Source organism: Arachis ipaensis, chromosome B10 (genome assembly GCF_059453495.1).
Source record: "Arachis ipaensis isolate K30076 ecotype BB chromosome B10, ASM5945349v1, whole genome shotgun sequence".
NCBI lineage: Eukaryota > Viridiplantae > Streptophyta > Magnoliopsida > Fabales > Fabaceae > Arachis > Arachis ipaensis.
This window is the reverse complement of record NC_142435.1, coordinates 8,938,791-9,001,245: the sequence shown is the minus strand read 5'-3', so window position 1 is coordinate 9,001,245 and position 62,455 is coordinate 8,938,791. Positions and strand designations below refer to the sequence as shown.

General features: G+C 32.9%; 7 protein-coding genes across 7 annotated transcripts; 5 read left to right on the top strand and 2 right to left on the bottom strand.

Moving 5' to 3' along the window:
* Positions 1-2,198: 2,198 nt before the first annotated feature.
* On the bottom strand, positions 2,199-3,710 carry LOC107620067 (uncharacterized). The gene has a single exon (XM_016322289.2). The coding sequence runs from the start codon at positions 3,708-3,710 to the stop codon at positions 2,199-2,201; it is 1,512 nt and encodes a 503-aa protein (XP_016177775.2).
* Positions 3,711-3,805: 95 nt separating this feature from the next.
* Positions 3,806-4,826, bottom strand: LOC148579107 (uncharacterized). Its single transcript, XM_088488611.1, has 2 exons — positions 3,895-4,826; positions 3,806-3,827 (listed from the first exon to the last, which is right to left on the bottom strand). The coding sequence occupies exons 1-2, from the start codon at positions 4,824-4,826 to the stop codon at positions 3,806-3,808; spliced, it is 954 nt and encodes a 317-aa protein (XP_088344737.1).
* Positions 4,827-23,910: 19,084 nt separating this feature from the next.
* Positions 23,911-24,813, top strand: LOC110268339 (replication protein A 70 kDa DNA-binding subunit C-like). Its single transcript, XM_088488606.1, has 5 exons — positions 23,911-24,097; positions 24,184-24,280; positions 24,373-24,494; positions 24,584-24,668; positions 24,762-24,813. Exons 1-5 carry the CDS (start codon positions 23,911-23,913, stop codon positions 24,811-24,813), a joined length of 543 nt encoding a protein of 180 aa, XP_088344732.1.
* An 863-nt stretch (positions 24,814-25,676) lies between these two features.
* LOC148579106 (uncharacterized) lies at positions 25,677-26,435 on the top strand. Its single transcript, XM_088501363.1, has 4 exons — positions 25,677-25,725; positions 25,854-25,952; positions 26,071-26,159; positions 26,265-26,435. Exons 1-4 carry the CDS (start codon positions 25,677-25,679, stop codon positions 26,433-26,435), a joined length of 408 nt encoding a protein of 135 aa, XP_088357489.1.
* A 2,521-nt stretch (positions 26,436-28,956) lies between these two features.
* LOC107620066 (uncharacterized) lies at positions 28,957-32,890 on the top strand. The gene is made up of 11 exons (XM_016322287.1): positions 28,957-29,062; positions 29,364-29,421; positions 29,602-29,787; positions 29,862-29,954; positions 30,041-30,303; positions 30,373-30,621; positions 30,856-30,948; positions 31,070-31,809; positions 32,004-32,286; positions 32,400-32,667; positions 32,764-32,890. The coding sequence occupies exons 1-11, from the start codon at positions 28,957-28,959 to the stop codon at positions 32,888-32,890; spliced, it is 2,466 nt and encodes an 821-aa protein (XP_016177773.1).
* A 33-nt stretch (positions 32,891-32,923) lies between these two features.
* Positions 32,924-33,693, top strand: LOC107620065 (uncharacterized). Its single transcript, XM_016322286.1, has 3 exons — positions 32,924-33,048; positions 33,163-33,256; positions 33,358-33,693. Exons 1-3 carry the CDS (start codon positions 32,924-32,926, stop codon positions 33,691-33,693), a joined length of 555 nt encoding a protein of 184 aa, XP_016177772.1.
* Positions 33,694-36,308: 2,615 nt separating this feature from the next.
* Positions 36,309-42,282, top strand: LOC148579105 (uncharacterized). The gene is made up of 12 exons (XM_088488585.1): positions 36,309-36,546; positions 39,780-39,854; positions 39,966-40,050; positions 40,161-40,293; positions 40,425-40,579; positions 40,726-40,792; positions 40,895-40,990; positions 41,088-41,261; positions 41,412-41,566; positions 41,658-41,787; positions 41,916-42,104; positions 42,187-42,282. The coding sequence occupies exons 1-12, from the start codon at positions 36,309-36,311 to the stop codon at positions 42,280-42,282; spliced, it is 1,593 nt and encodes a 530-aa protein (XP_088344711.1).
* Positions 42,283-62,455: the final 20,173 nt, after the last annotated feature.

The window sequence follows — 62,455 nt, the reverse complement described above, 5'->3', positions numbered from 1 at the left end:
TCATGATGTTATTGGGCACGCAGCTCTTTGCCGACAAGTCCGGCAATCGTATACACATCAGATGGCTACCTTATGTTGCTCGGCTTGAGGAGATGGGTCGGTACAGTTGGGGGTCGGCGGCACTTGCATGGTTGTACAGGTGCATGTGCCGAGTCGCCAACAGACATGTGGTGAAGTTAGCTGGCCCTTTACAGTTACTACAGTCTTGGATATTCTGGAGGTTTCCCACTCTTAGACCATCTGGGTATGATGAGATTAGCTGGCCCCTTGCCTCGAGGTACCGTTATTGTTTTGTATTATATATTCTTCTCGTATTTATTTTCGATTATGAAACCAATTTTAATGTTTCTCGTACGCAGATGGTCTGGTTACAATCCTGGGATTAGCAACAAGGGACCTCGGGTACAGATGGCTCGCCTGAAGATCGACTTGTTACAGCCTCGGCAGGTAAGTACGCAGAACATGTGTATTTCAAGTCATTGTTTCAGTTTATATTGTGCAACCCTTTTAATTTTTATTTTTGCAGTTCATATGGATGCCCTATAGCGCACTAGACGTCATCCAGGTTGTACATCCGGAGGTCTTGGAGCCTCGGCATACGATGTTATGGCGGTGCAGGACGTCCCTGATTTACTTTGCGGTTGTGGAGTGGCATCAGGTTGATAGAGTTTTACCTCAGTTTGGCGGCGTTCAGCCCATACCGTCTCCCGCCTTGAACATCGACTTCTTGATGTCGAAGGATGGGAGAGGAGGTGACCGTTGGTTCCCGGCACAGTACGCTGACTGGCACGTTCACTGGCAGGAGCGTGCGGAGCACATTCTACAGTTTGACATCGTCCCCGACCCCGGTCCGTCACACGATTTCTTGACATGGTGGTATCAGCACGGAAAGAGGTTTCTGTCGCCGGAGATGTTATTGGGGGATCCGAGAGGTATTCCTATTCCAGATGAGGCTACGCAGAGGGGTGCAGGTCGACTTCCAGATATGGACCGGGTCGAGGACGTTCCCGACAGACGTCGTATTGAGCGGAGAGCTCGAGTTGGGACACGTCGTAGCCAGCGGGAGTGGATCGGGGCGGATCTTGCTATGGATGACGTCGAACCCCCAGTTAGGGGTGGCGGGAGAGTTCGTGGTCGTGGAGGCAGGAGGAGAGTGGGTGCTGCTAGAGAGGGTGGCCAGATGCCTATGGGAGGTGATGTTGCGGGGGTTGATAGGGCCCATCGGGGCGGGCATGAGGGTGGGTCGCGTGGATCTGGTATGGGAGATCCGACGACTCACACTGATGCTGGGCTTGGTGGTGGAGGTCTTGGAGATTACTTCGTAGGTGTTCCCGGTGATGATCATACCCTCCAGGAGAGTACTCCATGGGTGAGTCCGAGCTCGATGTTTGGAGACTTGCTTGCTAGAGATGGCATTGTGGCCGAGTTTGGTGGACCGCATTTCCTTGATGATATCCGGACCATCATGCAGGAGGATGAGGCTGCAGCCGGACGGGTTCAGATGACAGGGACACAGGCACCCCTGGATGTAGATCTGAACGAGCCTGCCACGGTAGCTCCCCCGCATCCTTTTGCCATGGGTGGGACCCCAGCATCGGCCCAGACTATTGGGTCACATTCAGTTGCCGGCCCGTCATCATCCAGACCCGTGCATGCTGCGCGTGTGACCCCGAGACAACCAGTTCCGGATGACAGCGACGAGTCTATTGAGGATGAGGAGCCACTTATACGGAGGAGTTTCCGGACACGGGTGCCACGCCGTTGCGGCACTGGATCGCACCTATTTAGATGATTTATGGATAGTGGTTTATGTCATGTTGTTATATTTATATTGTCTACCTTATTGGTTGGTTATCATTGTTATGGTATGTACGTTGTAGTTATGTTATTTGATGTTGTGGTATGTACTTTGTTGTTTTGTTATGTCATTTACTATGATGTATTCCACTTTTCTGTTATGATATATAGTTTCATGTTATGTTATTCATTATGATTCATCCCTCGCGGTAATGTTGTTTGTTTAAGAAACTAATTTCAATCATTGAAAACATATTCAGCATAAAAGTGCTAATAGATTTAGAAACTAATTTCGATCATTTAAAACATATTTCATTACTAATAGGAAACAACTTAGTACAAAGGAGCACAATGGTTGCTAACTTACGTAGAAGACAAGTGCTAATAGATTAAGAAATCTCCTATTGATTTCTAGCAGTCCCGCTGGGGCCTGCGCCTTGTGGACAACTACGCCTGGTGTGACCTGGCTGCCTGCAGAGGCCACATCTCTTTGGCCGGTTCGGATCTGCTTCATCCATGTTGGTGCGGATTCTTGTGGATCTAGGACGACCCTCCCGCGCACGCCTCATATTCGGATCCGGTATAACGGTTGGCCCTGCATAAGGTGGCCAGAAACCCTCTGGAATGGGAGGTGTAAATCCCATCTGATAGACACCGAAAACGGAACTCAGGCGATAGACCTCGTGGACGTAGGGCTGCCATGTAAGTCGTGAATAAGCACAACATGCCAGTGCGTGTGGACAGGGAAAATGAAGTGCTTGGAAGTATCCACAATCACAAGTCTTAGAACCTAATGAGACCCTGTACGTACCAAGGGAGAATGAACCTGTCGGAGTCGTCTCAGCAACGGTGTATTCCGAGTTATCCCTGTCGTAAACAATCACCGTGAAGCACCTGGCTGTCTTCAGGTTGGCCTCGATACACTTTACTAGGTACTGACTGAATTGTTGTCCAGTACCCATTTGAGCCTCGGCCTCCCTTCCCTTACGGACAAATAGCTCAGCTAGCCTTCCGTATGTGGCCTTCACCAGCGAGCAAACAGGGAGGTTTCTTACCCCCTTCAGGATTGAGTTGACACATTCAGAAATATTGGTCGTCATGTGCCCGAATCTCCGACCCGCATCACAGTACTGTGTCCACAACGAATACTCGATTCGGTTCGCCCAGTCACACATTGCCGGATTCTCAGAGCGCAGAATGTCAAACCAGTAGTCGAACTCCACTTCAGTCTTCGCATATGCGGCGTTAACAAGAAGCCTCCGGGCATCTTTTCCCTTGAATGTCAATGCAAAGTTCGATGCAACGTGTCGAATGCAGAACGCCCGGTACGCAGCTGGGGGTAGCCATCCCCCATCCGGAGCCTCGAGTGCTGCCTTGATGCCATTATGCCTATCTGAAATAACTAACAGACCCGGCTGAGGTGTCACGTGCTCACGGAGGTGGGAAAGAAAGAAAGACCATGACTCAGCATTCTCACCCTCGACTAGTGCAAATGCCACGGGGAGGATGTTCGAGTTTCCGTCCTGTGCAATGGCGACTAGCAGTGTTCCCCCATACTTCCCATATAGATGGGTCCCATCAATACTCACCAGAGGCTTGCAATGACGGAATGCCTGGATACATGGGGGGAAAGTCCAGAACAGCCTATGAAAATAAACCTGAGACTCGTCAACCTGTCCCCCAACTCGAACAGGGCAAGTCCTGAGGACGGCTACAGTGCCAGGCATCGTCAGCTGAACTCCTAAAACCCACCTAGGGAGCTCGTTGTACGACTCGTCCCAGTCCCCATATATGACGGCAACGGCCTTCTGCTTCGCCATCCATACCCTCCTGTACGTTGGCCTGAACCCAAATTGTGCGGCCGTGGCATTTTGAAGCACCTTGATGTTAACAGCTGCATCAGCCCTAACCATCGGCATAATGAAGGTGGATATCACATGGTAGTCCAGACTCCTATGGTCGCTGGAGATGGAGCTGGCGAGACATGTATGCGGACCGTTGTATCGCTTCACTTCCCAGATACCCTTCCGCTGTCGGAGACTCATCCGAATGAGCCATGTGCACCCATTCCCAAACTCAGAACACTTTCCCACATACCTCCGATAGTCAGACTCAACGACCTTGTACTGGACCCCTCGGCGGATACTGTACGTCTTCACATTGAACAGCGCCTCATCTTTATCCTGAAATTGTTGGCCAACCTGAAACTCGTTCACACCGGCAGACCCCTCGGTATCTCTAGCGCCAAATCCTGAGGGCAGCAGAGCATTTTCGTCCTGCCGCATGGCATCCAGGTCCAACGAGGAAAAATGGGGTGGATACTGCTGTGTGCCAGAACTAGATCCACCTGTAGCCCTTCTCGGAACAGTAGTTCCAACATCATCGCCGCTTTCATCAGCGATCAAATCCGGCTCCACGTCATCGTCATCTGGATCATCAAACAAACCATCACCAACACCAGCCGGTGTGGGACAATGTACCTCGGTGGGAATATGTTTCCCATGCCGAACCTCATCTCCAACATTCCCGCCCAGATCGACAGCAAACGAAGGGGACGCAACAGGCTGCATCGGTGGCTCATACACAGGAGCAGAGGACGAAGCAACAGCAGGTCTCGAGCTTGACCCGGCAACCACGGCTATAGTATTCGCATTCCGGTTTGAACCACCCGAGCTAGATACCACATCAACCAACTTAGCCAACAACTCTGGTGTCCTTACCTCGGGAAACTGCCTACGACAAAGAAACATAACCTGCAAGTCCTCGTTACTGTCGATTGTGGAACAATCAAACTTCACGGTGTCATGGAGCACCGCTGTTGGAATGCGGTAGAAAAACTTCTTGACCCTTTTAACTCCTTCGAGACCAAGCTTATCCAGCACACAGCTAACAAGAGCATCGTACGTGGTTGTTGGCGTCACGATAATACATAGTGGATCCTTATCAGTGAACTTCACGCCGGATCGAGTTTTTCTCTTAATCGACCCTCTATAATGTACCAACACTAGGAAACTCTCCTCACTAGCCATCTCCCCACTTTGTTCACAGCATCATGAGTTCACAGCATATATATATAGCCCTGGTTCGTGCTATATATATATAATTCGAAACAATTTGTTTCGAATTATCACAACCTGACCTAGTAATTCGAACTAACTAAACTCGAATTCCTTACTTATAATTCGAAACAAGTTGTTTCGAATTATGTTGAAACACAAACTAACCTAGTAATTCGAATTAATAAGACTCGAATTCTTCATATATATTTCGACACAAGTTGTTTCGAATTACCATATGTTGTTACCTTCATAGTAATTCGAATCATATTGATACGAATTACTTTAACTCGTTGCATGCACATAATTCGAATGAAATCAATTCGAATTACTTGAGATCATAATTCGAATCTTATTGATTCGAATTACATAATAATTGGTCCTGGTGGATACAGGTGAAGATTTTTGATTTGGCGGATTTAGGTAATTTCGAATGCTCCTTGGTTTATTTGGGTTTTTTGCCCAATTTTTTATCTAATATAGAGACTCAATATAATTAAAATTTTTAAATTATAAAGACCTAAATAAAAATTTAATGAAGCTATAAAGAGTAATAGAGTAGTCAAACTTTTTTTATAATTATATTTAGCTATCGTAAAGTATGATTAATTTTTAAATTATCTAAAAAATAAATTAAAATACTAAAATAATAAATTATAACATATACTTTAAAGTTTCATTATTCTAAGTTTTATATTTAAAAAACAAAATTGAATAATCTTTGTATTATCAATACAATCAAATATCTATCTTTATATATGTACCAAATAATTATTTAAAAATTTATCTTCGTTATGATTATGAAACTTACTTTTTATGATATTCATAATTGAAAAAGTTTATTCAACTAATATAGTTACTATGATAAAATTAAAGCTAACTTTAAAAAAAATACTTATAGATAAATAATATTATTTTAGGTCTTAACTAATTTCTAATAAAGGATACTAATCTCATTTAAGTTTAAAAATTGATCATAAAAATACATATCTAAAATAAAATTCTCAAATTGATTATGATGTGCCAAAAATTAAGTGAAAAAAAATTCTAGTGGGGTTAAATTAATTAATTTACTGGAAATAAATAATTGTTATTGTTACACACTACTCAAACAAATTTAAATTATACTGGAGACACACACTCTAACATATATATCCGTCCCTGCTTATGTCATAACAAAATCATAACAATTTCTTTTAAATTTTTGTGAATTTTGTATAAATATTTTTTCTTTTTTTATTTGTTTTGCTTTTTTTAGAATTAACAAAGATCAAAATTTAGACTTTTGTTCATAAAAATCTTAAATTATGACAAAAAATTATTTTTTTAAAAAAATTAAACGAATAGAAAAAGATATATATATGATTATAGGGACATATAGTTAGGATTGCGAGTAATTTCATTTTGTGTACAAGTGAAGATTAATTCTTCGGTTACGTTTTAGACTTTATTATACTTGTTATTGGGGAAATAACTCATATGATTAGTACATAATTCTTTGCGGGGTCTTAAGTGTGACACGTTTTCCATTGGTGAATTACCTAATTTTAGGTATGGCAGTCATAGAATAATCGGTGATAACCATGGCCAGTATAATATGCTTAAATTGAAATTTGGAGGTTTGGCACAACGGTGTTGAAGACATATATGATACAATCATACAACCACAAATTTAGGCACGTATAAGTAGTAGTGGGAATATAGAGAAATGGTTCATGCATTATAGGATGATGATGATAATAGGATATCACATGGTTGATGGATTGGAGAGTCAAGTTTTGTCTAAACTATATGATTCTAGATTTGGTAGTTTCTATTATCATCTTATCATCATAAGATGAAAGACGAGATTTTACTTTAATTAAAGAGAAATGATAATCTTTCGTCCTATAATAATAAAGTGATAAATACGCAATTGATTAAAAAATGCGACACAAATATTTGATGGTCCACTTAAATTACCTGTATGCCCTCGCCCTCTGCATACTCTTCTTTGGAATAAATTTGTTACCTGAAAGTGCATGTAGATGCACATGCACATGCACATGCAATAATGTCTTGAATTACTCTACAAGCTTCTTTTATGCCAATCTTGTTGACTTCTGAAATACATTAACGTTTGACTTTTTATACTCATATTCGTTGGCAACTTGAAATTAAAACCTCTTCTAAAGCAAAGGTGCTGAATGAATGCAAATTGCAATTTCCCTGACACTCTATATATAAAATAAGAATTCACCTTATCATCAGTTTATGTACAAATATTTGTTAGTAAAATTTTTCTCTCCAAGGAAATATGCAAAGATCTTCCAGTGTGTCAAGAGCTTCTGGTGAGTTCTTCATTGATTTGTCAACTACAGCTTCAGTTGGATTGCCAGTAATGCATAATAGTAATCTGTACTCCGCAATATTATCGGTTTCTGATGATGATGATAGCAAGAAGGAGAGCATCACCGATCTTATTAATGGTAAGTCTAATTATAAGTCCCAAGGAGAAAAGGCCATTCATCTTATACCCTTTGTGCTTTTCCTTTGTGCTTTCGTTCTTTGGATTTTCTCTCATCCCTCAACCTTATAATAATGTACCCAAAAGATCAATAATATATATGCTTAATTAGCTTCAAAATATATATATATATACTTAGTATATGATCGTTTTCTGACTTGAGTCATTTTCTATCTAAGATTCTCCTTACAAGATGGAAACTAGACATAGTGGTAATTTCCTTTTTTTTTTTTTCCTTGTTAAAAAGTAATATTACCACTTCGGTAATTATAACTTATTCGAACATAATATATCCGACTAAGTTCATTCATAAGATGTGATCATTTTGGGATTCCCACACACATTTTATTTACCACGAACTTGAAGGCCTCTTACACGTGAAGCTGTGTATAACCAAACTTAAACTAAAGCAGATTTTAACTAACATAAACTATATTTATTTATTAAGAAAGTATAGGAAGATAATGAGTTTAATAAACAATATGAATAATAGAATAAAAAAAAAATTAAAATAAGATGATAATTAATTTAATTAATTTTTAATAATTTCTTATTTTGAATAAAACAAATAAGAATTTTAAACAGAGACAGTTACGTATCTCCCTCTCACCGTATGTGAGTCAATGTTTCGGAGCCTTCCTCTCCCCATTCTCTTCCCATCTCGCCGGTCCGTTGCTAAGAGCACCAGCCGACACCGCTCTACCTATAGCGAACGTCCGAGCACCCCCTTCGCGCACGTTGCGTCATTTACACAGCCCTCCTATGCGCCGGCCGTGCACCCCCACCTTGCAGCCGGCGGGTTTCATCCTCCCAGCATCTTTATCCGCGACATACAGAAGACAGATGGTTGTTTTAGTGAGTAATGGATGATTATTTTTTGTTCATAAAAGTCGGATGTTCATCTCTACATGCAGCCGGATGGTTATTATTATTAGTTAGATGGTTGTTTTTTGTCATGAGTGCGACGGACTGGGAAGTTAGGGCGGCGTAGGATGCGACTCACAGGCTGCGTACCGGCACGGGAGAGAAGGGCGAGCCAGGCCCCAGGGACGCGCGACCGGAACGAGGAAGGCTTGTCTCTACGCAGGCTGCCAGTGGATGACACAGAGACCTGTGGCGGGAAGGAGACGTTCGTCCAACCTGTTGGCTGCCGGCGACAGAGACAAATGCACACGAGAGAGGCGGATGGATGGTCAGTGAAGAATGTCAGGGTGATGCCGTCTGGGAAGGAAGAAGGATTTGGAGTGAAAACGATTTGTAATTAGAATTTGGATGGTTATTTTTGTGAAATAAATTGAATGGAGAGTTTTTGAATTTAGGGTAATTTAGAGAGTGGTGTTCGCTTTTAATTTTTATTGGGACAAATAACCAGCCTATTATTTACATTGTCAAGATTCTTCATTTTCTTCTTAGCAGAGTTCTGCACTCTTTATTAATTAGTGTAAATTAATATCTTTTATAGCTTAGTTATATAATACTTAAATATTATCAAGCTTATAAATAATGTAATATGATTTTTTGTTATAATCATGTCACAGTCACAGAACACTTTTTTATTTTTTATAGAGTTTAACATAAATATAACAAATTAGTTAATAGATCTCGTGTATAATATATACAAATTTTAAAAAAATAATGTAATTTATCTTTAAATTTATGACTTTAGTTTTCTTTGTAGTTTATATATATAACATTGATATCGGTCTCATCTTGTTATTAGATATCGGTCTCATCACATTGATCAATTTGGCCAGGGAATATCATTTCTATTAATTGAATAGCATTAATTAATATATACAATATACAGCAACTTTTTAAAAGCCATTTTGTGATAGAAAAAAATATTACAAATAGAAGGCAAATGAACTAAGCGATGATTTTCGAGATTAATCATATACTTAACATTTTAAAAAGCTGGAATAAAATGAAAACAACAATGATGATAATAATAAGTACATTGATATAATGGTTGTGCAACCCATTTGCGAATGAACGTCGGATCTTATTTGCTTTTATATAGTCCTTGTCACAATATCTATCATATCATAACCATTTTTTTTTATAACCTTATGTTTGTTATGCATATTGTCGGCATATATAGAGATATGTTATTTTACATAGAATTATAAGTACAATATGTATTTATTTATTGGTGAATGCTACTATACCCTCTCTAAAATAAAGGATAAATTACCTTCTGATATATATAGTGTTTATAATTATAATTAAGTTAAATGTTAACTATAATATATAATTAGGTATATATTCTCAACTTTTCTTTCTCTCTTTTGTGATTATTTAAATTTAGTTTAGTATCACCAGTCTATGGTGGTGGTGGTGGCTGTCACCACCGAAGAAATCTCTTTGCGATGAACTCACAAACCCATCAACAAGGTGCAAATACGTATTCAGTTCATTACACGTGGCAACATTTGTGCTATCGAGGTACGGAGAATCTCTGCTACATAGGCGCCACTCCTTCCCAACCTCAGCATACACCCACTGCGCCTCCTCCACCCTCTTATGTATGGTGATAACATCTTCGGAGTTCACTATCCGCAAAACTTTTGTCCCATGAAAGTGATTATCTTGTGCATAATTGTCACCTCATCTTGCAAATCTTATTGTCTGCAATTGAATTCGACTTGATCTCCACCTCATCGACAACAATGTCTTTAATCTCATGGGATCCAAATCTACCATCCCTTGAAACTTGTATTTGACATCATCAACAACAATGTCTTTAACTGTGTTTACGACTTGAGGATTTGAAGAATCTTTTCAAATGTCTTTATGACTTCTATCATCACAGACCATAAGCTCTCCTCTACCTTCAAGTGCATCAATTGCATTCGTAAAGATATCTTCCACTTCATAAAACTCATTTGGTGAATCACTTTTAATATATATATCAAAAGGGGTAATTTACCCTTTATTTTAGAGATGGTATGATAGAATTCACCTTATTTATTTTGTTTTTTACAGAAAAACTTTCATTCGTAGAAAAACTAACAACACTTGAGTATAGATCGAAAAAAAATATAAGATCTATATATATATTTTAAAAAAAAAGATAAATATCTATCGTCAAATATTAGGAAACACAACATTCAATTAAAAAGAATATTAATAAACAAAAATACAAACAAATGTGAATCTCTTTTAATTTATTTATAAATCTACATAAACGCGCTACAATATAGTGAAATACATTTTTTTTTTTTGAATAAATTTGAATACTTTCTAAATTTGCAGATATTTTCATAAATAACAAACTCCTTTTAAAATATCTTTCTCTCAAATATGAAAAATTTATACGACCAAAATCAAAACACTAATAAAAAAAATCATTATATATATCGCAAAAGGAAAAAAAATAAACCATAAAAAGATTATTGAAGTTTAGATCTAAGACTAAAAACCAAAAAAACTAAAAGTAAGGAGAACAAAAAGATTGAAAACTAAAGTAACAAAAAAAATAGAAATAAAGGAAGAGAAAACAGAAGAAAATGAGAAGAAAAACAAGAATAAAAGAGAAAAATAGAGAAAATAGTTTGTATGGTCCAAAAGTAGAAATAACAATAAAAAATGGAAAGAAAAAAAAGGAAAAAAGGAAGGGGATGAGAGAATGGTGGAAAAGGAAAAGAAAGGGAAATGAACTAAGCAAAGAGCAAAGAAAAACAGAAAGCAATCACTGCCAAGATTGAGATCCTCTACTACTACTATCCACTTTTCTTTCCTTAAAAAAAAAAGAGCTTTTTGAGAGAAATTGAATATGATGAGATTCTGATAACTTCATGTTCTTATGCAGTTATTAATCATGTAAAAAAAATTATATATCTTAACTATCACGTGAGTCAGCCAATTAGTAATTTGGCACCAAAAATTAGTTACAAGATAGACACAGTTAGTTAGTTAGTTACAATAGAAGTTTGTTATGCAGTTAAGCTTAGTTAGAAGATATTTATTGTAAGAAGGGGGCTAGTAATATAAAAGAGAAAAGAAAAAAAATGTAAAAAGTGTGGTTTGTTCTTTTAAGTTTCATTTTTTTAAGTTCAGAAAATACAGAACTATCTCAGAATATCTTTTATATGGTGCAGTGAGCGTGGATGAAGGAATCAATATTTTAAGCAAGTTCTTGAGCCTTGAACAAATCCAGAACTATCTCAAAGTTTGAATCCATGGATGAAACTCCACCTCTATTTTCTTCCATTGATTATCAGATCAACCTGATGCATATCAACCAGATACAGATGAATCAAGTCAAAATTTCAGCAAATCTAGCGCTAGATCCAACAAGTCTTTATTATCTTATCTTGAAAAAAGTCCAGAAACTCCATTGATTGGAACCACTCTTGGAGCAAGCAATTATCATGATTGAGAGAAAGCAACATGGTGTACATTAAGATCGAGAAACAAGATCATGTTCATTGATGGATCAATCGAGAAACCAGAAAAAAATGAACCACTCTATATGTCATGGGAACGATGTAACACTTATGTGACTTCTTGGATCAACCTCTCATTGAGTCCAAAAATTGTAAGAAGTGTGTTATGGATACATTCAATAAAAGAATTGTGGAAAGAGCTACAACTTAGGTACTATCAAAGTGACATTTTTAGAATTGCAGAATTAGAAAAAGAATTATTTGCTATGAGACAAGAAGATCTTTCAATAAATGCATATTACACAAAATTGAAAGGAATTTAGGAGGAATTAGAGAATTTCCAACCAATTTCATCGTGTATTGTTTGTAAAAATTATAATTGTAGGTGCATATTAAATGTGATAAGAAGATATAAAGAAAGAACCTATGTCGTGAGATTTCTTAGAAGATTGAGTGAATAATTCTCGGCCGTGAGGTCCCAAGTAATGTGATGCGGGCAAAAATTGGCCAATTAAGAAATTAATATAAGAAATACGTTGTGAGTACAGTTCTTAACCAGCAAAAATCTACCTATCAATTTAGAAAGGTTGTCACAAAATTAGAATAAAAATACTGGGAGTGTGAATCCCAGGTCGTCTCCCAACGAGTTAACAAAAGGGTGCTATCTTATTAATCAAGAGTTTTCCGAGAAATTTTGAGAGTTGAATGACAGAAAATAAATAATTGTAAATTAACGCAATGGAAATTAGGAGAGATTTATATATTCAAAATAAAAAGCCTTGACTGGGAGAATGATTAATTGGAAGTTCTATCCTTGTTGGAATTCTCTCAAGTGTAGTATAAAGAGGTTGTTGTTTTCACTTAGTTAACCCTTACTAAATAAAGGAAAGTCAAGTGATTGAGCTAACTCTTATTCGCAAATCCTAATTCTCTCCCTTGGGAAGGACTAGCATTAGTAAATAGAGTATTAGCCAACAACTTCCAATTTAACTAATCACTTGAGCATTCCAACTCTAGGGTCTCCATTTAATCAACCCCCAAGTCAAGTTGGGAGTCTACTCCATTGACATGAAAACTACTTGCACAGAATTAAAAAGGGAATAAAAGGAAGACATGATAAACAATAACTGAGAATTAATTAAAAGTAAAAGTAAACCTTTGCATTAATAAATTCTAAAAACAATCCAATTGTAACTCTAAACAAAGATGAAGGATATGGAAGAGTAAAGGAATAAGAAAACAAACTAGAATAATAGCAACTTCAACGAAGGTAACGACTCTTCTCAATATCCAAAGCAAAAGCAATAAACTAATAATCAATGAATGTAAAAGAAAACCTAGAGGAAGAGTAATTTTTCTCTAAGATTCCCATCTAAAAATCTAAAACTATGCTAATGAGAATGTGTCTTGAGTCTCTGCATGTCTCCTGACTCTAGTCTGTGTTTCTGAGCTAGAAACTGGGTCCAAACTCGGCCCAAAATCGCCCCCAGTATTTTCTGTGATTTCTGCAGATCGCGCATGTCACGCGTACGCGTCAGTCACGCGTACGCGTCACTGGTCATCTTCGCGTTTCACGCGTGCGCGTCAGGCATGCGCACGCGTCGTCGTGCAAAACTCCAATCCACGCGCACGCGTCAGGTACGCGCCCGCGTCGCTGTGCAGATCTTCAAATCACGCGCACGCGTGATCCATGCGTACGCGTCGATGCTCGCTGGTTATCTCCTTTATTTCTTGTGCTCCTTCCATTTTTGCAAGCTTCCTCTCCATCTTCTAAGCCATTCCTGCCCTATAAGGCCTGAAAACACTGAACACACAGATCACGGCATTGAATGGTATAAAGAAGGATTAAAATACACAAATTAAAGGCTTAGGAAGCAAGTTTTCAACCATAAAACAAACTAGGAAGGAATTGTTAAATCATGCAATTCGTATGAATAAGTGTGCAAAGACTTTATGAAAACACTCAATTGAACACAAGATAAACCATAAAATAGTGGTTTATCATAATGTTAATGAAGCCACTTCGTTACTCTTGCAACAAGAAAAGCAAATGAACGCAGGAGAAATCGTAGAAGATAGAATTTTGAAGGCTAACTCAGGCTTTAGAGGAAAGGGCAGAGGCAGAATAGGTATAGAAAATTATGGAAGAGGAGGCAGAAGTTTAAAATACTGCACTTATTGTTGCAAGAATGGTCATTTGGTGGATGTGTGTTACAAAAACATAATTTTTCACCAAACATAAAAGATGAAAACAGGAATGGTATGATTAATAATATCACTGCTGATGAGAGTGTAATGAGTAAAGAAAATGAAGTAAGGACAAAAAGGGTAATTCAACCACAAAGAAAGCTAAATGCAGAGTTAGTTAGAGCTGAGGGACAGATGGCAGCAGTTCAAATAAAAAAGAAAATACGCAAAAGTTTGAGACAAATACTCAACTTAATGACTATGTGCTGCAGACAATGAGTGGTAACCCTTTTTCTGCCTGAATATTCTTCTCTTCCTTCTGCTATCCCTCTGGTCACTAAATCTTCTTATTATTGTTAGGTTTATTCCCTTTGGAAGAAGACTTGAAGGCTTGTACTACGTCTAATACTTGAAAAAATTCATTACTTTCATTGAATTTTTCTTATATGGTTGGCTACTGTTACATTAAAGAGTCATTATGAACTCTTGCTATTAATTCTATTTTGTTCTCCTTGAGTTACTTCTAGTTACGTTATATTGGTGCTTTCATAGAATCATAGCAGAGAACACCCGAATGAATGATTTGGATGCAGGTCTCAAGAATGTCTAAAAATACCTAAAAATGCTACAATCGTTGATGGAGCAAAAAAAAAAAATAAAGAGCAGCATGAGTTTGCGCTGAAATTGGCTACGGATCAGTGAGCGCTATCACTAAAAATGGCTGAGGATAATCAGTAACAATTTGAAGCACTGCGTGCTCTCATCGAGTCAGCTAGCATGAGACAAAAAGATTCTCTAGACCATGATCCGAACTCTGTGTCTGGTGCCGTTTTCTTCATTCGTTCCATGCCAAGCCTGAGAAAGCTCAATTTTGACTTTCCAAGATTTGATGGTACGAATGCCTTAGCTTGGATTTTTAATGCAGATCAATATTTCAATTATTACAATACACCGAAACAGGAGAAGTTGGCAATTGCTTCAATTCACATGGACAAGGGCACAACACCTTGGTATCAAATAATGCAACGTAACCAACTTTTCACGACTTGGTTTGAGTTAAAAAGGGCAATTGAAATTGAATTTGTCCCTTCCTTGTTTGATTGCTTAAGGGCTGCTCTTTTTAAACATACCCAAAAAGGATCTGTAGCAGATTATTATTCGAAATTCATTGTCTTGGCTAATAGATCAGAAATTAATCCCCCGTAAGCATTAGACCATTAGTGGATTGCTTTATTAGCGGCTTAAAAGCTGATATTAAAAGAGATGTGATAGCTCAATGCCCTGGTTCCCTTATTCGAGCAGTCTCTCTGGCCAAATTATTTGAGGAGAAGTACACCACTAATTTTCGTCACTCTTTTGGCTCAAATATCAACCGAAACACTTCCACTCCTAACAATAGCCTCACACTGAAACTATCACCCAAACCACCATTACCACCATTACTTCCAACCCCAAACACAAAACATCTGGCTTGCCCAATTAGAAATATGTCTCCGACTGAAATGCAATTGCGCAGATACAAGGGGCTATGTTATTGGTGTGATGAAAAATTTTCCTTTGATCATAAGTGCCCCAATAGAGGCCTCTTAAAGTTGCAAATGGAAGAGGCTGAAGAATGTTATGTAACTGCAGAGGAGTTGGATACACCGCGGCAACCGGAACAAGGTGACACTTAGCAAGCTCAATTAGCATTGGCTCATCACCTCTTGTTTAATGCGATGAAAGGGATTCCAACCTTGGGGGTGATTTGCTTCAAGGCATTTATCAATGGAATGGAGGTAGCTCAGACAACTTTCTTCAACCAAGAGTTGCAAGGTTTTTATAATTGGCAGTGGAACCATCACCAAGATTTCGAGTAGTTGTGGGAAATGGTCAAGTTATGGATGCTGAGGAGTTTGTTAGAGAATTCTCGGTGCAAACTCAAGGTCATACATTGAAGATGCCAGCTTACCTTCTCCCGTTCTCCGGAGCTGATCTGGGACTAGGTGGTACTTGGTTAAAAACTATTAAGGAGCACTTAGCTAATTATGATGCTTTAAGAATTCATTTCTTCCATCACGGGAAACTGATTACTCTACAGGGAGATTGCAACTATTTACCACAGGAGGCGCAATTCCATCATATTCGCAGGTTGTAAAACACATATGCTATAGCAGAAGCATTTACCTTACAATTCACACAAGTGAAACAAGCACAGTTGTCAGGAAAGTTGCTTGAATTACCTTCTGATATAGACCCAGAATTGGAATTACTACTGCATAATTATAAGGATGTATTTGACCAACCTAAAGGCTTACCACCTCAAAGAGCTCATGATCAATGCATCCTATTGCTGAGCAATGCGCCTCCAGTGAAAGTCAGACCTTATAGATACCCACATAGCCAGAAGGAACAAATTGAATTGATGATTGAAGAAATGCTAAGAGAAGGTATTATTCAACCAAGTAAGAGCCCGTTCTCATCCCGTGTCTTATTAGTAAAAAAGAAAGATGGAACATGGTGCTTTTGCACAGATTATCGTGCTTTAAATGCAATTACAATCAAAGATTCATTTCCTATTCCAACAGTGGATGAACTTCTTGATGAATTATTTGGTGCTAAATATTTTTCTAAATTGGACTTAAGATCTGGCTATCATTAAATATTGGTTACTCCTGAAGACAGGCATAAGACTGCTTTTAGGACTCACCAAGGATACAATGAGTGATTAGTAATGCCATTTGGTTTGACGAACGCACCAGCCACATTCCAAGCATTGATGAATGATATTTTTAGAGAGTTCTTGAGGAAGTTTATTCTTGTATTTTTTATGACATCTTAGTTTACAGTCCCACATGGCACTTACAAATTGTTTTGGAGATATTGAAACGAGAGTCTCTCTTTGCCAAAATTTCGAAGTGTTCCTTTTGGTGCAGAAGAAATAGATTATCTGGGGCATACTATCAATGGGCAGGGCCTGATTATGGAGAAAAATAAAATAATGACAATGGCAGAATGGCCAATTCTGATGAACTTGAAACAACTTAAGGGATTTTTGAAACTTACAGGCTATTACAAAAGATTTATCAACGGGTATGCATCCATGGCTAGCCCTTTATCTGACCTATTGAAAAAAGATTCTTTTATATGGAATTCAGAAGCTGCTTCAGCTTTTGAGAAATTAAAGAGTGCTATCACATCTGCACCAGTCCTCGCCTTGCTGAATTTCGCTCAACCCTTCATCATTGAGACTGATGCATCCGGATTTGGGATCAGAGCTGTCTTTAGCCAAAGTGGTCACCCTATTGCCTATTTTTCAAAGAAATTATCCCCAAGAATGCAAAAACAGTCAGCATATGTTCGAGAACTTTATGCGATCATAGAAGGCGTTGCCAAATTTAGACATTACTTGTTGGGAAGAAAATTCATTATAAAAACTAATCAGAAAAGCTTGAAGTCGCTCTTGGAGCAATATTTACACACACTGGAACAACAATAATGGTTATATAAATTCCTTGGTTATGACTTTGAGATATAATATAAGCTAGGAAAAGAGAACATCCCAGTTGATGCCTTGTCTAGAATCCTCTGCATGGTTTGAGCCATAGGTAACATGGTTACAACAACTACAACGTACTGTAAGTGATGATGCTAAGCTTAACTGAATTACACAAGCATGCATGGATCCTAACCAGATGGAATATCCAAATTACTCACTTAGAAATGGTGTTTTGATGTGGAAGGATTGCATAGTATTCCAGAAAAGTATCAACTGCTACAAGATGTCATGACTGAGTTTTATACCAGCAGGGTAGGGGGTCACTCAGGAATAACACGAACAATTGAGAGAATATGTGCTTAATTCTACTAGCCCAAGATGCAACGTCAAATCAAAGAATTTGTCCTCAATTGTGTGATATGCCAAAAGGCAAAGACTGAAAATCAGCTACCCTCGGACCCCCTGCAACCACTTCCGATTCCTTCACAATTATGGGAAGATATATGTATGAATTTTATCACAGCACTACCTCCCACTCAATCTTATACTATCATTATGGTGGTAATTAATAGACTCTCCAAGTTTTCCTACTTTATTCCCCTCCGATTAGATTTCAATAAAGTTACCGTTACTGAAGCCTTCATTAGTAATGTTGCAAAGTTATATGGATTTCCCAAGTCCATAGTTTCAGATCGGGACAAGGTCTTTATTAGTCATTTTTGGCAGCAGCTGTTCAAGATGCAAAGCACTATACTCACAATGAATTCTTCATACCATCCCCAAACCGATGGCCAAAGTGAAGTTCTTAGCAAGACTTTAAAGATGTACTTAGCTGCTTCTACTATGAGAATCTAAAAGGTTGGCTGAAACTTCTTCTATGGGCTCAATATTGGTATAACACTTCATTCCACAGTAGTATCAAGATGACCCTTTATAAGGCATTATTTGACAAGGAACCCCTAAGACTTATGCGATACCACAAGAACTCTAATGATGCACCTCACTTACAAGCTATGTTGTAAGAACGGGACCAGCTTCTTGAGAGGCTCAAAGTTAACTCCAAGGCTCAACAATTTATGAAAGATCATGCTGATGAAAAGAGACGACACTGGAAATTACAAGAAGGGAAAATGGTGCTGGTTAAATTACAGTCATATCATCAACAATCGGTTGTGCTACAAAAGAATCATAAACTAGGGATGAGATTCTTTGGCCCCTTTAAAATTCTTACCAAACTCAGCCCTATTGCATACAAGCTGCAATTGCCAAAAAGTGCTAAAATACACCCAGTATTTTACATTTCATTATTAAAGAAGTTTCGTGAGAATGATACTCAACATTATATTCCACTACCATTGACAACTAGTGAACAAGGTCCAATAATAATGCCACAAGTGATCTTAGCCAAAAGGGTGATTATGCAGGGCGTTAATGAGGTACCCCAGCTGTTGGTGCAATGGGAAGATGCTAAAGAGTTTCTGATGTTTTTTCCTCACTTCAACCTTGAGGACAAGGTTGTCTTTTAAAGGGGAGAGTATTGTAATGAGTAAAGAAAATGAAGTAAGGATAAAAGGATAATTCAACCACAAAAAAAGCTAAATGCAGAGTTAGTTAGAGTTGAGGGACAGATGGAAACAGATCAAATTAAAAAGAAAATACACAAAAGTTTGAGGCAAAGACAAACAAATACTCAACTTAAAGACTATGTGCTGCAGATAATGAGTGGTAATCCTTTTTCTGCTTGAATATTCTTCTCTTCCTTCTACTCTCCCTCTGGTCACTAAATCTTCTTATTATTGCTAGGTTTATTCCCTTTCGAAGAAGACTTAAAGGCTTGTACTACGTCTAATGCTTGAAGACTTTCATTACTTTCATTGAATTTTTCTTATATGGTTGGCTACTGTTACATTAAAGAATCATTATGAACTCTTGCTATTAATTCTATTTTATTCTCCTTGAGTTACTTCTAGTTACGTTACAGAGAGTAATAAAAAGATCAGCAACAACTTTCAAAGAGAAAGTGAGTCTAGATCTAGTCTATGCTCAAATTCAAGCCAAAGAAAGACAAAGATAGATTAATTGAACTAACAGAATGCACAACCGAAACATAGTATCAACCAAATCTTCACAACCACTCTCCTTTCAAACGAAGGTATATCACATATTATGGCATTATCAATTTTTTTTACAAACGCTTGGGTTATTGATTTTGGAGCTACTAACTATGTAACATTTGCAATCACCTCATTTCAAAACCTTCATCGAATAAAATTAGTATTGATCAATATGCCTGATGGAACTCATATTATTGCACAATTAGAAAGAACAGTTTATTTTTCAAATGAATTTCATCTAAAACATGTCTTTTATTTACCTGATTTTAAGTTCAATTTAATATCAGTTTTAAAATTGACAAAAGATTTAAGATGTAAACTGATATTTGATAAGTATAATTGTGAAATTCAGGACAAGTTCAATAAAAGAACGATTGATGTAGCTGAACAACGAACGGGACTCTATGCATTTGAGAGCCTAACTCCTATTTCAGCTGCACATCCTCATCATTAAACAATAGATACCCGTGGTTTCATCTCCGAGCTGGAGACCTCCCCGCATTTCAGGCCGGCTCCAGTCCCAGGTGGAGGCTCTCCTCCATGGTGGCATCTCCTCCAGCATGACTTATCATCTTCAGGGGTGCATGTGCTCCTCTGTCATTCCGCCGTCAGCTATCCCTTTCACCTTCTCGCTCACGCAACCTGCCTTCCCTTTCACCGAATCGCTCACGCAACCTGCCTTCTTGATGAATTTGTTTGAACAGGTAATGATTAGTTGGAACCCTAGGAGCTTTGCTTTCTTCTCCTTAGTTTCTCCTCCTCTACCCTACGAAACTCTGTGTACGAGCTCTATTTTCTTGGGAGTTTGGTTCGTCGCCGTTCATCCAGGTTAGGGATTTTCCAATGGAGTCTCAAATTCAAGATCTCCGATCAATCAATCAGGTGCATCCAAACCTATTTTCCTCTTCATCCTTTTTCTTTTCCTTCATTATGTACATTCTTTTGATCAATTTTGGTTTCTGTTCCACGGTTAACCCAGATTTTATTGTCTAGGGTTTGTGAAATTCCTAATTGTGCAAATTGTGATCGTTTTTCGTATCTATTCGACGGTTAAGCAAGATTTTATTGTCTAGGGTTTGTGAAATTCCTAATTTGCAAATTGTCTATGTGACTTGGTTTGTTTCTGGGTTCATGTTGTTGGTTACATTCTTTGGTAGTTGCTGTTAATTTTGAGCATGGTCTATGAATCTGTTTCATCTTCTTCATTTCGTTATTTAGAATTTGATGTGATTATCATTTCTCCTTTTGCTACCTGTTGAATTGTTTGTCGCATGTGGTTTGTGTATTTCATCAATTTCTGGGATTTTGTAATGATTATAAAGATTGTCTTCTTACTTACCTTTTCTTATATTTATGGATCATGGGTTTGGTTTTGTGAATCATTGTCTAGGTATGAGGTTTCTACCTAATCTACTTTCTCTATGGTGATGTGATTGACAGAGTTTTTTAAGCAAAGTCAGTTTATAGACCCATCTTTTCCTATTCAAGTTTTGCATTCCCAACTTTATTCTCTCCTATTCAACTTTAGCATTCCAATTTCCATTCTCATTCACTAATCCCTTTGAATTGTTTGGGCTGAATGTAGCAATTTATAATTTTTCCTGCATTCAGAATCAAAATTCTCTTATTTATGTTTGATGTCAAATTTTATGAAGCACTTAAATAATTATATTGATGAAATCTTTTGTTAGTCAACTCAATTGCATTTCAATTCTTTATTGGTTATGCAAAAAAGTGTTGTATATTTCACCCCTTGCATACAAGTAGAGCTGATTGTCATGAATTTGTGTGCTTTATTTAATTATATCCAAAGTAGACCGATTAAATCCTATATTGAAAACTGATGAATCTATTTTTAATTTTTTACTTTGTGTATATTCAACAAATTCATTGAGTTTTTATACTGTTTTTTGTATTCATAATCATGTTCTGTTATTTATGTTTGATGTCAAATTTTATGAAGCACTCAAATAATTATATTGAAAGTAGACCCATTGAATGCAATATTAAAATTTCATGAATCTATTTTTATTTTTTTTATTTTGTGTATATTCAACAAATCCATTAAGTTTAGATAAAGTGAATTGGTGGTTGCATGTGGGCTGTGTGAATCATTATGAGGGAATGGGTTTTGTACCTAATCTATTCTATCGGTAGTGATGTGATTGATGAAAATTGATGTCTAGCTTCCTGGTTGTTTATTTATATTTTGATTTCAGGTCAATTGCATTCCATTTTTTTTATTGTTTATTTAAAAGAACTTTTTGTCTAATTATGAATTCCCTCCTACAAAGAGAGATACATGGAGTAGGTTGTCTTCCTTTGAAGATGTCTTCTGCATAGATAATGATGTTCTGCCATACATTCTTCACTGAAAATATGGGTATCCCTATTAAGGTATGTGATTTCTATCTATTTGGTCAGTGGTGATGTGATTGATAGGAATTGATTCATAGCTTCTTGGTCATTAAATGAAAGATTTGGTTATTCAACTCAATTGCATTCTTATTTTTTTTATTATTTATGTAAAAATTATTTTATATTTCATCTCTTGAGAAGAGATGTGGGTCTTTGTCCTGAATTTAAGATGTCATTTAGAAAGGAAGTGGCTTTCTCACAATCTGATGGTTCACTCCACTGTTTGTGTTACTAGGAAATTCTCTTCTATGTAATCTATTTGATGAGTGGTGATGTGATTGATAGGAATTGATTGATAGCTTCTTGGTGATTTATTTGCATTTTGATGAAACCTTTTGTTAGTCAACTCAGTTGCATTTCAATTCTTTATTGGTTATGCAAAGAGTGCTGTATATTTCACCTGTTGCATAGAAGTAGAGCTGATTGTCATGAATTTTTGTGCTTCGTTGATAAAGGAATATGCTTGTGCCACTCCCATTCAAGTTTTGCATTCCCAATTCGATTCTCTCCTGTTCAAGTCTTGCATTCCCATTTCAGTTCTGATTCAATAATCCCATTGATGAATCTTTTATTTTTTTTAGGTATATTCAAAAAATCCATTAAGTTTACCTAAAGTGAATTGCTGGTTGCATGTGGATTGTGTGAATCATTATCAAGGAATGGGTTTTATAGCTAATCTATTCTATCAGTGGTGATGTGATTGACAAAAATTGATGTATAGCCTGCTGGTCATTTATTTATTTTTTAAGTTCAACTGAATTGCATTACATTTTTTCGTTGTTTGTGTAAAAATTATTTTATATTTCAGCTGTTGGATGGACATACAGCTCTTTGCCCTGAACTTAAGAGGTTCATTGAGAAAAGAATGGCCTTGTGCCAGTAAAATGGCTTCATGGTATTGTTTATCTAACTAGCACATCTCTTTATCTAAAGAAAAATCTATCTAGTAGCTGGTATTCCCATGAAAATGTCTTCTGCACACATAATAAGGTTGTGTTATATATTCTTCATTGGAAATTTGGGAATCATTATCAAGGTATGAGGTTTCAATCTCATCCATTTCATGAATGTTGATGTGATTGACAGATTTTTATTGATGTTTGTCTATAGTTTTTTTTTCCATTCATTTGCTGTTTCGAATGTATCCCTACCTAACACATTTACCAACTCTCATTGCCATGAGTAGAATCATTGTTTGGGGTAGTTGATGACTACCTTCCCTATGGTCTAATGACATGTAGGTGCACTGTAGTAGGTATGGTGTGATATCTCATTTTTTAGTCCTTATTTCTTGATTTCTTGAAAGTTTCACTTGTTTTTCCTGTTTTTGTGTTAGTTCAGGTTTTGCTCCTGTGATTAGTTGTCTGTATGCCATTGAATGGACATGCATATGGACTGAGATTTTGTTTTCCCTCCATTTTCATCTTCAATTTGAATTAAAAAATGTGAGCCTAAAGCCCTGGATTTTTTCTATAAAAGGATGGTTGGTAAACCACATTCAATGCACAAACATTTTGCTGTATTCTATTTCCTCCTAAGCTCTGTCTATTTCAGAATTTTTTTTGTTTACATTTGATCTATTTCATCAACTCTATTTACGTCCTTTGTTTTTTTTTTCTGCAATGCCTCTTCCATTTGATATGATTTCTAAGATGCATCCTCCTAGAGAGGCTTGGAGGCTGAAAGTTAGGGTTCTAAGGCTTTGGGTTGTACCCTCTTTGGTAACCATGAGGTTCCTAACTCAATGGAGATGATTCTCCTTGATGAGCATGTTAGCCCCTATTAGCTTCTCCTTTAAATATAGTGTTAGTTGTTATTTTTTTAGTTTTCAACTTTAAATTATGTGTTTCACTAATCTGATTTTGTTCTTTTATTGGATTTCCAGTGTGAAAAAATTAAAGCTACAGTTAAGAAACCACTCCTTAATATGTTTAGGGATCATATAGTTGAAGGTCAAATTTATAAAATGGCATACTTTACTGTTGTGTCAAATCATGGTAGTTATAGAGCAACTTCTCATGAATTCAAATTGGTTTTCCTTCACCGAACCACTGTTGTAGCTGTTGATGAAGATGTTATCCCTAAGACTTGTTTCAGCATGTTTCCTTTTTCTGAGCTGCTGAACATGACCCAAGATTATGATTTTTTAGTTGGTGTGTATATCTTCTTGCTCTGCTGTTATTCAAGTTTTTTTAACAAATCCTTTGAATATTTAATAGGTTGTGTTTATTTGGAATAGTTGTCATTGGTCTTTTAACTTCAGTGGGAGAAGAGAAAGAATATGCAAAAGAGGAAAAAAATGTGAAAATGATTGTGCTGGAATTAACTTCAAAAGAGTATGTTGATTGAGTCATTTCTCGTGGTTTCTCTTCATCTTTTAATCATCTTTTTTTCTTATTTTCTGTTTCATTCTTTGTCATATTTTGAGTCTTACAGTGCGATGTGCATTGTTTGGGGATTATGTGAATCAAGTAAATTATTTCCTTGCCTCTGGCTATGTGGAACAGCCTGTTGTAGTTATTCAACTTGCAAAAGTCAAGTTCTTTAGGGGTACATTATTTGTTTTTTGTACATCTCATTGCTACTCTAGGTGCTGTCTCCAATAAACTTTGCTAGACTCTTTCTGTGTTGCTGTGTAGGTCAAGTAGGTCTTCAAAATGTGATGTATACCACTCGAATGTTATTTAATCCTGATCTTCCTGAAGTTGTTGAATTCAGGCAGAGGTTAGCATGGTTTATTTTGTTGATTTTTATTATATTCTTTATTTACAACCAATCTGGAGTAACAAGTACAAGTATTTGCATTATTTTTTTTAGTATGATTGAGCAATGTGTCAATGGTACCCAGCCACTGTTTATTGCAAATTAGGGTAAAGTTGTCTCCTTGAAAGATGATTTCATGCGTTTAACAAGAAAATGCACTATTGAAGAGTTTCAAGATAACAATGAGGTTGTCTTCTTTTGAGTTAGTTGTGTTTATGTTTATTTTATACACAAATGAACTGAAAAAGAAAATCAACAAACAATTTCCAGATCTGTTTTTTCATTCATATTGTTAACAAATTTTGAAATGCCCATTGCATAAGAGGGTTCTTTTATCATTTTTGGTACAATCCAAGGTATTGTTGAGGATGGAGGTTGGTGGTATTCTACTTGTGTGTGTGGAAAGGGTATCTATCCTAAAAATGGTGCATATTACTGTGATTTTTGTTTGAAGCACATAACTAATGTGACTCCAAGGTTAGAAATTTTGTTCAAAGTGTCTTTTCATTTTGTCTTGTGGATTGTTTATAAAAATAATGTTTCTTGGTATTATTTATTCCGAATCATTGTGTTCCTTTTTTTTCTCTCTGCAGATTTAAAATTAAAATAATACTTGAAGATCATAGTGGGGAGGGTATTTTCCTTCTCTTTGATCGTGAGGCATCTTATTTGCTTAAGAAATCATGTGCTGACTTGTTTATTGAGGTTCAAAGAGATGCAAGTGTATGTGCTTAGTTTTCTTTTGTGTGTTGTTCACTTTATGGGATGTGATATGTGTTATTCAAACTGCATATTTCTTATCTATTACTTTCAAAATAGATTATATATGGGGATACTTATCCTCCCATATTCCAAGGGCTCATTGGAAAGAAGTTACTACTGAAGGTTGATACCAAAGGTGTCACACATGATGCATTTTATGGCACTTTCCAAGTTAGGAGAATATGTGATGATCACACCATTATTGCCATGTTTGAACTTTCCGATTATGATGCTAATGACGAGTCTACTCCAAAAAAAGGTTACATATACATATAATTATTTTTAGATTGTGTAAATTCATGTTTTGTTTCTTATTTTTTTATTGTGCTGTGGTGAATTTTTCTTATGGTCTTATGTATTTTTAAACTCTTATGCCATATGAATAGGAGTCTGATTTACACAAATCTGTTTCCTATGGAAAAGGAAATATTGGTATTAAGAAGGAGTCATCAAAGAGTTTTATCAAAAGTGACAAAGTTGCTGGTGAGTCTTCTGGGATTTTATCTAAATCCCCAGTTCTTATAGATTTTCTGGCTAAAAATAGCCTGCTGTTTCCGGAGGGACTGAGTTTGCTGCCTTAATTAATGGTGAAGATGGAAAGATGAGAAAACACCCAGCAATGATACTGTTAGTGATGATCTTTCTGCTGAACTCGATATATTGCTTAGCTCACCAGAAAAAGAAACTCAGGTGCTGTTATAAAATATTTTTTTCTCCTTCCCATGTGTGCTGTTTCTAAATGAATTTTTCATTCTTGACTGAGTTTCATAGCTTTTGTTAATTTGTTTATCATAGGAGGTGTTGTCCCACGTTCTCGATGCACCTTCCCAATATGGAGTGAAGCTTATTCATGAAAATCATGTTGTCACCTCCAAGGGCAAGAGAAATTTGAATCCCCAATTTGAAGAGGCAGCTACTGATGCAGATGGGCGTGGGTCCAAGATTGCCAAGGTTAATGGAGTTTGATTTAAGGTATGGAATTGAGTTGCTGTGTGTAGGTATAGATATTTTATGTAGTATATGTATAAGTATTTAGGAAGGTTTGTGATTCCAAATAGATCTAAATGTAATCATACTGGCTGGGTGCTATTTTGATTTGACTTTTTTGGATTGTGTCCAACAAATAGGATTGCCAGATATAGGGGGGTTTCCTTTTGTGTTGGGTCGGGTTATCTGTCAACTAGGTCTATTCTCAACTCCTTCTTTTGTAATAGTGACTTTGCTAGGGATTGGACACATTTTCAATGTTGTAGCCTGTTTAGGTTACACACTAGGATATGTAGTCAGATGTTGGAATCCTCTTTATGATAGGAGAGAAAGCCATATGTAATTGTGTATATCAGTATCAATATTTTAATGAAATGCAGCGGTTCTTATTTTTATTTGTTTATTGTTGTACAACATTATCTTTTCATGTCAATTAGTTATTGGTGTTGATTATAATACTTTGTTTTTTTTTCATTTTTTGCGTTATCAAAGGTGTGCATGGTTATATAAGTTCTTTATTAGTGTGTTTCACAAGTTCTGTTCCCAGCCACCCCTCCCCCTCCCCTTTTTTTATACCTATTGCTTATAGGAACTCAACAATGTGGATGTCTTTTTGGCAATGAATTAGGAGTAGTTCTTGCAATTTATGTTTTAACCTCTTGTTTTGTTTAGTACGTGTAACAAAGATGTCTCAGAATTCTGTTCGTGCTAGAGAATATAGGAGAAATTCTTTGAAAAGAAAGCGAATACAAAGTCACCATCGAAATGTAAGAGGTCAGTACTGAATTGACCTTCGTGATATTTTTAGTATTTTTTGCTCCAATTTTCAATGATTTGATATCTATGGTAGTCTTTGTAATTTTTTTTCGTTTTGTAATATTTTAGAGGTCCTCGATTCCTCGATACCTGCTCTCTCTTTGAATGATTATTTGGGTAATCTTTATTGCTCTACCTATATTTTTTGTAGTTAATCTTTGTGTTTCTAATAATTTATCTGTTTATGTTATATGTTTCCAATGTTTCTGTTTATTTTTATTTTTTAGAAAATTTAGTTGAAGTGTCCCAGAATATTAATCAAAGTTCAAATCTTATTTTGTCAGGTATAATAATATTTTTAAGTCTTTTATCTCTGTCCAATTTTGTTTTTGTTAAATTATATTTTAAGTTCTTTTGATTTATATCTAATAACAGATTCGTTTATTGATTTATTATTGTTTTTTTACACTGTTATACCTAAAAGGTTTACTTTAACTATTAGTAACGCAGATAATTCCTAATTAAACATATCACCATATTTCTGTACTTGGTCTCTTTTTAATTTGACAACTCAATTAATATTTGTAAAATAAAAAATGATGTAATAATTCTAAATATCATTTAAAATAATTATAATAATCCTAAATTGTGATAAGTTGTTATTAAATTAGCTAACATAATCGTGAAATTGTTTTGTTGTTGTTGTTTACATGGTTGAAAGTGATTAAAATAGTTAATAATTGATTCAAAGCGCACAGTTACTGAAGGTAATTAGATTAGCTAGCGTAAGCCTGACCAGTTGTCGCATGTGGTTGAAAGAATTAATGCCATTATAAATTTGTTTGTGGAATCATTTAGATCAGTAGATAGGTTTAATTTATATACTTGTTTCAAACATACACAAGTACTAGAGGTTATTAAACTGTTTAATTAGCATTTATTCTTGTCTTGGACAATATGAAAAGTTTTGTCGTTATGTGATTGGATTCACGTAATTAGTTAATTAATTAACTTTTCTAGCTAAATAATAGGCGAGGAGTATTTGTTGAAAATTTCTTAATTTGATGTCATAATCAATAGTTGTATATTAAAAAAAATTTAATTACTCTGCCAGTCCCTCTAATTTTTTGAAATCTTCTATTAGTTTCATATAAAATTTTTTTCTTTCAGTTCTGTCCATCAAATTTTTTTTTTTAAATTTTTTCAATTAGGCCTCTCTTGATAGTGATTTGCTCAATTGTATAAGGAGATGTTTACAACAAAAAATATGGTGCATGAATTCAATTAAAAGAAAAAGAAAGCCTTGGTAGCCAATTAAGAAAAAAAATTGTGCAACGACTCAATTAAAGTAAAAAAAAATATTGGCACTTGGTTAAAAATTTTACAAAAGTCTATGGACCAATTGAGTCATTAAAGTCTAAAAAATATAAAATAATTCTAATAGTAATTTAGATTATTTAATTTGAACCTTGACAATTAGTATGAGTGATTAAAATAATGAAACAAAGATTTTGCTAATGTTAACAAAAATCAAATTGTTCTTGAATGTGCATTTAGCTTTAGTCATATTTAGTTAGTTGATAAATCAATGTTTAATTTTGATTGGTTTTCATAGTTTATTACATTTTTAATGTTCAATTTGCATGCTAATTATTAGATAATTAATTGATTTCTTATTTCATCATTTTTTTATATTTGGTTGTCGAATATATATTTACATGAGCTTGTGTTATTTTAAATCAAAATGGATGATATAGACCAATCAGAAATATATGATCTTTCGATAAATTTATTCAGTCAAGTTGGTTCTGTTATTGATCATCCTTTATTCTTGCAAAGTGAGATACAAGGTACCCTCTCTTTCTTAAATTATCTATTATTCACTAATAGTAAAATAGAATTCTTATTTACTTAGTGCTAAGAGACTCCATTGTGCTTCTGTGATGAGATATTATTCAGTCAGTGTAAAATAGAAGTAGTGTTTTATGATATGTTTTTTTGACAAAATTTAAAGGAGTCAAGTATTTAGTCTATATTATATCTGTATGCTAATGGTTTATTCATTTTATGTTGAATCTATTTCGTGTCATATAATTGAGATGAAATTCTTTTATTGTTGTGCATATTTTTTTTCCCGTTTATCTTTACCAGGTTGCCTTGATGTTGGTAATCCTAACTATGAATGTTCAATCTGTGGCGCGTGTTTTTGGTTATTAGAACGTGTTGAAAGAGACTCTACAGTTAATCATCCTATTTTTATTGTTTGTTTCTCAAAAGGAAAAATTCAGTTACCTTATCTCCGAAAGCCCCCAGATTTGTTATATAATTTGATTAACGGACATGATAGCAAGAGTTTGTATTTCCAAAAAAATATTTGATTTTATAACAGTATGTTTGCCTTCACGTCTCTTGGTGGTAAGGTATTGGATTCAGTGAATGATGGGAGGGGTCCACCGCAGTTTATAATAACTGGTCAAAATTATCATCGGATTGGAAGTTTGCTCCCAGATGCTGGTCAGAAGCCTAAATTTGCGCAGTTATATATATACGACACTCAGCATGAGATAATGCATAGGTAGCGAATCTTTGGGTATGTGTGTTTGAAATTTTGTTGTTTAGTCTTTTTATTGTATTTTCCTGATGTTTTAGTGTTATTTCTATTGGAAAACAGGTTTATAGCTGTGATTTCATAGTTATATTGTGTTTTTCTTCCCGTTATAATGTGTTATTAATCATTTTTTGGTAATAATGATGTATCAAAATATATGATAATTGTATTCTGTGTGGTTTTTAAATATATTTTTGTGGTTAATGTATATTTTTTTTAGGCAAACATCTGAGATAGATAAAAAATTGATAACTGAGTTGATGCAAATGATCGATACTCATAATTTTATAGCACAGTCATTTCGAAGAGTCAAAGAATTCTATCAGTGTCATCCATCTGAGATCTTCTGTTTGAAGTTGTATTCGCAAAGGAAGGTTGATCGAAGAATTTACAGTGCTCCCTCTTGCGATGAAGTTGCTGCTTTGATTGTTGGAGATTTTGATTCGTCGGATCATAGTCGTGACATTATTGTTCGATTTACTGGTGGTTACCATATGGCGATTTTGATTGCAACGTATTTATGAAACTCATGCTCTGTATTGGCCCTTACAGTTCCTTTGTTGTTTCCATATGGCGAGGATCGTTACCAGCTGAACATTGCTTATCGAGGTGAACAGCCTGAATATGTTCCTGGAAGGAGAACAAGGGTTTCCCTCAGGGAATTCATATGTTTTCGTCTCCAGATTAGGGAGCACGAAGATGGAATTATTCACAAGTGTAGGCGATTATTTCAACAATTTGTTGTTGATTGTTTCACCATGATTGAGTCCCAAATGTTGTATGAGATTAGAATGAAGCAAAGTATAATTAGAGGAGAAGTCCTTTAAGGAATAGAGGAGGCTATGCGTCGTGGCGATGATGAAGCTTCTTCAATTGGGACACGAATCATTTTGCCTTCTTCCTTCACTGGTGGTAGACGTTATATGTTTAACCGTTGCCAGGATGCCATGGCAATTTGTAAACATTTTGGCTATCCAGATTTATTTCTCACTATTATGTGTAATCCAAATTGGCCTGAATTTCAATGATTCACAGAGCGAGAGCGAATTCCCATTGCTGATCGTCCTAAAATCTCTTGTCGTGTCTTTCATGCCAAGTTGAAGTGCCTCCTTAGCAATCTCAAGGAAGGTGTGTTTTTTGGTCCACTTAATGCATGTATGTTATTTTCTCGCTTAGCATTTCAATTTCTGTCTGTTGTCTTCGGACATGTAGTTGTCTGGCTTCTTTAGGATGTTTTTATATTTTTTAGGTATGTATACTATTGAGTTCCAAAAAAGAGGTCTACCGCATGGACACATGTTACTTTGGTTTAACGGGGAAAGCAACTTACAAAGTGTTGAAATTGTTGATGAATTCATCTATGCCGAGCTACCCAATCCCCAGAAATTTCCATCTCTTTATAATGTCGTCACCAAGTACATGATCCATGGTTCCTGCAGTCGACTTAGACCGAGTTCTCCTTGCATGAAAGATGGTAAGTGCTCAAAATTTTATCCGAAAAGATTCGTTGACCAAACGAGCTTTGATGAAGATGGGTATCCAATATATAGACGTCGTAATATGGCTGTGACAGTGAAGATCAATGATGTTGATATTGACAATAGATTTGTTGTGCCCTATAATCCACTACTGTTAATAAAATATCAAGCTCACATAAATCTTGAGTTCTGTAACAAGTCAAACGTCATTAAGTATCTTTTTAAGTATGTCAATAAGGGTCCGGATCGGGTGACTGCAACTATTGGAGAAACATATGATGTTGGTGAATCTTCTCAAGTGGTTGATGAGATCAAACAGTATTACGATTGTCGTTATTTATTACCGTCTGAATCGATGTGGAGAATTTTTGCTTATGATATTCATCATAGATGGCCATCGGTACAGAGGTTGACTTTTCACTTGCCGAACCAGCAACATGTTGTATTCGATGATGCTGATATCACTACTCATGTTTATTTGCGCAACAAAGATTTGATGACGATGTTACGGGTTGGATGATGGCCAACAGGCGGTTCGCGGAGGGGCGGTCTTTAACATATGTTGAATATCCAGGCAAATTTGTGTATTGTTCGAATAGCAGGGAGTAGAAGCCAAGACAGAGGGGATTCTCAATTGGAAGATTGAGTTTCGCTCATCCCTCATCTGGTGAACTTTTCTACATGCGGATGCTTTTGAATGTGCAGAGAGGTTGTACCAGTTTTCGAAGTATAAGAACCGTGAATGGTGTTACTTATGATACAGTTCAAGAGGCATGTTTCGCCATGGGATTCTTGATAGATGATAAGGAGTATGTTTCTGCTATTAAAGAAGTCGCCGAGTTAGCGTCAGCTGCACAGCTAAGGAGGATTTTTGTGATGTTATTGCTATCTGGTTCCATGGGAAGACCTCTAGCAGTTTGGGAACAAACTTGTGCTTATTTGTCTGCTGATATTCTTTATCGCAGAAGACATGAGCTGCAATATCCCGGTAAGAATTTTGTTCATGATGAATTTATTATATGGCAGGCAGGCACACACGCACACACACAGTACATAAATGATATTATGGTGCTAATATTTATTAATTATCGTTAAACGTAGATCTAACGATGAGTCAGGACGAGTTGCAAACATTTTGTTTGTTGGAGATTGAAAAACTATTGCAGAGTAACGAAAAATCATTGAGAAATTATGCTAGCATGCCGGTTCCTAATAACTATTTAGTCTCTCTATTTAGCAATTTGATGTTGTTGCGTGAGTTGCAGTATGATACTGTTTCGAATATCTTAAAGTTAAATAAAGAACAGAGGGTGGTCTACGATAAAATTATTGATTGTGTTTCGAATAAGGGGCATGAATTCTTTTTTGTGTACGTGTTCGGTGGCACTGGAAAAACTTTTTTATTTAGAGTTTTGTCAGCTAGATTGTGATCTGAGAAAAAGATTGTTATAAACGTTGTTTCTAGTGGTATTGCTTCTCTGTTGTTACCTAGTGGTAATACGGCGCATTCTATGTTCAATATTCCTGTTGAGCTGACTGAAGACACTGTTTATCGGATTAAGAAAGATAGTCCAAAAGCTGAGGTAGTCTGATTGGCCGATTTGATTATTTGGGATGAGGCACTGATGACTAACAAATTAGCATTTGAAGCGCTCGATAGGACATTGCGTGATATAATGATTTTGGTCTCTGATAGGAATAAAGATTTACCTTTTGGTGGGAAGGTGGTCGTTCTTGGTGGTGATTTCAGGTAGGTGTTGCCAGTTATTCCAAAAGGTTCTCGTGCTGAGATTGTGATGGCTTCCATAAATTCTTCTGTTCTCTGGAAATACTGTGAAGTTTTGCGATTGACAAAAAATATGAGGTTAGCAAGTGGATTGGAACAATCAACTGCTCAGGAGTTAAGGTCGTTTTCAGATTGGATACTTCAAATCGGTGAAGGTCGATGTGGAACTATGGTCAATGATAAAAAATTTTTTGATATTCCTTCTGATATAATCATTCCTGTTTTGGAAAATCCGAAGATATTGTAAATACAATCTATCCAAATTTGGTTCAGAATTTTCGTGATCCAAGCTTTTTCCAGGATAGGCCAATACTGGCTTCGACTGTCGAGAATGTTGAAGAGATAAACAATTATATAGTTGACTTGTTGTCCGGTGAGGAGAAAAATTATCTCAGTACTGATTCGATATGTGGTAGTGATGCCTATTCTGATGTTGATGTTGATTGGATAAATGTTGAATTCTTGAATCATATTAGGTGTTCTGGTCTACCTAATCATTCGTTGAAGTTGAAAATAGGTGTGTCTATTATTTTGTTGAGGAATATTGATCCAGGTGGGGGTTTGTGTAATGGGACTCAACTTGTTGTGCAAGATCTAGGGACAAAGTGATCGGTGCAGATATTGTTTCTGGTAGCAATGTTGGGGATAAAATTTTTATCACTAGAATGAATTTGATTCCTAGTGATACGGTTATACCATTTAAATTCCAACACCGTCAATTCCCAGTTTCTTTGTCGTTTGCGATGACAATCAATAAAAGCCAGGGTCAGACATTATCAACAGTCGATTTGTTCTTGCGTCGTCCTGTGTTTTGTCACGGTCAACTTTATGTAGCTCTTTCCCGAGTTAGGAATAGAAATGATCTTAAGATTTTACTTTGTGATGAAGGATTAATTGATCCTACCAGGACTGAAAACGTTGTATTTAAGTAAGTTTTTGATAAGATATAATGTAGTTTTTTGTTATATTTTCCAATCTTATCTATGTAATTTATAGTTTTGTTTTGGTCTATGTTTTCTTTAGAGAGGGACATCTTCTTTGGGGTATGTCTAAAATCGTCTTAAGCATTTTGTGTGCGCTAGATGCACCATCTTTTATGAACCATTAGATTTTATTAAATGAAAATCAAAGGACGTTATGAAAGAAGAGTATTCTTTTTCTTTTTTTTTTTACTAAAGATATGAGACTCAAACCCGCAACCTCTTAATTGAGTATGGGGAGACTATGCCATTTGAGCTATTACTCATCGGCTAAAATTTGGAAAGATAGGAGACTCGAACCCGCAACCTCTTAATTGAGTATAGGGAGTCTATGCCATTTGAGCTATTACTCATGATGAAAGAAGAGTATTCATACGCTTTATAAATATAGAATATATATTAGTATATATATACATAAATACATTTTAATACATAATATTTTAAAAATGGCAAGTATAATCTTTTACTTTAAAATGAATATAAAACATATCAATACATATAAAAATATTTTTCATTTATTAAAATTAATTATTATACTATACTATGTTTAATAACATAATATAAGAAATTAAAAATAAAATATAACGATTTTATTAATAAAAAAACAATTATTTATCTTTTTATAGAAAGAACAGTCAGATGATACCAATACAAATTTGATTTTAATTTGTCATAAAAAAATTTGATTTTAATCTAAATTAGACTCTATCCATATAGTTTTATTTTATTTTTGTTATTTCTAATATATATATTTAAGTATTATATATTATTAGTAGTAACTTTTTTATAATGTCATATATCAATTTTCCTTGGCACCTGTTTACATAATTTGTAAGAAATAAGAAAATACAAGTTAGAATATACCTTTCTAATTTAATTTTTAATAGTTGAACACGTAAAAATTTATTCATAAATAATTTAATAGTTACCCGTTAAGAAAAAATATCATCAATCATAATTATTTTAAAATGATCATCCAAGTTTTATATATCAATTTTTCTTGGTGCCTTTTGTCTTCTATTTTTTTATTATTATTTTGGTTTTAATATTTAGGCCAAATTTTAATTTGATGTTTAATATTTTAGTTCAAACTAATTTTGGACGAGTTTAATATTATTTCACTCTTAAATTTGATACAAATTCTTTGTATTAGAAAAGATTTTGTATTAGAGTATTGACATTTAAAGTACTTAATTATGCACTAAATTAAAATGTTATGTATTTATTAGAGTTTATCCATGTTCTTCTTTTATATTAACTTTTGATTTCTGTGTAATATAATCTAATGGTCTATATAAATATGGCATATTCTATAAGCACATAATTGTTGTACTCATTTAAAAGATACCCTCTTCTTTAGTGGATAAAATTGATGGTTCATATTTTCATATTTTATTTTGATTCTTTTTTTTTTTGTTTAAAAAGTCATTTTTTAAATACAGTTATTTTATCCAGTATCAAAAAGTTACTTGACTATGTGGTTTTGAAAATATTAAATTTTATTAAAAAACTTGATTATTTACTTTTTTAAATCTAATATTATTTTTTCTAAAAAAACAGAAAGAAACTATATTGTTAATATATCAATAAAAACAAAATATGACCATTTTATTAATAGAAAACAATTATTTATCTTTTTATAGAAAGAACAGTCAGATGATACCAATGCAAATTTGATTTTAATCTATCATAAAAAAATTTGATTTTAATCTGAATTAGACTCTATCCATACAATTTTATTTTATTTTTATTATTTCTAACATATATATTTAAGTAATAAATATATTATTAGTAGTAACTTTTTTATAATGTCATATATCAATTTTTCTTGGCACCTCTTTACATAATTTGGTTAATTTATCCAGATCTCAATTGATTTTGTTCTTTTTTCTTTTTACTTAAAACGTATTTCTTTTAACAGATGAACCAAATATTTCTTTTTTAAAAAAATTAATTTAAATTGTTTTTTTAATACACTGAATTTGTATACAATTAAAAAATTAAATATTTAAAAGTATTGATATTTTTTTTACTATTAGTCTAACAACACTTGGTTGCAAGATTTTGTTTTTATTAATATAATCATCTCAATCCAAGCATAAACGTAATTAAAGTGAGATAATATGAGTTATTCTAATTTTTTTTTGCAAAATTCATCAGTTTCACTTGATTATGGATCCTTAAACCACGTTACTAGCTCACCCCATCTCCTCCATCCCTAACCCAATTTTCATCGGACACACCATGTCGCCACCCCCATCCTCAATTGAGGCTTCGGCTTCTCTCCTCGGCTTTGGCCACATGCACAGAAGCTATGGGTATCTCTGCGATTCCATTCGATCCTACTATGAGGGTCCTGTTCTATTCGTCGCGTCTGTTCCTTCTCCCCAATGTGCCTCTGTCTCTCTGTCTCCATCATACGTCATTCTCCATCTCGATTTTACCGTTTTGGATAGCAGACGTTGCCACCACCGTTCAAGAGGTATATGTGGGCTATCGTTCCATTTTCCTCCTTTTCAATCTCTTTCTCGATTCCTTCTCCAGTTTCATTTTTTGTGTGTGTTAATTGTTACTTTTTTTCTGGATTCATCCTTTAATTTTGAATTGTTTGGTTTCTGATTTAATCATCGTCATTGTTACTTATTTTTGTAAATCAATGGTTCTCTCCTATGTTTGTGCTTGATGATTGGATTTTTGATGGTATAGAATTTCACAAATGAATTCTCGTTGCAAGTATAGTTTCTAAACCAATCACTAATCCTTTCATACAAAAAGTTGTTTGTCACTAGTACAAACCCCTAAAATTTATAAACCGAAGTATTGGACCTCGGGTCGTTCTCCCTAGGAATTACAATAAAGTGTCTTGTTATTGGTTATGAGTTATTTTGGGGTTTTGGATAAGAAGCATGAAAAGTAAATGGCAATGAAAATAAACTAACAACTAAAAAGCACTTGGCAAGGTTGTGAGAATTAGAAGTCCTATCCTAGTTATCCTCCTCGATTGTGACCACAATTGTCCATTGCTACCACTTAGTTAACCTCTAATAATGGAGGAAAGTCAAGTGGATGAATCAACTTGATTCCACAAGTCCTAGCCAACTCCCAAGGGATAGACTAGCTTTAGTGGTATCTAAATCAATTAGCAACTTCTAATTATCAATCAACAAAGACATTAGATAACTCAAGCGTCACTAATTACTCTACCATAGCCAAGAGGAACAAAATCTATACTAAAATCCAACCAAGCATTTCATCAAACACTTGGAAGGCATAAAAGAAAAGCAAAGTAAATTGATAACAAAAATAGAATCTAACAACAATTATGGCAATGAATTAACAACAACAATCAAAAGGAACACAATTATTATGAATTACCTCTAATTGAATTGAAAGAAAATAGAAGGAGCAAAAGTAGATCTACAACAAAACATAAGAACAACATAAAGGAAATTATAACAAAAGAATAGAAGAAGAATGAATGTAACAACAAGGAATTGAAAGGTAGAAGGAGATGAAAGCATGAATTAAAATATAGATCTAAGGTTATTGAACTAAACCTAATCCTAATTCTAGAGAGAAGTGAGAGCTTCTCTCTCTAGAAACTAACTCTCACTACTAAACTAAGCTAAAACTAAACTAATGGTAACTAACTTCTAAAGTATGAAAAGTATCTCATTCCCCCTTCAATCCTTGACTTAAATAGCATCAGAAATGAGTTGGATTGGGCCCACAAGGCTTCAGAATTCGTTGGCCACGTTTTGCTTTAAGTGAACCAGGTGGCAGCAACGGCGCGTGCGCGTACTATGCACGTACGCGTCATCATGAGCGGTTCAACCATAGCAAATCTTATATCGTTTCGAAGCCCCGGATGTTAGCTTTCCAACCCAACTGAAACCGCATCATTTGGACCTCTGTAGCTCAAGTTATGGCCGATTAAGTGCGAAGAGGTCGGCTTGACAGCTTTCCGGTTCTTCCATTTCTTCATGAGTTCTCCAACTTTTCATGCTTTCTTTCTTCATTCCCTTGATCCAATCTTTGCCTCCTAAACCTTAAATCACTTAACAAACATATCAAGGCATCTAATAGAATCAAGGTGAATTAAATTTAGCTATTTTGAGTCCTAAAAAGCATGTTTTCACATTCAAGCACAATTAAAGGAGAATATACAAAACCATGCTATTTCTTGAATAAATATGGGTAAAAGGTGATAAAATCTCCAAAAATCAATACAAAACAAACCGTCAAATTGGGGTTTGTCAACGCTCTTGGTGTTTGTGTGAAATAATTTTCTTGTTGGGGGGTTTGCTCATTATAAATTATATAATTTTCTTTGTGCTATTGGACTAAAGTTAACTGTAGTGGTAGGTATAGTTGACTGATAAAATTTTGTTTTTACTTTATTGTGAATTGTCAAATCAACTATATATGTTAGGTATTTAGTAATTTGGAAGAGGCCTCTTCCCATATTATTTTTGCTCTTTTCCCATGAGTATTTGGTTACTTGTGATATCTTCCTAAATGATGTGTGTAGCCATATCAATCCATATATGCCTATTAGTCTATCTCTGTCCCATATGTGAAGCTTACATTGTAAGCTTTAGCGTTTGTTAACTTCAGGAGTTTATAACTCCAATTCATCTGTTTATCTTCTCATCTTAGTTCTGAATTTTTCTCTCTATATTTTCTCTTTTTGGTGTTCTTATCCTATATATATTGGGAATGAATAATCATGTTGATCTGGTGGAGAAAATCACTCCGTGAAGAGAATCATGGAAAGTGCATGTTAAAGTTGTGAAGTTGTGATACCACAAGAATCTTGCTTTGGATCCTTCTCAAAATCTGTTGCATATGGTGTTAATGGATGAGAAGGTCAGTTTTATTTGATGTTAGGATTTCTTTAAGTTGTTGCAACTTTTTTTTTTAAATATGCAGAAGGGAATTTTTTTTTGGTTGCAAAGTGATATCTTTTTGTTGTTTTATTTTTTTAATCAAATGTTTTTATGCTATTTGGATACCTAAATAAGTTAATAAATTCAAAATATGAAGCATTTTTTTTCAACTGCAGTTACACAAGATCCAAACAACCATTAGAGATCAGCTTATACCAAATTTTGCTGTCTCTCCAAATGAAGGAGATGTGTACTTGATGACCCATTTTACAGTTGTACCAAACACTGGTTTGAACAGAGCGACAAAACATCGGTTCAGACTTTTGTTCCAATACAAGACCTCTGTTGTTTCTGTGGTATCTCTAAGGATACCTCATTCGGGTTTGTGTTTTACATCAATAGATGAAATTGATCAAAGGACAAAGGACAATGATTTCCTCATTGGTTCATACAAGTTTCTTGCTCTTCCCTATTAGAATCATAGTATTATGTTTTAAAAGTGTGGTTTCTGATTCAAATTTGTATATGTTTCAATCTAATTATTAGATTTTGTTGGGATCATTACTGGTGTTCGAAAAGAAAGAGATGTAGCATCATATGGCTAGCTGATCAAAGCAGTTGTGCTAGAAGTTTTTACTGATGGGTAATATCTCACTGACTTTCTCCCATATCAGTAGTTAGCTTCTATTAATTCTATCTTTTTTTTGTTCCAGTCTTTATGTTTATAACAATAAATATATAGTTAGATCCTTTTGATCTTTTGAAACTTATTTGTTCAGCAAAAAGGTACAATGCAATGTATTTGGAAATGCTTGTGATCTGTTAGAATATGATAACTTACAAAAATATCCAAGATCTCCGCTGATTGTCCTCGAGTCTTTTAAAATCAAAGCAATTGAAGGTTAGTTTCAGGCATATTCATCGAATTTTTACTCTAATATTTACTTTTCTATTTTTTATCTTTTAATTTAAATATGGTTTGAGGTTAATAAAGTAGGATTCTTGCATGCAGGTGGGGTAATCTTGCAGAATGTGATAAATGTCTCTAGGTTATTCATTAATCCCGGCATTCTTGAGTCTGTTGAGTTCCTAAGCAGGTTAGTTGTGATAAAAAAAATTGTAAACCTACAACCTGCTATGCTTATTTTGTTGGTATTGATGTATATGTTTTGTTTTATGAAGATTTGTTATTGTATCTTGTATGTAGATTTAGTGTAGCCAGTTATGGATTCTCAAGACTTGTGACTAATGAGCTTGGATGTTTAGTTTCTAAAGTTGATGGTGATTATTTCAATGGCAAAGAGATCAGTAATATTCAAGATCTTCATGCAGATAACAGGGTACTATTTTAGATTGGCAAACTCTCCATTTAATACTTAAACTTGAATTTATTAAACATGTGTGTCGAGTTTCGTAATCTGGTTTGTTAATCATTATTCTACAATATATCATTGTTTTTAAAATTTTACAGGATGGTCATTACTTTGTTATTGGGACAATTAAGGAAGTTATGGATGAACCAAATTGGTGGTACTACTCATGTGTATGTGGTCATGCCGTTGTTGAGCATGAGGATCTCTACCTTTGTGATGCTTGTGGTTCACGTATTGAACATGTTATGTTCAAGTAAGGTTCATATATAACTCTATTATGGAATAGATTAAGTATCAATCTTTTGGATTTTTTGTTTGTTCTTTGTTATGCACAACTATTTGTGTTGTTAAGTAGATTTCTTGGTTTTAGTTGTTATTCTTGGTTGTTAATTGTGTTAGATATGGGATTCGGGTAAAGATTCACCATGGTGGGTATGCTGTTTTGTTTGTTCTGCTTGATAATGCGGCAACAAAACTATTTGAAAAAACATGTTCTGAAGCATTTTTCAGGATAGAAGAAGAATTTCCTGTTGATCCTAATGTGCTTGCAGTATGAACTCTTTCATAGCGAACTTCATTTAATCTTTATTGCTCCGGGTGCTTTAAAATTGTAAATGTCTTTAGTCATAATCCGGAACCAGTTGCAACCGATGATTATATCAATGTATGATTCCTCACCCTATATTAGAACATGTTCATGTAATTTTTTATTTTTTTCTGAATCTATGCATCGGATACTTATTCAAACCAAATTATTCCAGGCAAGGCTTCACGGTCCCATTTTTTCACCAATCTATGACACCTATTTGCAGTATGCAACTGGGAAAGATTACAAGACTCAAGTAGTGTGTGATAATTCTATTCAATCAGAAACTATTGAAGATATTATTACTGATCTTATTTCACCTAATCGCTGCTATTCTGATGCTGAGAACGTATATTTTTTTTCCTCATTTGCAATAAAATATCTTAGATCATTCGTTTTTGTTATTCTTGTTATATGATATGCTGAAAAGTTAGTGAATGATAGTTTTGTAAATTATTTGAAATTTGAAATGCTGTAATCATTTTTTCTTTGCTGGCAGGGTGGTTTCATTTTTATTCTGGGAACTATATCATCTGTTTTGAAGAATCATAAGTGGTGGTTCTCAACTTGTTTATGTTGTTTTCTTGTGTCAGCTAATAAAAATATTTTATCATGTGATCTATGTCAGCTTCAATGCATTGATGCTGTCCCAAGGTGTTTTGTTCTTTAATTTTATTTTGTTTTGGGAACTAATTATTATTTCAATGTTTACTAAAATTTTCCTTGTTTTCTCATGGTTTTCAAGATTCTGCTTAAAGATTGTAGTGTCTCATACAAATGGCAACGATATATTTGTTCTTAAAGATCGTGAGGTCGTGCAAATAATAAAGACAAGATGCTCGAGCTTTTTGGATAATCACCCAGAGTTGAATCAGGTTATCATCCAATTGTGGTTTTAATTAGTATATAGATATAGATATAGTTAGTTTGTATATTTTGACATTCCTAAGGAAAAGATAAATTATTATTATGCTATTTGTTAACTATTTTGTATTTTTTTTAGGGATCTTATTGCAAAGTTGTTCCATTGAAACTCATTTCAAGTGTTTTGCACAAAAAAGTTGTATTCATGGTTGATGCTAGGCCTATGGGTTATGAGATGAATCGATCTGTGTATATTGTTCAACAAATTTGGGATGATGCCTCTGTTATTAATGTTTTTGAGGTTGCTGCTGAGATGAATGAGCATAAGGTCTGTTGTATAGTTTTTATAATTTGTTCAATTATTAGTATTTAAAAAGATCAATAACTGAGAGGATTTTAATTTTGTTCAGATTCATGTTCTGGTTGATTCTATACCTCAAGTTGAAGATGCTTTTAGCCAATGTGAAAGCGATCATGAGGCTGTGGAGGATCTGAATGTTTTTTAATTTAATATGTTCAGAAACTACTTTAAAATGTTGTTTGATTTGTAATACTTAGTATGTTTTGAATTCTAATATAGATATAACTATGATATTTATGTATTTAATGAAATTTCTTTTTAATTACAACAAAAGAAAATAAACGTTTATTTTATCAATTTCAAATGAACCGGTGGAATAATTAATTAATTATTAATCAATACCCAAAAAAAAAAAGAAAAAATGATAATCCGCCAAAAAGATATAAATCCTGGTTAATAAAATGGTTTTCATTGCCATTTTAAAATGTATTCAAGCTAAGGTTAAATTTAATTGTTATTAAAAAATATATATATGTTGTCTTCATTTAAAAATTTATAACATTTGAAATTAAAATTTAAATATGAAGTTAACCTTCATTGTTGCTGGTTTTATTTCCTTTTAATTACAATAATATTGAATTAATCTTATCCACTATAATAATGTTGGAATGTTTAGTATTAGTTTATTTTGGTTTACTTACCTTGTTCGCTGCTCAATGGGTTGAAACATCAGAACTCAAGTTCCTCATAACTTTCTCCTTCTTTACCGAGACCTCAGCCCTACCTTTCTCTTTTCTCCTTTTGCTAGCTGTTGCCACTCTTGCCTTCCTGCCTCGATCTTCTTTGTGGGTGTTGTCATCCCGATTCTTCCGTCACCACCGTCAACCCAATTTTCTTTATCCCCATCCAGTTTGTGTTTCTGGATCCTTTCTTGGATTATCCCAGTTTTCTCTCTCTGGGTACATTGTGCATCAAAGTTACCGACTTCGATCGACGTTTTCTGTCTCGAACGACTCCTCATAACAGAATTGGTATCATCATCGTATTTTCTATGATTTGTTTGCTTTTGTTTCAAATAGAATTCTAATTTACTAATTTTTATAATGTAATCTGTTGGTAGAGGAAGATGTATAAGAGATCAATTGAGAATGCAGCTGGTTTTGGATATGAAATTGCAACCCAGTTCTACTGAAAATGGAAATAGGGTCAGAAAATTTGCAAGAAAGTTAAATTAAATAATTTTTCTTCTGACCTATTTGTGTATAAACTATTTCAATTGTGATAGTTTTTTTTTCATTTTTCTCACCAACTGTTTGGGTGATTTGGTTTCTTTGTGAGTGTGTTCAGGTAGTGAAGGAGACAAGGAATTCAAGTGGGAAGCATGCAAGAGACTATACCGTTTACACAGGGGCTTTTGGGACAGCATACTTGTTTCTTCTTTGTACATTTTTTTTCCTGTTTGGTCTCAAGAAAATGGTGTCATTAAAATCTATGCTGATAAGAATCAAACTAGGATGTCAAGATTTCTTCAATTGAAATATCTCCAAAGCCTATTGTTATTGGGAGCTCTACTATCTTTAAAAGCGAATTATTTGAAAAAGGGATACCGTTTTTTATGTTCATTTCTGTGTCACTTGTTTTTCTTGAATTTGTTGAAATCTCCTATTAGGGTTTACTTTATTATAATACTCTATTTTGCAGTAAGAGACAAGATCTTTTGTTTGTTCTCGAATCTTTATACGAAGTCTATCTATCTCATAAGACTGAATGGCGATGCATGCCGATAGAGAAGATCCAAACAGGTATGGTGCTGAGCATTAGAGAAGATCTTTTCTTTGCTGCATTTTCAATTTTATTGAAGTCTCATCTACTTTTCCATTCAATATATTTCACATTAACTTGTGAAAATGTTAATGTCAATTAAATATCGATGTTATGCCATCTATAGTTTTTTTTTAAATTCTTTCTCAGATATTTTTCATGTTGTAATTTAATTTTATTGGCTTTTCATTTATATGTGGGCCACATTTCATAACTTGTCATAATCTCTAAAATATGTTGTATAGTAGCTTTCCAAAATGGTTTCTTGGGTATTTTTCATAAATATGCTTTTAATTTGTTACTCTTTTTTTGGTATACTTAGTTAGTTGATTTCTTAGTTAAAAGTCTCAATCTTAACCTCTAATGATACCATTATGTGCTAATAGAAGGTTTTTAGCAACCCAAGAATATTGGCCCAACGGAAAAGAATGAATTTTCAGATTTTACCTTTTCAATAACCAGGTAACCAAATATATTATGGAATATTATATCATGCATGTTAACCGATTAAAGAGGTGGGTTAAATCTTTAACTTCGAATGGTTTGTTTTTAATTTATATTCAGTTAGTGGTCTTTTATACTTTCCTCCTCTTGATAGTTTCTTTTGCCTGTTAGATAAGTTTGATTAGCTAACTCTGAGTTCCTGATCTTTCTAATTTGAAATGGGTGTAGACTACAACAACTCTAAAAAGATTAATTTTGATAAATTATCAATGTTTATTCAAAATAAATAATATAATATTTACTAATTATACATATAATGATAGTGACTTTGAAAATTCAGCATTTATTAATACATGAAAACATGATTCAATATTTATATAGATGTTTTGGTTTCAGAATTCATCAAGATAACAGCAATTTCTTTTTCATTTTTTCTTTCAAAATTTTAGTATTTTTTCCTGGACATTCAAAAAGACCTAATATGTGTTTTTTACTTAGTTACATATTTTTGTGATGCTCATTATAATACCAGTTCATTTACGTGATTATTGTTCTCTTGTGTTGCTCAGTTGGTAATAATGGTAGATTTAAATGTGTATATACCTCTCTTTGCTAAATGATTATGTAATATTATGTGATGCATTTTTAGCAAGTTTTGTTAGACATGAATTAACTTTAGGAAGAAAATTGAATATAGGGTGAGAGAGCTCTTCCCCCAACTTTTGTTTCAACTCATGGCGAAGAATTAGAGACAATGTTCTATGTCATTGATGAGCTAGTAATTGTTTAGTGCTGGAGCTGAGAAAAAACAATGATCAGTTGCTTATAACTGACACCTCATTTGAACAGATTAGATCTTTCTATTTTATCAATAGAGGGGCATCTGTTCAATTTAGGTATGTCGGTTTCGGAATTTTTTTTATTTCATTGTGGAATCACGACAACCAGCCCATCTAAATTCACCTTGATCCTGACTCATATGTGCCTGAGCTAATGGACCCAGAGACACTTGATAACGTATCAAGAGTATTCCACATAAAGTATACCAGGATTGATGAGGACTCATCACCTTATGTGATGGTTCTATCTGGGTCTGAACCATCTGATGATGAATTTTCATTAGACGGTGATGAAAACAATGATGAAGATGGGACATTGGAAGGGAATAATCTACATAATCCCATAAATTTGTGTGGTGGAAGCACTTTATCAATGGAGGTCAACGAACAAAGTAATGAGACAAATGAATTGTCTGACCATGGGTAATGCTAAATGTAACTTTTTTTTTCTTGTGTTTTAGATTTTAATATCATGGTATAGATCGGTATTTTTTAATGTGGTGACTAACATGTTTAAAATATCCTGAATCAGATACACTCCAGAGGTTTATTATCAAAAGACCATTACAGCTTCGGATCTGGGTCAATCTAGACTGATAAGTTGATCTCAAAAGAGTGATTTCTTTATTTTTTTCTTGCAAGCTTATTAAATATTCTTCCTAAATCTGTTATTCATTGTGTATGAAAATACTATGTTTATCTTAAGTATGGATTATTCATTGCAGTATCTGCCTTCGAAATTTGCTGCATATCTTAAACTATCTGGAGATGGTTCGATTTGGACGATCACTGGTCCACGTTCCAATGTAGAGAAGAATGTGTTCTTTTTCCACTTATTGAAAAGTGGAGGAAGAGATGAAGAATGGAAGTTTGGGGTCGGGTGGAATGAATGTTGTAGAGTATACAATTTAAAGAGGGGGACAAGATTACCTTGAAACTCGACTCGCTACCTAACCGCTAGATAGAGTTGTCGATTCAACGATGTTAGGCCTCCTAGGTATAACTCTGTTTGATAGATATTTTGAACTATATGTTAAATTATTTTGGACATTTTGTTTTTTGATTAATGAACAAATTTATATATGTTGTAAATATTTTGTTTTGCTATCAATAGGTATCTTAACAATCTATGTTTTTAAGATTATACATAATAGTAAATTACATCTCTGTTGGACTTTTTTTCTGTTTTTTTAGTGTTTAACAATTTTTATTATATTTTATTATCTTAGAAAACATGTTATACCATTCATTGACATATTGAATAATTGTTGTATTCTATTGTTTTATTTTAATGTAGTTATAATTTTGTTATTATCCAAATTTAATACAACATATCTATTTTTATAGAATATATTTTAGTTATATTCTTAATATTTTTCTTTTAAAAACCTTTAAATTACATGAACCCCGTGCATTGCACGAATTATCACGCTAGTAACATTTATGCATCTACACTTTCAGCACACACTTCACAAATAAACACAACTACACAAGCACATTGTGGCATCTCAGACTTGGTCACTTGCCACATGACAGAATAAATGTAATGAAACAAGATTATTAATCTTTACATAATACAAAGTGTAATAAGTTATAACCTATGTGATTCATGCCATTATGCCAAGTAAAAAAGATTATCATTTTCAAATACTATGTCCAAATCACAAAATTTGTTTAACATAGTACACATGGATATTTAGGAATCTATTAGAGCAACTTCAACACTGAGTGCCCTTTTTACTTTTTTTAATACATTTGAGTCCCTAGCCGTTGGAGAGAAGTGGAGTTGGTCCCTACACAATTTTCAATAGAACTAAATCCCTCTTAATGAGGACTTGGAATAGCCAATAATAACTTTTCATTTGGCAAGCTATTATTTAAATAAATAATTATATAAACTTTAATTAATTGTATTATAATAACTACTTATATTAAATAATTAAATAATAATTATTTTAATAATAATTAATTATATTAAATAATTATATTTTTATTTAATTAATAATTTATATTAATTATTTAAATAATAATTAAATCGTAATTAATTTGTTGATAATTATAATAATTAATTAGATTAAATAATTAAATTTTTATTTAATTAATAATTTATATTAATTATTTATGTCATAATTATATTGAATATTATTTATATTATTATATTAAATTAGCCGTTGCAAAATTAGTCGTTAGAAACTAGCCGTTATTATGTTACCGTTATTATTAATAAATTAATATTTTGTTACTCTATATATACCACTTAGATACACTTCTATTCTCACACTTTCTACTACTCTTCTTCATCTTCTTCCAAGTTTACAAAATCAAAGTTCTGCTAATATTATTTTTTGTTAGAAAAAATGGATCCAAACTAACTCAAATCTTCCTTCAATTACTTACAAAACTTTTCTCAAATTCCAAATACACAACAATCTCAAACCTCAAACTCTCAAGTTCCAAATCAAAACTTCACACTACGGAATACATTTCAAAATCCAAATCCACAAAATCTTTCTAATTTCAATTTTCAAGCTCCTTATAATAATCAATTTCCTATATTCCAACCGCAAAATCAAAATTCACAAACACCACATTTTTCGTTTTCATCCATATTTAACCCCTCTATCGAAAATGTTACTCCAACTTCCTTACCGTTTCCAACTCAATTCAATACATCAAGACATAACTCATCTGGTGTTGGTGACTCTTCTAACCCATCCTCTCATACTCCTATACAATCTAGTCCAACTTCGCAATATTCAGATTTTGCCAACATATTAGGAGCTTGTATTATATTGCATAATATGATTGTTGAGGATGAAAGAGACACTTATGCAGGAAATTTTGCTCAAGACTTAGAGTATGATGATGTCAAAAATGGCTTATCACAACCTCAGCTGGGAGAAGATTTTGTACCATACCATCAATTTCTTCAAAGAAATGCCCAATTTCGAAATAAGCAGTAGCATAGACAATTGAAAAAGGACTTGATTGAACACATATGACAATTTCACAATGTTTGTCGTCAACTATAAAGTTTAATTATGTTTTTCTTTGTATTAATTAATTTTACAAATTAGTGTAATCCCGAATTATATATTGTGTATTATTGTTATATATGAATTTATTTAATATTAATATCTTTTAATAGTGAATTATTTTTAAATTTATAAATTTAAATTATATTATTAAAAAATTAATTACATTAATTTTAAGTATTTTAATTAATTAATTAAGTGGGACTACAACAGGGATTAAAGTTAGTTCCTCCTAATAAAGAAGAGATAGATGTTTTGAGTTCCTATTTACTGTTTATGACGCAAAAGTTGATGTGAAATTACTTTTTATGACAGGTAAATCATAAATAGAAACTGGAATGAATTCCGTATTGGAGATGGTGTTAGTACAGTTTTAATAACTAAGATTTACAAAAACAAACCACACCTTTTACACTTTTTTCTTTTCTCTTTTATGCTACTCACCATTCTTACAATAAATAACTTCTAAACTTAACTGCATAATAAACTTTTATTGTAACTAACTAACTATGTCTAGCTTGTAACTAATTTTTGGTGTTAAATTGTTAAATTGACGGACTCACGTGATATTAACAGTGCATTATTGATCGTATAAATTTGGTTGAATCTTTTTTTCTGAACCAAATAATATAATCATTCGGATTAAGCTCTTTTAAAATAAAAAAAAGTTGATAAAATAAAAAATTAAGAGCTTATTCACATTTTGATTAAAGTAGTAAAACTCACGCATAATAAAATTAAAAAATTTAATGATAATTAATTTTTTATTTTGCCATTTTATAATTTATGTATTTTAAAATATATTTTTTCTAATTAATATAACCATGTCTGGGTATAAAATAAATAAATAAATAAAACTTTATATCACCAAGATCTATATATATCTCTTTAATTTGTTCGATCTTACATTAGTTTGGCTACAACATATAATTTCTTTTGAAAGTTTTAATCTGGATTATAGATAGATAAATGACTGATACAATGCGGTGGAGCTAAGCAACAACAACGGGTTTGGCTGTCTTACATTACAAGTTGGGTGGTTGACTGTGATTTTGGCCAACCATAAAATAAAACAAAGTACCGAAATTATTTGATCCAGCATTATTGATGTTAAGTTTTAATTAAATTTCAACATACTATTATAGTACTTTTTTTTTTTACCGAAATAAAATCTCTTAAGTGAATAGGAAGAGACTATGTCATTTGAGTTATAACTCGTTGGCATACTATTATAGTACTTATTAGTAGAAAAAATCATTATTCTGAATTAATTATATGATATTATATACTCATTGTTATTTAATCTGAAAGTTCTGAACTATTGCTTAAAGTTGCTTTCATCTATCATTGCTGGCGTTGTTAACGTTTCAAATTTAAAATTGTGAAATTATTACTTGTATAGTTGCTTAAAGCAAATTCATAACGAATTTAATTTTCTTTTTTTTTAAATATATATACATAAATTATTTAAAGGTAGATCATGATCGTTCTTTGGTACGGATTAGAATCTTAGGTGGGATAAGATTGGTTTTTTGAAGTTATTACTGACCTCAAATGTTTGAAGAGAATGAAATTGAAAATGTGTGGCAGGGAAATGAATTTGGCTGGTGAATGGTGGGGAGTGGGGACTGTATATATATGCACCCAAAGAAGTTTTTGTGGATTGAATGCAATAGTGAATAAAAAGATTCAAAAGAAAAAAAAAAGAAAAAGAAAACAATAATTAAGAACCTTTTGATAGAGAACGATCTATTGATTCTATTCCATGCTTTCAATATATAGCTGCAATTATTTTTGTGACGTATTTATGGAAATTTCTCTTTCAGAATTGAATCGTTTGTGTAGTGATACTGATTGCCTCATAAAAATGTAGAGACTCCTCTGAAAACTAGCTTGATGAATATTCAAATATATATTGTTTTCAATGTCGATCTAAATTAATTTTTTTCTTGTCAGATTGACAATGATGTAATGCAATTAATAATAGTATAATACAATAATATGAATACACCCTTTATTTATACTTTTTAAACCAGAATATCTATTATCAAGTTTTTAAAATATTCGACTTTTGATAAAATGGCTTCTAAAAAAAATTGACATTTTAATATTCTAAAAATATTTTAATTTGGCAAGTATGTTATTTTATCATAAGTGATAATGAAAAACATATTTGATCTAATTTTTTGTTAAAATATTTGAAAAATTATTTAAAAAATATATCAAATAAATTGAGAAAAAATTTAATCTCTAGATTATTTTTAAATTTTTTTAATTTTTTTTCATTCACATAAAAAAAAATCATTTAATATAAAATTATTAAATTTAAAATATGAAAATATTTTATTTTTCTAAAAAAATTGTAAAAATTGTGTAAAAATATAGCCATTAAAATCTTTTTCGAATATACCTCTTTGTATTCAATGTATTTTATCAAAAATTAATATTTTTTGCAACCAAAATAATTTACCATTAGCTTCAGTTTTTTTTAAGATAAAACTTAACACACTAAGTAAAGCAAACGATTAAATAGGACAAACCAAAATATAAAAATAAAAGTTACAATCAAACTAATTCTTATGTCATTTCTGATATAGTCATCAACATAATGAACTGACTACTACACCACTTTCTAGAGCAATTAAATAATATAGTGAGACAATCTATTAAATTTGTTGTCTTATTCTAAAATATTATAATTTTTTTGTGTAACAAAATATTTCATACGACAGGAAAGAAGTCAACTAACCACTTCTTATACATTTCTTTTCTCAAAGACATAGTCCTCCAACTTTTGAAATGTTCTTTTATCGTTCCTGAGATAGTCCAAATACACCCAATATCAGTATATCATGCGCACCACACCTACCAAGAGAATGCACAAGTAACAAACAAGTGTGGAGCATTTTCAACATCTTGCCTACACAGAATGCACATATTATCACCCTGGTCAATAATACATAATCTAGTAAGTCGATCCTTAGAATTCATGCGGCCTATTAACACAAACCAAGTAAACAACTCAACTCGAGGCGGCACTAGTCCTTTCCATATGTCATTTGTAAACCTATAGTTGATTACATCGTCCGTCAACGTCTCCTCTTGTAATACATGCACAAATGAATTAGTAGAATAAATGTCTTCCTTGTCAAATTGCCACACCACTTTGTCCTGCACTTCTGCTATCAAACTAATAGATTGCAAAACATCAAGCATTTGATTTAAGATTCCAATCTCCCATTAGCGGAGTTCTCTTCTCCATTGAAAGTTTCAAACCTACTGTAACCCATCACAAAACCCACAATCCCAATTACATATCCTTGTTGGTTTGAAATCAAGAAAAGTTTCAAAAAGGAGTCTTTCAACTTTTCAGCTTGTAGCCATATATCCTCCCAAAATCAGGTTGATCTAGCATCCCCTACCTCCATAGCAAGTCTATCAATCATCTTCTGTCTAACATGTTGCTCCTTTATTTGTAGATGACATATATCTCTCTACGGGCCTCCTTTAACTGGTAATATTTGAGTTAGCAATATCTTATTTGGATTTAAGTTGTTGCATGAGCATACAATATTCTTCCACAGCAGACACTCCTCCTTGGAGAATCTTCATCACCATTTAAACAGTAAAGCAGTATTGCGTACCACCGCAACTCCCACTCCCAAACCTCCTAATTTCTTTGGTGCATGTACCATCTTCCACCTTACTAGGGCCAAACTAGGTCACTCGTCTTTCTTCCCCCAAAAGAATCTCCTCTCTAATGAGATTATTTTTTGTGCAACTGCATTTGACATCTTATACAAGTTCAAATAGTATATAGGTATAACTGACTTAATAAGAACTAACTTTCCAATTTTACTAAGGACCTTTGCTTTCCACAAGCTAAGTCTCTCCTCCACCTTATTTATTATTGACTTCCATGTTTTTACTAGTTTCGGGTTAGCCCCCAAGTTGATGCCAAGATACTTCACCGGTAGTGCTGCCGCCTGACACCCTAGTAATCGACATATTCGCCTAACCCATTCTTCACTATAATTTACTGGTATTAAACTGCACTTTTCAAAATTAGTGCTCAATCTTGAAATCATTTCAAAACATCTCAAAAGTCGCTTATAATTTCTAACTGTCTCCTCCTCTAGTAGACAGAATAATAGTATCATCTGCAAACTGTAAGTATGATAACTCTATATTATCCCTACCCACTAATAGTGGAGATATTTTCCCGTTCTTTATTGCCTCCCCAATCATCCTATTTAACACATCCACTACAAGAACAAATAAAAATGGTGATAGTGGATCCCCTTGCTGAAGTCCTCTCTCCATTTTAAATGGTTTCGATAGTGACCTGTTTACCAGAATAGAGATAGACGCTAGCCTGATGTACTCCTAAATCCATATCATTCATCTACTACCAAACCCCATCTTTTCTAACACAATATCAACAAAACTCCATTTTATCCTATCATAAGCTTTCTGAAAGTCTAGTCTGATGATCGTTGATGCCTTCTTTCTTAGTTTCAACTATTGTACAGTTTCACAAGCAATCAAAGCTTCATAGTGTATTTTCATCCTTTAACAAAGACACTTTATGATTCTCCAACTAATCTTGGCATGATGCTTCTCATCCTTCTCATCAATATTTTAGATATTACTAGGGGTGTAACCGGTTCGATTTGGTTCGATTTTGGACCAAAAATAACCGAACTGACCTGATCGGTTTTACAATGATACCAACCATTCGGTTGGCTGCTATTTGAACAACCAAACTGAACCGAACCGAACTAACAACGGTTTGGTTCGGTCAGTTTTTTCGGTTTTTTTACACCTAATGATCAGAATTTAAATTTTCATAAAATGAAGTTTAAAACCTTTAATAAACTAGAATAACAAGAGTATATCACATCCAAATTCAATACAAATTCAACTTAATTAAACATAAAACAAAGACAACTAAAAATGTCTAGCAAAACAACAAAAATAAACACATTTTAAACCGAAATAGTCACTTTAAAACAAATAAAAACCAAACAGCCACCATGCTTAACTCATCAACAGCACCAAAAGTATTATTTCCAGCAACAAATTTAGCATTCAAACTTATGAAACATATTAATTATATGCTGACATATAAAATCACGTGAAACATATATATGCAGCCAAATTAAATCACAACAACAAATTGTGAAACATATATATGCAGCCAATTTAAGCCACAACAACAAATCTTGCAGCCATGTTGATCTCATAATTGGACCCTCCTACAGTAATCTGCATTATTGCCTTTGTGCTACTTGCTTAAATTATTGCATGAAGAAATTATAGTGTACTATCAGATCAAATGTAAACCCATGTGCCATGTACCTATTTCTAAGCTTCATTGTGAAAGAACCATGGTCCTAAATTAAGTACTGTTTAGATTGATAACTCAAAACAAAGTGGAATAAATAAAACAATTGAGTAATATCACGTGTGAAGAAGGTTTTAACAAGGTTAAACTCTTTATTTACTCTCTAGTGATAGATTACAGAGATATAATGAAGATTCCCTCGTGTTCAAGTCACTAAGTACCTATTCCCCTTCTCTTAGAGCTGGAATATGAACATTCGTGATATAATCTTTCCAATCTATTGCCTTTACATCAAATCCAAAATCTAATAACTTGCAATAACTAAAGATCAGAGAAATTAATCCAGCAGCAAGAATATCTAATAACTTGCAATAAATTTTGAAAAAACCAAAGATTAGGGAGACAAATTTTCAATTCAACGAACAGCAACAACAACAAATTTTCAATCAGCCCAGCAACAAGAACATCTAATAAGTAATAACTTGCAACAAATTGTGAAAAAACCGAGTTACCAATCTCAGAAGACGACATTGTGAGTTGCAGGAGAAGGCTCCGACCAAGGGTTTTCTTTCCAACGAAGAGGAACTGCTCGGCGACGGAGACTGCTGGACGGCGACGAGGACTGCTGTTCGGCGACGGGGAAGAACGGCTCAGACAGAGATCGACGACGGCGAGACGATGGCGTGAAGACAGCTCTCTGCAACGCCTGTGATGGAGATCGATGACGTCCTTCATGGCGACTCCACGACGGCGTTCTCAGCTCTCTGGCTCTCTCAAGCTCTCATTCTCTCAGGGTCTCAGGCAATCAGGCATAGAGGAGAAAGATGGACCTCAGTTTACTGATGCATTGTGTTGTGGAGTTGTGACTTGTGGCTGCGCTGAGTAGGGATTGGGAGGTTAGAGGTTTGCCTATTAGGTTAAAGGGCAAATGTGTAAAAACAAGCATTTCTGAACCAATATTTTGGTTCGGTTTAGTTCGGTTTGGTTTTTACTGAGCCAACCGAAAACCAAATTGAACCGATCGGTTTAATTCGAAAAACAAAAAACCAATTTTTTCGGTTTTCCATTCGGTTGTTGTAAATTTTGGTTCGGTTTTGCAATAAATTTCGGTCCGGTTCGGTAACTTACACCCCTAGATATTACCTTATAAATACATTCAACCATACTAATAGGTCTTAGATCTTTTATCTCTTTTGGTCCAACAAATTTCGGAGCCAAAACTACCCACATAACATTAGAGTCCGTTGGTAACTTTGCTGTCTGAAAAAATTCCATCACAGTTGTAGTAAATTCTGCTCCAATTTCCTCCAGCACTTCTTTATAAAATTCATATTATATCCATCACTACTTGGAGCTTTGGAAGGTTCACAATCCCATACTGCTTCTTTTACTTTCTCCAATGTTGGCATCATGTCAAGTGCTTCAACATCCTCCACCTCTATCCAATTAACCAGTCCATCTCAAAAGCTAATATTAGGAGAAGCTTTTTGGTGGTACAAGTTTTTTTATAGAAATCCCTTATTGCAACCTTAATCCTCGCCTGATTTCTCACAAACCTCCCATTAACCACCAAATTCTCAATTCGATTATTCCTTCTTTTCGCTGATGTAATATTGTGAAAGTATCTTGTGTTCCTATCCATCTCTTTAGTATGTCGAGATTTAAACATTTTTTTTGTGAATATTCTGTCTAACATAAAATTTTTCACAGCACCTAACTACTAGCTTTAGTTTTCAAGTTTTCTTTCTTTGCAATATGATACTCTGAATAAAATATTTGTCAAAAAATATTTTAAACAAAATAATAATTAAAAAATTAAAAAAATTTTAATATAATAAGTTAAATGAGTATACAAATTTAAGAATTTTTTTCTAATTAAATTTTGACTATATATAATTAAGGATTTTTTTTTTCTAAAATTAAGAGTGAAACTTGAACCCACAACTTTTAAGTGAGTATAAAAAAATTATGCCATTTGAATTATAACTCATTGACATAATTAAGGATTTGTTAAGTTACTTTTATTTGGTTTGAAACATCACTATAAGTAAAAATAATACTTTTATTTGTGATATCCAGCAAAATAATGTGCAAGGTGACTTCACATGAAAATATTTTAAAATAAAAATAATAATTTAAAATTATTAGGTAATTTAATATATTTAACTAAATTATTAAATATAATATGTATCAATATTTTAATAAATATTTTTTATGTATCAATCTGTTACGGTCTGGCCCAAATCCTCCACGGGTTGGCCCGACCCGAGTGCCATCCGACCCGGACGGTCACGGGTGAGGCGCCCCGCAACCAACCCGGACACGCGTCCCAAACAGCTCATTCACGGCTGTGGGAGAACGTCCCAGAGAAAGTGGGCCTGTCGTTGTAGGGTCCACACTGACACAATATATAAGGGGAAGGATTTACCCTTCCCCCAAGGTACGTCACATATCACATCACCCCTTTTCGCCTGCACATTTACTAACAAGAGCATCGGAGTGTCTTTGCAGGTGACACCCCCTTCTTTACACGAAGTACTCGGGACCTCGCATACACCAGCCCGGCAATCCACGACCTGACGAGCCCCTACCACTTCCCAGAAGTCCAAACCCGAATCATCCGGTAACCGACTAACCGAACACAATCATAATTTATATATATATATATATATATATATATATATATATATATATATATATATATATATATATATAATTGTTAAATCAATTATTGGTATAAACTGTATGTTAAATATAAAATACAAATTAAAAATAAGTTAAATAATATATAAATTTATATATAAATATATAATAAATATTTAATAATTAAGTTTTAGTTTATACATAATATTTTTATTTATATAAAATTATTTTATATGAATAGTCACAAAAGTAAAAAACATTGATAATATAAACCTTCGATTGTCCTTCCATGACTCATTTTGCACAAGCAGTAGGTATGGAAATTTATAAAAAAAATTAAACCTTCCATGACTCATCTTCTAATTTCTTAGAATCTCAATGCGAGCTGATTCCAAGACACTGTGATAGGGTAGCTGAATAGCTGATTCTCTTGCTAGAACGGTAAAGAACTGTCGGATATATCTGCAAATAGTGACATTCTAAATAATTAAATATGGTTGTAATTCACAATTAAAAAAAATTATATACACTTGACATATTTAAATACCATCACGTGTTAACATGTCTAATTTTATTCTTAACATATATTTTTAAAATAAATTTAAAAATAATATATATTATTATTTATTAAAATAAAAAATATTTTAAATATTTTTTATAATTAAAAAAATTTAAAATTAATTAAAAAATTATTTTATATTTTAATATTAATAAAATATTAAAATATTATTATAATTTATTTAAAAATATTTTATATTATATTATATTATAAATATATATATATATATATATATTATATTTTTGTCTTATAAAATTTTTAAATTTGTATATTTGTATGTCCCATATTGTATATATTTTATATTCGTGTTAGTGTCTATGCATAGACAATGCAGGAGAAACCGAGAAAGTGGGCTAGCCCTATCTTAAGACTTGGAGGAGCTTAAAATAGGGGCGAGGTCATTTTCAAAAACGTACAAAATTGGGCCCCACTCAAAATTTATTGGGTCGGGTTTAGATTTATAATTATGATTTGCATAATGCTTTATCCGGTTCAGATCATGCATTGGATTGGCTTTATCTCATTCAAAACTCGTATGATTCTCCAAAATGTAAAACTTTCACGTGGCCCGCAAAATTTAGTCTAATGGTAATAATTTTTATCTTGTAAATAGGTGTATTCGAATTCCATTCGAGATTTAATTAAGATTAGGATTTATTTAGGTGAGTTTTTAAAAAAAAATTTAATTTTTAAATAAAAATAATTTTATATTTAAATATTTTATGTAAACAAAATTTATTAATTATGTTTGGTATAATAATATAAAAATATTTTTTATTTATTTATTATGTAAAAATATTTTTTTTAAATAAAAAAAGTTTTTTTAAAAAAATATAAATTATAATTTTTATATTTTTAGTGTTTTTATTTTTATTATTAAAAATTTATCAAATATGTTAAAAATAAATATGATTTTTTATTGAAAAATATTCTTTTAATCACCCAAATAAGCTCTTAGCAGTGAATGGAAATTGTTTGATTTTTAAAATAACATAAGGCATTGAAAATAAGACCAAAAAAAATAAATTATAAAAATATAATTTTTTTTACATAAAAGTTTTAGAAAAAAAATAAAATTATAAAAATTAATAAAAATAAGATATATTTTTTATTAATTTTTATGTGTCATTTTTATAAGGAATAAGAAATACTAATTCAATATCTCAAGATACAATATATTTATTTATATTTTATTTGATAAAAATATTTTTGTATCTCTATATTTTTATCTTAATTGTTCTGGTAAACAAATACTATATAGGTGAGTGTTGTGACAATATTTAGAATTAATAATGGTTCAATTTATTTAAAAAATTTAAAAATAAACTTTCATGCAAGTTAGAGAAAATCGATATTTTACGTGAAATCGAAAAATAAATAAAAAACGTAAAACGTAAAATCTTAACAAGATTTAAATCGTAAAATCGTCAGACTTAGTACAAATTTCGTAAAATCGATAAACTCATTTAAAATCGTAATATCGGAAGATTTTAAGAGTTAAATCGAGATTCTAGCTACTATGCTTTCATGTAGAAAAAAAGTAAAACACTTTTATTGAAATTAAAATTAGTAACAAATTATTATATTTATAATTATAATACACCTTAAACGTTGATCTTTTTCTTTCTTCCTTTCTTTCCTGGTTGGAATTGACAAGTTGAAACTGCCTTCAAAGTTCAAACTGCTTACCAACAAACTTAATTATTGATCTCATATAAATTATTAGTGCACATTTTTTAATACCAGAGCTGCGCGTTGACAGTTTCTAAAGTCTGCGTTCTATAAGTCTGCTACTTTGATTATATATTTTCCTCTTTATGAAAATGTCAAGGAAATCATTCTATCATTTGATATCCTAAAAAGGACTCTCCTATTTTTCATGTCCAAGTCAAATTAAAATTGTTAATTAAAGAAAAGTTATCTGTTACTGATCGATGATTTGTTGTTGGTACAAAATAGGAACTACTTAACTGGACTATATATACGGATCTAAATTTAAAACCTTTTTACTTCTTAATGAAAAGAGTATTATGGAAATATATATCCACTTATCAGATGGGTACTCAGATTTTGCCATAAAACATAAACCCATTTAAGAAAGAGAGAGTGACAGACAGTTATCAATAATATATTTTTTATTTTATCTTATCTCTTTTTATTTTGTATAAATACGAAGACAATTATTAAATTTTATTGAAAATATAAATAATTAAAAGAAAAAAATAAATAAAAAATTCTTAGTACTATTTTCTTTTCTCATTAATTTTTTTGTCTCTTAAATTTATTTTTTTATTTAATAATAAAAATATAATAGATAAAAATTAATTAATAATTTCTTGAAATTAAAAATTACTTTTAATTTATAATAAAAAATACTTAATATCAAATGGAATAAATATTTTGTACGTGTAATTCATTAATAAAATATTGTTAAATGATTTTTCTGTAGATAATTAAGATCATATTAAAAGTGTGAATATTTTTGTAATAGGAGAATATTATTTTTGCTGTCAAACTGTTCAAACCAAACCTAATAAAAGTCAAAGATCAATCTGATCTGCTTCTGAATTTGACGAGTTCCCGACTCGTCCGAACCAACTCGCCTCTCGTAAAGACATTTTTCAGTGAAAAACATGACAGTTGATAATCTGGATAACTAGAAGATGCTTTTAGATCTAGGAGGTTCAAACGAAAGGATCCACCCAATAATTACAGACAAAGAAAAGAGACCTATTTTTTTTTTAAATATGTTATTTTTTTATTCTAATTAACTGTCTCGTTGTACGAACACTTATTTTAACATTAAAATATATCCTTGCAGGTGGCCCCACTTACCGACCTATCGCGACCGCACCTTTCCTCGCAAAACTAGCACCCAAGTTCATATACCTTATCCCTCCTGGTACTCCCGACTAGCCGCTCAATGGACATCTATCTCAGTGAGCAACCGAACACAAACTATACTCTATTTGTTTCTTTAAACAAAATATTAGTTACCTTAGTAGTTTGTAGCATGTATTTTCTTCCCAATTTTTTTTTCCATTACAAGAAAATTTTGTCACGTTTCAATTGTTAAGTCTAGCGAAGGGAGAGAAAAATGTATATCTTTTTTAGCCCTTAGATGTTAGCTAATAAATTGAAATAGATGAAATTATTATAAATTTTACATCTTTAAAAGATATTATTGTCTTTAGAATATAGGTTTAGATATGCATTGGATTTTTATATAAAAAACCATAATATTTAATTTTTTAATATATTTTGATTATATTTAAAAAAATACTAGAGAAATTAGAATTTATTATTTTTTGTCAGCAAATAACTATCAATTATTTAAAAATATAGGATAGAAGTCTGTTATTGAATTACTAGACTGAAAAATTAGATTGATGACTAAAAATGATGATAAAAAATAATAAATTTTAGAGTTAAGTACGATTTTGGTTCTTAAAGTATATGTCAAAAATTTTTTTCGTTCCCAACCTTTTTTTTTTGTATACAAAATCGTCCTTTTTACTTGAATTTTAAAATTTTGGATCAAATTACCTATAACAAAAAATTATAAAATAAAAAAAAAAGAGAAAAAGAGTGTTTCTGTTCCTGCGAAAGGGGAAGGGAAGAAGAAGAAGAAGAAGCTATCCACGATCCACCTCTGCCTCCACATCTGCCGCCAAAAAATAAAATTTTTTACCTATGTCTTAGAGACCAAAATCGTACTTAACTAACCAACTAGCATTTCTCATATATTTATTAAAATAAAAAAATTTTAATATTTTACTAATAGTTTTAATATATATTGTTAAGACACTTGTTAACTCAACTCTTAAAATATTTATAAGTATCAAATATTTATCATATCTTGAACTAACTTTTAGACTAGGTTAGATTCACTTAATTTTAACATAATATTAAATCCTATCTAATAAAACTTAGGGTATTTTATTAAATAGATGTGTTTAAATCTAAACCGATCCAAATAAAAATATTTATCTAATTTAATCTAAATAAAAAATTGATAAAAAATACACTAATTTAGATTAAAAAATTTTCATTTTTGATAAACTACATGGATTAAATTAGATTTTAAATCTACTTCTTAAAACCAAATCAATCCAATTTAAATCGTAAAATGTGATATAATATTATTATTTTATTATTAAATTTAAATTTTACATATGATATATTTAATTTATTCCATATTTTATCATATTCATGTATTATAATTATTTACTAAGTATTTCGTGAATATAAAATAAAATTTATTTATTTGACCAATATAAAATTATTTTATTTTTTAACAATAACATTTTAAAATTTTATTATTTAAAAATTGAATAAATTGATATAATTCAAACTACAATAAATTATATATTTCGAATTATATTAATTGTTCTTTCAAAATCGATTAAAACAGCACCCTTAACACCCTTAGGATTGCTCAGCTGTTTTTTACACCTAATCGGCTAATCCTAACATTTCTCAACTAATATATATATATATATATATATATATATATATATATATATACTAAAATCAATTATAAAAATTATTTTTTAATATAAAATATATATTAAAATATAAAATATATATTATATTAAAAATAAATTAAATAATATATATTGATAAATACATATATAATAATTAATTTTGATGTATATATAACATTTTAGATATTATTAATACTAACGGAAGAATAACCCAAAATAATCTTATTTAACTTAATATATAAAATTTTACATATATAATTGTTTCGAGGGTTACTTAAAATCGGATGATGTTAGGGTTTAGAAAGTGAGGTCCAAGCACTCAGTGGTAGGGGTGTTCAAATTCAAATAGATTCAAATTAAACCGTTAATTCAATCCAATTCAAACCGAAAACTGACTAAAACCGCACTAATTCGGATTTATTTGGATTCTATTTTTTGCAAACCGCTGGATCGGATCGGATTTCGGATCTACTTTTCATAACGGATCCAATCCAATCCAAACCGTACAATACGTTATAATATTATTATTTTATTGTTATATTTACAATTATACTTATAACATGTTCAATTTGTTATACATTTTTATATTATTCATGTATTATTATTATTTAATAAATATTTTATGTTCAAAATATTATTTATTTATTTATTTTAACTAACCTAGAATTTTATTTCCATTGATATGTTATCGTTGGTTTTTTAAGATATTGTTGAGATTTGTTATGTCATTGTTGATTATTTAAAATTTGATGTTGAGACTTGTTATATGTATTTAATTTTTTTTAATTTACAAAACCGCAAATCCAAACCGCTTGAAATTAGATCGGATCGGATCGGATTTAAAAAAAAATGCATCCAATCCAAACTTAGACCATAGTATTGGGTTAGGGTATTGTTCATACCCTGGGTCGAGCTGTCCGATCTGGGATGTTTAGCGACAAAGCAACCGACCTCTTCAGGTCGCACTATCCGACCTCTTCTCAAAGAGCTCGACCAAATCACCAGGAAAGCCTAAAAAAGGGTCCAAAGGAAGGAACACGACCCAAATCCAAAGGCATCCCAAGCCTATAGAGATAAGGGCGGTTCCCTTGAAGATAAGATTACCTCACTCAAAGATAAGATAAGATAAGATAACTAACTTATCTTATCTAAAGAAGGTCAATTTACACCATTATAAATACATTGGAGCACCCAGGTATAACT

Coding starts and splice junctions, on each gene's coding strand:
- LOC107620067 (XM_016322289.2), bottom strand. CDS start 3,710: ATGGTTAGGGCTGATGCAGCTGTTAACATCAAGGTGCTTCAAAATGCC.
- LOC148579107 (XM_088488611.1), bottom strand. CDS start 4,826: ATGGCTAGTGAGGAGAGTTTCCTAGTGTTGGTACATTATAGAGGGTCG. Junction 3,828..3,894: donor GTTGAGTCTGACTATCGGAG/GTATGTGGGAAA, acceptor AGTCTCCGACAG/CGGAAGGGTATCTGGGAAGT.
- LOC110268339 (XM_088488606.1), top strand. CDS start 23,911: ATGGCATACTTTACTGTTGTGTCAAATCATGGTAGTTATAGAGCAACT. Junction 24,495..24,583: donor AAAAGTCAAGTTCTTTAGGG/GTACATTATTTG, acceptor GTTGCTGTGTAG/GTCAAGTAGGTCTTCAAAAT. Junction 24,669..24,761: donor GTTGTTGAATTCAGGCAGAG/GTTAGCATGGTT, acceptor TATTTTTTTTAG/TATGATTGAGCAATGTGTCA.
- LOC148579106 (XM_088501363.1), top strand. CDS start 25,677: ATGTTTGAACTTTCCGATTATGATGCTAATGACGAGTCTACTCCAAAA. Junction 25,726..25,853: donor TGACGAGTCTACTCCAAAAA/AAGGTTACATAT, acceptor TGCCATATGAAT/AGGAGTCTGATTTACACAAA. Junction 25,953..26,070: donor CAAAAGTGACAAAGTTGCTG/GTGAGTCTTCTG, acceptor GAAGATGGAAAG/ATGAGAAAACACCCAGCAAT.
- LOC107620066 (XM_016322287.1), top strand. CDS start 28,957: ATGGATGATATAGACCAATCAGAAATATATGATCTTTCGATAAATTTA. Junction 30,304..30,372: donor CATTATTGTTCGATTTACTG/GTGGTTACCATA, acceptor TGGCCCTTACAG/TTCCTTTGTTGTTTCCATAT. Junction 31,810..32,003: donor ATTTGATGACGATGTTACGG/GTTGGATGATGG, acceptor TTGAATGTGCAG/AGAGGTTGTACCAGTTTTCG.
- LOC107620065 (XM_016322286.1), top strand. CDS start 32,924: ATGACTAACAAATTAGCATTTGAAGCGCTCGATAGGACATTGCGTGAT. Junction 33,049..33,162: donor GTTCTTGGTGGTGATTTCAG/GTAGGTGTTGCC, acceptor AAAAAATATGAG/GTTAGCAAGTGGATTGGAAC. Junction 33,257..33,357: donor AAGGTCGATGTGGAACTATG/GTCAATGATAAA, acceptor AATTTGGTTCAG/AATTTTCGTGATCCAAGCTT.
- LOC148579105 (XM_088488585.1), top strand. CDS start 36,309: ATGTCGCCACCCCCATCCTCAATTGAGGCTTCGGCTTCTCTCCTCGGC. Junction 40,051..40,160: donor TCTGTTGAGTTCCTAAGCAG/GTTAGTTGTGAT, acceptor TCTTGTATGTAG/ATTTAGTGTAGCCAGTTATG. Junction 41,567..41,657: donor TGCATTGATGCTGTCCCAAG/GTGTTTTGTTCT, acceptor ATGGTTTTCAAG/ATTCTGCTTAAAGATTGTAG.